Consider the following 72,089-nt stretch of genomic DNA (forward strand, 5'->3'; position numbering starts at 1 on the left):
CACCTTGACCGCTATCGCCCCGGACAGCACACCATGGCAGCGCTCATCCCCGGGTGCGAACTGCCTTTGATGGGGAGGGGGGTGGATGGATGGGCCGGTGGGCGTGCAGACAAGGCACAGGAAGACTGCTGAATGGAGACACACTTATGTGGATTGCAGGGGGGCGGCCAGCATCAGGCTTGGCCTGCCTGGAGACACGGGGTCTGAGGAGGCCATGTGAGCGATGGCCCCTGGGCGTGGGATACCTTTTGAAGTGTACATGGTGCTTGGCACCTTGGCCGTTACCGCCCCTGACAGCACACCATGGCAGCGCTCATCCCTGGGTGCGAACTGCCTTTGATAGGGGAGGGCGGGTGGATGGATGGGCCGGTGGGCATGCAGACAAGGCACAGGAAGACTGCTGAACGGAGACACACTTATGTGGATTGCAGGGGGGCCGCCAGCGTCAGGCTTGGCCTGCCTGGAGACACGGGGTCTGAGGAGGCCATGTGAGCGATGGCCCATGGGCGTGGGATACCTTTTGAAGTGTACATGGTGTTTGGCACCTTGACCGTTATCGCCCCTGACAGCACACCATGGCAGCGCTCATCCCCGGGTGCGAAATGCCTTTGATAGGGGAGGGGGGTGGATGGATGGGCCGGTGGGCGTGCAGACAAGGCACAGGAAGACTGCTGAATGGAGACACACTTATGTGAATTGCAGGGGGGCGGCCAGCGTCAGGCTTGGCCTACCTGGAGACATGGGGTCTGAGGAGGCCATGTGAGCAATGGCCCCTGGGCGTGGGATACCTTTTGAAGTGTACATGGTGTTTGGCACCTTGGCCGTTATTGCCCCTGACAGCACACCATGGCAGCGCTCATCCCCGGGTGCGAACTGCCTTTGATAGGGGAGAGGGGGTGGATGGATGGGCTGGTGGGCGTGCAGACAAGGCACAGGAAGACTGCTGAATGGAGACACACTTATGTGGATTGCAGGGGGGCGGCCAGCATCAGGCTTGGCCTGCCTGGAGACATGGGATCTGAGGAGGCCATGTGAGCGATGGCCCCTGGGCGTGGGATATCTTTTGAAGTGTACATGGTGTTTGGCACCTTGGCCGCTATCGCCCCTGACAGCACACCATGGCAGCGCTCATCCCCGGGTGCGAACTGCCTTTGATGGGGAGAGGGGTGGATGGATGGGCCGGTGGGCGTGCAGACAAGGCACAGGAAGACTGCTGAATGGAGACACACTTATGTGGATTGCAGGGGGGCGGCCAGCATCAGGCTTGACCTGACTGGAGACACGGGCTCTGAGGAGGCCATGTGAGCGATGGCCCCTGGGCGTGGCATACCTTTTGAAGTGTACATGGTGTTTGGTACCTTGACCGTTATCGCCCCTGACAGCACACCATGGCAGCGCTCATCCCCGGGTGCGAAATGCCTTTGATAGGGGAGGGGGGTGGATGGATGGGCCGGTGGGCGTGCAGACAAGGCACAGGAAGACTGCTGAATGGAGACACACTTATGTGAATTGCAGGGGGGCGGCCAGCGTCAGGCTTGGCCTACCTGGAGACATGGGGTCTGAGGAGGCCATGTGAGCGATGGCCCCTGGGCGTGGGATACCTTTTGAAGTGTACATGGTGTTTGGCACCTTGGCCGTTATTGCCCCTGACAGCACACCATGGCAGCGCTCATCCCCGGGTGCGAACTGCCTTTGATAGGGGAGAGGAGGTGGATGGATGGGCTCGTGGGCGTGCAGACAAGGCACAGGAAGACTGCTGAATGGAGACACACTTATGTGAATTGCAGGGGGGCGGCCAGCGTCAGGCTTGGCCTACCTGGAGACATGGGGTCTGAGGAGGCCATGTGAGCGATGGCCCCTGGGCGTGGGATACCTTTTGAAGTGTACATGGTGTTTGGCACCTTGGCCGTTATTGCCCCTGACAGCACACCATGGCAGCGCTCATCCCTGGGTGTGAACTGCCTTTGATAGGGGAGAGGGGGTGGATGGATGGGCTGGTGGGCGTGCAGACAAGGCACAGGAAGACTGCTGAATGGAGACACACTTATGTGGATTGCAGGGGGGCGGCCAGCGTCAGGCTTGGCCTGCCTGGAGACATGGGATCTGAGGAGGCCATGTGAGCGATGGCCCCTGGGCGTGGGATATCTTTTGAAGTGTACATGGTGTTTGGCACCTTGGCCGCTATCGCCCCTGACAGCTCACCATGGCAGCGCTCATCCCCGGGGGCGAACTGCCTTTGATGGGGAGGTGGGTGGATGGATGGGCCGGTGGGCGTGCAGACAAGGCACAGGAAGACTGCTGAATGGAGACACACTTATGTGGATTGCAGGGGGGCGGCCAGCATCAGGCTTGGCCTGCCTGGAGACACAGGGTCTGAGGAGGCCATGTGAGCGATGGCCCCTGGGCGTGGGATACCTTTTGAAGTGTACATGGTGTTTGGCACCTTGGCTGTTATCGCCCCTGACAGCACACCATGGCAGCGCTCATCCCCGAGTGCGAAATGCCTTTGATAGGGGAGGGGGTGGATGGATGGGCCGGTGGGCGTGCAGACAAGGCACAGGAAGACTGCTGAATGGAGACACACTTATGTGAATTGCAGGGGGGCGGCCAGCGTCAGGCTTGGCCTACCTGGAGACATGGGGTCTGAGGAGGCCATGTGAGCGATGGCCCCTGGGCGTGGGATACCTTTTGAAGTGTACATGGTGTTTGGCACCTTGGCCGTTATTGCCCCTGACAGCACACCATGGCAGCGCTCATCCCCGGGTGCGAACTGCCTTTGATAGGGGAGAGGGGGTGGATGGATGGGCTGGTGGGCGTGCAGACAAGGCACAGGAAGACTGCTGAATGGAGACACACTTATGTGGATTGCAGGGGGGCGGCCAGCGTCAGGCTTGGCCTGCCTGGAGACACGGGATCTGAGGAGACCATGTGAGCGATGGCCCCTGGGCGTGGGATATCTTTTGAAGTGTACATGGTGTTTGGCACCTTGACTGCTATCGCCCCTGACAGCACACCATGGCAGCGCTCATCCCCGGGTACGAACTGCCTTTGATGGGGAGGGGGGTGAATGGATGGGCCGGTGGGCGTGCAGACAAGGCACAGGAAGACTGCTGAATGGAGACACACTTATGTGGATTGCAGGGGGGCGGCCAGCATCAGGCTTGGCCTGCCTGGAGACACGGGGTCTGAGGAGGCCATGTGAGCGATGGCCCATGGGCGTGGGATACCTTTTGAAGTGTACATGGTGTTTGGCACCTTGGCTGTTATCGCCCCTGACAGCACACCATGGCAGCGCTCATCCCCGGGTGCGAAATGCCTTTGATAGGGGAGGGGGGTGGATGGATGGACCGTGGGCGTGCAGACAAGGCACAGGAAGACTGTTGAATGGAGACACACTTATGTGAATTGCAGGGGGGCGGCCAGCGTCAGGCTTGGCCTACCTGGAGACATGGGGTCTGAGGAGGCCATGTGAGCGATGGCCCCTGGGCGTGGGATACCTTTTGAAGTGTACATGGGGTTTGGCACCTTGGCCGTTATTGCCCCTGACAGCACACCATGGCAGCGCTCATCCCCGGGTGCGAACTGCCTTTGATAGGGGAGAGGGGGTGGATGGATGGGCTGGTGGGCGTGCAAACAAGGCACAGGAAGACTGCTGAATGGAGACACACTTATGTGGATTGCAGGGGGGCGGCCAGCGTCAGGCTTGGCCTGCCTGGAGACATGGGATCTGAGGAGGCCATGTGAGCGATGGCCCCTGGGCGTGGGATATCTTTTGAAGTGTACATGGTGTTTGGCACCTTGGCCGCTATCGCCCCTGACAGCACACCATGGCAGCGCTCATCCCCGGGTGCGAAATGCCTTTGATAGGGGAGAGGGGTGGATGGATGGGCCGGTGGGCGTGCAGACAAGGCACAGGAAGACTGCTGAATGGAGACACACTTATGTGAATTGCAGGGGGGCGGCCAGCGTCAGGCTTGGCCTGCCTGGAGACACGGGGTCTGAGGAGGCCATGTGAGCGATGGCCCCTGGGCGTGGGATACCTTTTGAAGTGTACATTGTGTTTGGCACCTTGGCTGTTATCGCCCCTGACAGCACACCATGGCAGCGCTCATCCCCGGGTGCAAAATGCCTTTGATAGGGGAGGGGGGTGGATGGATGGGCCGGTGGGCGTGCAGACAAGGCACAGGAAGACTGCTGAATGGAGACACACTTATGTGAATTGCAGGGGGGCGGCCAGCGTCAGGCTTGGCCTACCTGGAGACATGGGGTCTGAGGAGGCCATGTGAGCGATGGCCCCTGGGAGTGGGATACCTTTTGAAGTGTACATGGTGTTTGGCACCTTGGCCGTTATTGCCCCTGACAGCACACCATGGCAGCGCTCATCCCAGGGTGCGAACTGCCTTTGATAGGGGAGAGGGGGTGGATGGATGGGCTGGTGGGCGTGCAGACAAGGCACAGGAAGACTGCTGAATGGAGACACACTTATGTGGATTTCAGGGGGCGGCCAGCGTCAGGCTTGGCCTGCCTGGAGACATGGGATCTGAGGAGGCCATGTGAGCGATGGCCCCTGGGCGTGGGATATCTTTTGAAGTGTACATGGTGTTTGGCACCTTGACCGCTATCGCCCCTGACAGCACACCATGGCAGCGCTCATCCCCTGGTGCGAACTGCCTTTGATGGGGAGAGGGGTGGATGGATGGGCCGGTGGGCGTGCAGACAAGGCACAGGAAGACTGCTGAATGGAGACACACTTATGTGGATTGCAGGGGGGCGGCCAGCATCAGGCTTGGCCTGCCTGGAGACACGGGGTCTGAGGAGGCCATGTGAGCGATGGCCCCTGGGCGTGGGATACCTTTTGAAGTGTACATGGTGTTTGGCACCTTGACCGTTATCGCCCCTGACAGCACACCATGGCAGTGCTCATCCCCGGGTGCGAAATGCCTTTGATAGGGGAGGGGGGTGGATGGATGGGCCAGTGGGCGTGCAGACAAGGCACAGGAAGACTGCTGAATGGAGACACACTTATGTGAATTGCAGGGGGGCGGCCAGCGTCAGGCTTGGCCTGCCTGGAGACATGGGGTCTGAGGAGGCCATGTGAGCGATTGCCCCTGGGCGTGGGATACCTTTTGAAGTGTACATGGTGTTTGGCACCTTGGCCGTTATTGCCCCTGACAGCACACCATGGCAGCGCTCATCCCAGGGTGCGAACTGCCTTTGATAGGGGAGAGGGGGTGGATGGATGGGCTGGTGGGCGTGCAGACAAGGCACAGGAAGACTGCTGAATGGAGACACACTTATGTGAATTGCAGGGGGGCGGCCAGCGTCAGGCTTGGCCTACCTGGAGACATGGGGTCTGAGGAGGCCATGTGAGCGATGGCCCCTGGGCGTGGGATACCTTTTGAAGTGTACATGGTGTTTGGCACCTTGGCCGCTATCGCCCCTGACAGCACACCATGGCAGCGCTCATCCCCGGGTGCGAACTGCCTTTGATGGGGAGGGGGGTGGATGGATGGGCCGGTGGGCGTGCAGACAAGGCACAGGAAGACTGCTGAATGGAGACACACTTATGTGGATTGCAGGGGGGCGGCCAGCATCAGGCTTGGCCTGCCTGGAGACACGGGGTCTGAGGAGGCCATGTGAGCGATGGCCCCTGGGCGTGGGATACCTTTTGAAGTGTACATGGTGTTTGGCACCTTGGCTGTTATCGCCCCTGACAGCACACCATGGCAGCGCTCATCCCCGGGTGTGAACTGCCTTTGATGGGGAGGGGGGTGGATGGATGGGCCGGTGGGCGTGCAGACAAGGCACAGGAAGACTGCTGAATGGAGACACACTTATGTGGATTGCAGGGGGGCGGCCAGCATCAGGCTTGGCCTGCCTGGAGACACGGCGTCTGAGGAGGCCATGTGAGCGATGGCCCCTGGGCGTGGGATACCTTTTGAAGTGTACATGGTGTTTGGTACCTTGACCGTTATCGCCCCTGACAGCACACCATGGCAGCGCTCATCCCCGGGTGCGAAATGCCTTTGATAGGGGAGGGGGGTGGATGGATGGGCCGGTGGGCGTGCAGACAAGGCACAGGAAGACTGCTGAATGGAGACACACTTATGTGAATTGCAGGGGGGCGGCCAGCGTCAGGCTTGGCCTACCTGGAGACATGGGGTCTGAGGAGGCCATGTGAGCGATGGCCCCTGGGCGTGGGATACCTTTTGAAGTGTACATGGTGTTTGGCACCTTGGCCGTTATTGCCCCTGACAGCACACCATGGCAGCGCTCATCCCCGGGTGCGAACTGCCTTTGATAGGGGAGAGGAGGTGGATGGATGGGCTGGTGGGCGTGCAGACAAGGCACAGGAAGACTGCTGAATGGAGACACACTTATGTGGATTGCAGGGGGGCGGCCAGCGTCAGGCTTGGCCTGCATGGAGACATGGGATCTGAGTAGGCCATGTGAGCGATGGCCCCTGGGCGTGGGATATCTTTTGAAGTGTACATGGTGTTTGGCACCTTGGCCGCTATCGCCCCTGACAGCTCACCATGGCAGCGCTCATCCCCGGGTGCGAACTGCCTTTGATGGGGAGGGGGGTGGATGGATGGGCCGGTGGGCGTGCAGACAAGGCACAGGAAGACTGCTGAATGGAGACACACTTATGTAGATTGCAGGGGGGCGGCCAGCATCAGGCTTGGCCTGCCTGGAGACACGGGGTCTGAGGAGGCCATGTGAGCGATGGCGCCTGGGCGTGGGATACCTTTTGAAGTGTACATGGTGTTTGGCACCTTGGCTGTTATCGCCCCTGACAGCACACTATGGCAGCGCTCATCCCCGGGTGCGAAATGCCTTTGATAGGGGAGGGGGGTGGATGGATGGGCCGGTGGGCGTGCAGACAAGGCACAGGAAGACTGCTGAATGGAGACACGCTTATGTGAATTGCAGGGGGGCGGCCAGCGTCAGGCTTGGCCTACCTGGAGACATGGGGTCTGAGGAGGCCATGTGAGCGATGGCCCCTGGGCGTGGGATACCTTTTGAAGTGTACATGGTGTTTGGCACCTTGGCCGTTATTGCCCCTGACAGCACACCATGGCAGCGCTCATCCCCGGGTGCGAACTGCCTTTGATAGGGGAGAGGGGGTGGATGGATGGGCTGGTGGGCGTGCAGACAAGGCACAGGAAGACTGCTGAATGGAGACACACTTATGTGGATTGCAAGGGGGCGGCCAGCGTCAGGCTTGGCCTGCCTGGAGACATGGGATCTGAGGAGGCCATGTGAGCGATGGCCCCTGGGCGTGGGATATCTTTTGAAGTGTACATGGTGTTTGGCACCTTGGCCGCTATCGCCCCTGACAGCACACCATGGCAGCGCTCATCCCCGGGTGCGAAATGCCTTTGATAGGGGAGGGGGGTGGATGGATGGGCCGGTGGGCGTGCAGACAAGGCACAGGAAGACTGCTGAATGGAGACACACTTATGTGAATTGCAGGGGGGCGGCCAGCGTCAGGCTTGGCCTACCTGGAGACATGGGGTCTGAGGAGGCCATGTGAGCGATGGCCCCTGGGCGTGGGATACCTTTTGAAGTGTACATGGTGTTTGGCACCTTGGCCGCTATCGCCCCTGACAGCACACCATGGCAGCGCTCATCCCCCGGTGCGAACTGCCTTTGATGGGGAGGGGGGTGGATGGATGGGCCGGTGGGCGTGCAGACAAGGCATAGGAAGACTGCTGAATGGAGACACACTTATGTGGATTGCAGGGGGGCGGCCAGCATCAGGCTTGGCCTGCCTGGAGACATGGGGTCTGAGGAGGCCATGTGAGCGATGGCCCCTGGGCGTGGGATACCTTTTGAAGTGTACGTGGTGTTTGGCACCTTGACCGTTATCGCCCCTGACAGCACACCATGGCAGCGCTCATCCCCGGGTGTGAACTGCCTTTGATGGGGAGGGGGGTGGATGGATGGGCCGGTGGGCGTGCAGACAAGGCACAGGAAGACTGCTGAATGGAGACACACTTATGTGAATTGCAGGGGGGCGGCCAGCGTCAGGCTTGGCCTACCTGGAGACATGGGGTCTGAGGAGGCCATGTGAGCGATGGCCCCTGGGCGTGGGATACCTTTTGAAGTGTACATGGTGTTTGGCACCTTGGCCGTTATTGCCCCTGACAGCACACCATGGCAGCGCTCATCCCTGGGTGCGAACTGCCTTTGATAGGGGAGAGGGGGTGGATGGATGGGCTGGTGGGCGTGCAGACAAGGCACAGGAAGACTGCTGAATGGAGACACACTTATGTGGATTGCAGGGGGGCGGCCAGCGTCAGGCTTGGCCTGCCTGGAGACATGGGATCTGAGGAGGCCATGTGAGCGATGGCCCCTGGGCGTGGGATATCTTTTGAAGTGTACATGGTGTTTGGCACCTTGGCCGCTATCGCCCCTGACAGCTCACCATGGCAGCGCTCATCCCCGGGTGCGAACTGCCTTTGATGGGGAGGGGGGTGGATGGATGGGCCGGTGGGCGTGCAGACAAGGCACAGGAAGACTGCTGAATGGAGACACACTTATGTGGATTGAAGGGGGGCGGCCAGCATCAGGCTTGGCCTGCCTGGAGACACAGGGTCTGAGGAGGCCATGTGAGCGATGGCCCCTGGGCGTGGGATACCTTTTGAAGTGTACATGGTGTTTGGCACCTTGGCTGTTATCGCCCCTGACAGCCCACCATGGCAGCGCTCATCCCCGGGTGCGAAATGCCTTTGATAGGGGAGGGGGGTGGATGGATGGGCCGGTGGGCGTGCAGACAAGGCACAGGAAGACTGCTGAATGGAGACACACTTATGTGAATTGCAGGAGGGCGGCCAGCGTCAGGCTTGGCCTACCTGGAGACATGGGGTCTGAGGAGGCCATGTGAGCGATGGCCCCTGGGCGTGGGATACCTTTTGAAGTGTACATGGTGTTTGGCACCTTGGCCGTTATTGCCCCTGACAGCACACCATGGCATCGCTCATCCCCGGGTGCGAACTGCCTTTGATAGGGGAGAGGGGGTGGATGGATGGGCTGGTGGGCGTGCAGACAAGGCACAGGAAGACTGCTGAATGGAGACACACTTATGTGGATTGCAGGGGGGCGGCCAGCGTCAGGCTTGGCCTGCCTGGAGACATGGGATCTGAGGAGGCCATGTGAGCGATGGCCCCTGGGCGTGGGATATCTTTTGAAGTGTACATGGTGTTTGGCACCTTGACCGCTATCGCCCCGGACAGCACACCATGGCAGCGCTCATCCCCGGGTGCGAACTGCCTTTGATGGGGAGGGGGGTGGATGGATGGGCCGGTGGGCGTGCAGACAAGGCACAGGAAGACTGCTGAATGGAGACACACTTATGTGGATTGCAGGGGGGCGGCCAGCATCAGGCTTGGCCTGCCTGGAGACACGGGGTCTGAGGAGGCCATGTGAGCGATGGCCCCTGGGCGTGGGATACCTTTTGAAGTGTACATGGTGCTTGGCACCTTGGCCGTTACCGCCCCTGACAGCACACCATGGCAGCGCTCATCCCTGGGTGCGAACTGCCTTTGATAGGGGAGGGCGGGTGGATGGATGGGCCGGTGGGCATGCAGACAAGGCACAGGAAGACTGCTGAACGGAGACACACTTATGTGGATTGCAGGGGGGCCGCCAGCGTCAGGCTTGGCCTGCCTGGAGACACGGGGTCTGAGGAGGCCATGTGAGCGATGGCCCATGGGCGTGGGATACCTTTTGAAGTGTACATGGTGTTTGGCACCTTGACCGTTATCGCCCCTGACAGCACACCATGGCAGCGCTCATCCCCGGGTGCGAAATGCCTTTGATAGGGGAGGGGGGTGGATGGATGGGCCGGTGGGCGTGCAGACAAGGCACAGGAAGACTGCTGAATGGAGACACACTTATGTGAATTGCAGGGGGGCGGCCAGCGTCAGGCTTGGCCTACCTGGAGACATGGGGTCTGAGGAGGCCATGTGAGCAATGGCCCCTGGGCGTGGGATACCTTTTGAAGTGTACATGGTGTTTGGCACCTTGGCCGTTATTGCCCCTGACAGCACACCATGGCAGCGCTCATCCCCGGGTGCGAACTGCCTTTGATAGGGGAGAGGGGGTGGATGGATGGGCTGGTGGGCGTGCAGACAAGGCACAGGAAGACTGCTGAATGGAGACACACTTATGTGGATTGCAGGGGGGCGGCCAGCATCAGGCTTGGCCTGCCTGGAGACATGGGATCTGAGGAGGCCATGTGAGCGATGGCCCCTGGGCGTGGGATATCTTTTGAAGTGTACATGGTGTTTGGCACCTTGGCCGCTATCGCCCCTGACAGCACACCATGGCAGCGCTCATCCCCGGGTGCGAACTGCCTTTGATGGGGAGAGGGGTGGATGGATGGGCCGGTGGGCGTGCAGACAAGGCACAGGAAGACTGCTGAATGGAGACACACTTATGTGGATTGCAGGGGGGCGGCCAGCATCAGGCTTGGCCTGACTGGAGACACGGGCTCTGAGGAGGCCATGTGAGCGATGGCCCCTGGGCGTGGCATACCTTTTGAAGTGTACATGGTGTTTGGTACCTTGACCGTTATCGCCCCTGACAGCACACCATGGCAGCGCTCATCCCCGGGTGCGAAATGCCTTTGATAGGGGAGGGGGGTGGATGGATGGGCCGGTGGGCGTGCAGACAAGGCACAGGAAGACTGCTGAATGGAGACACACTTATGTGAATTGCAGGGGGGCGGCCAGCGTCAGGCTTGGCCTACCTGGAGACATGGGGTCTGAGGAGGCCATGTGAGCGATGGCCCCTGGGCGTGGGATACCTTTTGAAGTGTACATGGTGTTTGGCACCTTGGCCGTTATTGCCCCTGACAGCACACCATGGCAGCGCTCATCCCCGGGTGCGAACTGCCTTTGATAGGGGAGAGGAGGTGGATGGATGGGCTCGTGGGCGTGCAGACAAGGCACAGGAAGACTGCTGAATGGAGACACACTTATGTGAATTGCAGGGGGGCGGCCAGCGTCAGGCTTGGCCTACCTGGAGACATGGGGTCTGAGGAGGCCATGTGAGCGATGGCCCCTGGGCGTGGGATACCTTTTGAAGTGTACATGGTGTTTGGCACCTTGGCCGTTATTGCCCCTGACAGCACACCATGGCAGCGCTCATCCCTGGGTGCGAACTGCCTTTGATAGGGGAGAGGGGGTGGATGGATGGGCTGGTGGGCGTGCAGACAAGGCACAGGAAGACTGCTGAATGGAGACACACTTATGTGGATTGCAGGGGGGCGGCCAGCGTCAGGCTTGGCCTGCCTGGAGACATGGGATCTGAGGAGGCCATGTGAGCGATGGCCCCTGGGCGTGGGATATCTTTTGAAGTGTACATGGTGTTTGGCACCTTGGCCGCTATCGCCCCTGACAGCTCACCATGGCAGCGCTCATCCCCGGGTGCGAACTGCCTTTGATGGGGAGGTGGGTGGATGGATGGGCCGGTGGGCGTGCAGACAAGGCACAGGAAGACTGCTGAATGGAGACACACTTATGTGGATTGCAGGGGGGCGGCCAGCATCAGGCTTGGCCTGCCTGGAGACACGGGGTCTGAGGAGGCCATGTGAGCGATGGCCCCTGGGCGTGGGATACCTTTTGAAGTGTACATGGTGTTTGGCACCTTGGCTGTTATCGCCCCTGACAGCCCACCATGGCAGCGCTCATCCCCGGGTGCGAAATGCCTTTGATAGGGGAGGGGGGTGGATGGATGGGCTGGTGGGCGTGCAGACAAGGCACAGGAAGACTGCTGAATGGAGACACACTTATGTGAATTGCAGGAGGGCGGCCAGCGTCAGGCTTGGCCTACCTGGAGACATGGGGTCTGAGGAGGCCATGTGAGCGATGGCCCCTGGGCGTGGGATACCTTTTGAAGTGTACATGGTGTTTGGCACCTTGGCCGTTATTGCCCCTGACAGCACACCATGGCATCGCTCATCCCCGGGTGCGAACTGCCTTTGATAGGGGAGAGGGGGTGGATGGATGGGCTGGTGGGCGTGCAGACAAGGCACAGGAAGACTGCTGAATGGAGACACACTTATGTGGATTGCAGGGGGGCGGCCAGCGTCAGGCTTGGCCTGCCTGGAGACATGGGATCTGAGGAGGCCATGTGAGCGATGGCCCCTGGGCGTGGGATATCTTTTGAAGTGTACATGGTGTTTGGCACCTTGACCGCTATCGCCCCGGACAGCACACCATGGCAGCGCTCATCCCCGGGTGCGAACTGCCTTTGATGGGGAGGGGGGTGGATGGATGGGCCGGTGGGCGTGCAGACAAGGCACAGGAAGACTGCTGAATGGAGACACACTTATGTGGATTGCAGGGGGGCGGCCAGCATCAGGCTTGGCCTGCCTGGAGACACGGGGTCTGAGGAGGCCATGTGAGCGATGGCCCCTGGGCGTGGGATACCTTTTGAAGTGTACATGGTGCTTGGCACCTTGGCCGTTACCGCCCCTGACAGCACACCATGGCAGCGCTCATCCCTGGGTGCGAACTGCCTTTGATAGGGGAGGGCGGGTGGATGGATGGGCCGGTGGGCATGCAGACAAGGCACAGGAAGACTGCTGAACGGAGACACACTTATGTGGATTGCAGGGGGGCCGCCAGCGTCAGGCTTGGCCTGCCTGGAGACACGGGGTCTGAGGAGGCCATGTGAGCGATGGCCCATGGGCGTGGGATACCTTTTGAAGTGTACATGGTGTTTGGCACCTTGACCGTTATCGCCCCTGACAGCACACCATGGCAGCGCTCATCCCCGGGTGCGAAATGCCTTTGATAGGGGAGGGGGGTGGATGGATGGGCCGGTGGGCGTGCAGACAAGGCACAGGAAGACTGCTGAATGGAGACACACTTATGTGAATTGCAGGGGGGCGGCCAGCGTCAGGCTTGGCCTACCTGGAGACATGGGGTCTGAGGAGGCCATGTGAGCAATGGCCCCTGGGCGTGGGATACCTTTTGAAGTGTACATGGTGTTTGGCACCTTGGCCGTTATTGCCCCAGACAGCACACCATGGCAGCGCTCATCCCCGGGTGCGAACTGCCTTTGATAGGGGAGAGGGGGTGGATGGATGGGCTGGTGGGCGTGCAGACAAGGCACAGGAAGACTGCTGAATGGAGACACACTTATGTGGATTGCAGGGGGGCGGCCAGCATCAGGCTTGGCCTGCCTGGAGACATGGGATCTGAGGAGGCCATGTGAGCGATGGCCCCTGGGCGTGGGATATCTTTTGAAGTGTACATGGTGTTTGGCACCTTGGCCGCTATCGCCCCTGACAGCACACCATGGCAGCGCTCATCCCCGGGTGCGAACTGCCTTTGATGGGGGAGAGGAGGTGGATGGATGGGCTCGTGGGCGTGCAGACAAGGCACAGGAAGACTGCTGAATGGAGACACACTTATGTGGATTGCAGGGGGGCGGCCAGCGTCAGGCTTGGCCTGCCTGGAGACATGGGATCTGAGGAGGCCATGTGAGCGATGGCCCCTGGGCGTGGGATATCTTTTGAAGTGTACATGGTGTTTGGCACCTTGGCCGCTATCGCCCCTGACAGCTCACCATGGCAGCGCACATCCCCGGGTGTGAACTGCCTTTGATGGGGAGGGGGGTGGATGGATGGGCCGGTGGGCGTGCAGACAAGGCACAGGAAGACTGCTGAATGGAGACACACTTATGTGGATTACAGGGGGGCGGCCAGCATCAGGATTGGCCTGCATGGAGACACGGGGTCTGAGGAGGCCATGTGAGCGATGGCCCATGGGCGTGGGATACCTTTTGAAGTGTACATGGTGTTTGGCACCTTGGCTGTTATCGCCCCTGACAGCACACTATGGCAGCGCTCATCCCCGGGTGCGAAATGCCTTTGATAGGGGAGGGGGGTGGATGGATGGGCCGGTGGGCGTGCAGACAAGGCACAGGAAGACTGCTGAATGGAGACACGCTTATGTGAATTGCAGGGGGGCGGCCAGCGTCAGGCTTGGCCTACCTGGAGACATGGGGTCTGAGGAGGCCATGTGAGCGATGGCCCCTGGGCGTGGGATACCTTTTGAAGTGTACATGGTGTTTGGCACCTTGGCCGTTATTGCCCCTGACAGCACACCATGGCAGCGCTCATCCCCGGGTGCGAACTGCCTTTGATAGGGGAGAGGCGGTGGATGGATGGGCTGGTGGGCGTGCAGACAAGGCACAGGAAGACTGCTGAATGGAGACACACTTATGTGGATTGCAGGGGGGCGGCCAGCGTCAGGCTTGGCCTGCCTGGAGACATGGGATCTGAGGAGGCCATGTGAGCGATGGCCCCTGGGCGTGGGATATCTTTTGAAGTGTACATGGTGTTTGGCACCTTGGCCGCTATCGCCCCTGACAGCACACCATGGCAGCGCTCATCCCCGGGGGCGAACTGCCTTTGATGGGGAGGTGGGTGGATGGATGGGCCGGTGGGCGTGCAGACAAGGCACAGGAAGACTGCTGAATGGAGACACACTTATGTGGATTGCAGGGGGGCGGCCAGCATCAGGCTTGGCCTGCCTGGAGACACGGGGTCTGAGGAGGCCATGTGAGCGATGGCCCCTGGGCGTGGGATACCTTTTGAAGTGTACATGGTGTTTGGCACCTTGGCTGTTATCGCCCCTGACAGCACACCATGGCAGCGCTCATCCCCGAGTGCGAAATGCCTTTGATAGGGGAGGGGGTGGATGGATGGGCCGGTGGGCGTGCAGACAAGGCACAGGAAGACTGCTGAATGGAGACACACTTATGTGAATTGCAGGGGGGCGGCCAGCGTCAGGCTTGGCCTACCTGGAGACATGGGGTCTGAGGAGGCCATGTGAGCGATGGCCCCTGGGCGTGGGATACCTTTTGAAGTGTACATGGTGTTTGGCACCTTGGCCGTTATTGCCCCTGACAGCACACCATGGCAGCGCTCATCCCCGGGTGCGAACTGCCTTTGATAGGGGAGAGGGGGTGGATGGATGGGCTGGTGGGCGTGCAGACAAGGCACAGGAAGACTGCTGAATGGAGACACACTTATGTGGATTGCAGGGGGGCGGCCAGCGTCAGGCTTGGCCTGCCTGGAGACACGGGATCTGAGGAGACCATGTGAGCGATGGCCCCTGGGCGTGGGATATCTTTTGAAGTGTACATGGTGTTTGGCACCTTGACTGCTATCGCCCCTGACAGCACACCATGGCAGCGCTCATCCCCGGGTACGAACTGCCTTTGATGGGGAGGGGGGTGAATGGATGGGCCGGTGGGCGTGCAGACAAGGCACAGGAAGACTGCTGAATGGAGACACACTTATGTGGATTGCAGGGGGGCGGCCAGCATCAGGCTTGGCCTGCCTGGATACACGGGGTCTGAGGAGGCCATGTGAGCGATGGCCCATGGGCGTGGGATACCTTTTGAAGTGTACATGGTGTTTGGCACCTTGGCTGTTATCGCCCCTGACAGCACACCATGGCAGCGCTCATCCCCGGGTGCGAAATGCCTTTGATAGGGGAGGGGGGTGGATGGATGGACCGTGGGCGTGCAGACAAGGCACAGGAAGACTGTTGAATGGAGACACACTTATGTGAATTGCAGGGGGGCGGCCAGCGTCAGGCTTGGCCTACCTGGAGACATGGGGTCTGAGGAGGCCATGTGAGCGATGGCCCCTGGGCGTGGGATACCTTTTGAAGTGTACATGGTGTTTGGCACCTTGGCCGTTATTGCCCCTGACAGCACACCATGGCAGCGCTCATCCCCGGGTGCGAACTGCCTTTGATAGGGGAGAGGGGGTGGATGGATGGGCTGGTGGGCGTGCAGACAAGGCACAGGAAGACTGCTGAATGGAGACACACCTATGTGGATTGCAGGGGGGCGGCCAGCGTCAGGCTTGGCCTGCCTGGAGACATGGGATCTGAGGAGGCCATGTGAGCGATGGCCCCTGGGCGTGGGATATCTTTTGAAGTGTACATGGTGTTTGGCACCTTGGCCGCTATCGCCCCTGACAGCTCACCATGGCAGCGCTCATCCCCGGGTGCGAACTGCCTTTGATGGGGAGGGGGGTGGATGGATGGGCCGGTGGGAGTGCAGACAAGGCACAGGAAGACTGCTGAATGGAGACACACTTATGTGGATTGCAGGGGGGCGGCCAGCATCAGGCTTGGCCTGCCTGGATACACAGGGTCTGAGGAGGCCATGTGAGTGATGGCCCCTGGGTGTGGGATACCTTTTGAAGTGTACATGGTGTTTGGCACCTTGGCTGTTATCGTCCCTGACAGCACACCATGGCAGCGCTCATCCCCGGGTGCAAAATGCCTTTGATAGGGGAGGGGGGTGGATGGATGGGCCGGTGGGCGTGCAGACAAGGCACAGGAAGACTGCTGAATGGAGACACACTTATGTGAATTGCAGGGGGGCGGCCAGCGTCAGGCTTGGCCTACCTGGAGACATGGGGTCTGAGGAGGCCATGTGAGCGATGGCCCCTGGGAGTGGGATACCTTTTGAAGTGTACATGGTGTTTGGCACCTTGGCCGTTATTGCCCCTGACAGCACACCATGGCAGCGCTCATCCCAGGGTGCGAACTGCCTTTGATAGGGGAGAGGGGGTGGATGGATGGGCTGGTGGGCGTGCAGACAAGGCACAGGAAGACTGCTGAATGGAGACACACTTATGTGGATTTCAGGGGGCGGCCAGCGTCAGGCTTGGCCTGCCTGGAGACATGGGATCTGAGGAGGCCATGTGAGCGATGGCCCCTGGGCGTGGGATATCTTTTGAAGTGTACATGGTGTTTGGCACCTTGACCGCTATCGCCCCTGACAGCACACCATGGCAGCGCTCATCCCCTGGTGCGAACTGCCTTTGATGGGGAGAGGGGTGGATGGATGGGCCGGTGGGCGTGCAGACAAGGCACAGGAAGACTGCTGAATGGAGACACACTTATGTGGATTGCAGGGGGGCGGCCAGCATCAGGCTTGGCCTGCCTGGAGACACGGGGTCTGAGGAGGCCATGTGAGCGATGGCCCCTGGGCGTGGGATACCTTTTGAAGTGTACATGGTGTTTGGCACCTTGACCGTTATCGCCCCTGACAGCACACCATGGCAGTGCTCATCCCCGGGTGCGAAATGCCTTTGATAGGGGAGGGGGGTGGATGGATGGGCCAGTGGGCGTGCAGACAAGGCACAGGAAGACTGCTGAATGGAGACACACTTATGTGAATTGCAGGGGGGCGCCCAGCGTCAGGCTTGGCCTGCCTGGAGACATGGGGTCTGAGGAGGCCAGGTGAGCGATGGCCCCTGGGCGTGGGATATCTTTTGAAGTGTACATGGTGTTTGGCACCTTGGCCGCTATCGCCCCTGACAGCACACCATGGCAGCGCTCATCCCCGGGTGCGAACTGCCTTTGATGGGGAGGGGGGTGGATGGATGGGCCGGTGGGCGTGCAGACAAGGCACAGGAAGACTGCTGAATGGAGACACACTTATGTGGATTGCAGGGGGGCGGCCAGCATCAGGCTTGGCCTGCCTGGAGACACGGGGTCTGAGGAGGCCATGTGAGCGATGGCCCCTGGGCGTGGGATACCTTTTGAAGTGTACATGGTGTTTGGCACCTTGGCTGTTATCGCCCCTGACAGCACACCATGGCAGCGCTCATCCCCGGGTGCGAACTGCCTTTGATGGGGAGGGGGGTGGATGGATGGGCCGGTGGGCGTGCAGACAAGGCACAGGAAGACTGCTGAATGGAGACACACTTATGTGGATTGCAGGGGGGCGGCCAGCATCAGGCTTGGCCTGCCTGGAGACACAGCGTCTGAGGAGGCCATGTGAGCGATGGCCCCTGGGCGTGGGATACCTTTTGAAGTGTACATGGTGTTTGGTACCTTGACCGTTATCGCCCCTGACAGCACACAATGGCAGCGCTCATCCCCGGGTGCGAAATGCCTTTGATAGGGGAGGGGGGTGGATGGATGGGCCGGTGGGCGTGCAGACAAGGCACAGGAAGACTGCTGAATGGAGACACACTTATGTGAATTGCAGGGGGGCGGCCAGCGTCAGGCTTGGCCTACCTGGAGACATGGGGTCTGAGGAGGCCATGTGAGCGATGGCCCCTGGGCGTTGGATACCTTTTGAAGTGTACATGGTGTTTGGCACCTTGGCCGTTATTGCCCCTGACAGCACACCATGGCAGCGCTCATCCCCGGGTGCGAACTGCCTTTGATAGGGGAGAGGAGGTGGATGGATGGGCTGGTGGGCGTGCAGACAAGGCACAGGAAGACTGCTGAATGGAGACACACTTATGTGGATTGCAGGGGGGCGGCCAGCGTCAGGCTTGGCCTGCATGGAGACATGGGATCTGAGTAGGCCATGTGAGCGATGGCCCCTGGGCGTGGAATATCTTTTGAAGTGTACATGGTGTTTGGCACCTTGGCCGCTATCGCCCCTGACAGCTCACCATGGCAGCGCTCATCCCCAGGTGCGAACTGCCTTTGATGGGGAGGGGGGTGGATGGATGGGCCGGTGGGCGTGCAGACAAGGCACAGGAAGACTGCTGAATGGAGACACACTTATGTAGATTGCAGGGGGGCGGCCAGCATCAGGCTTGGCCTGCCTGGAGACACGGGGTCTGAGGAGGCCATGTGAGCGATGGCCCATGGGCGTGGGATACCTTTTGAAGTGTACATGGTGTTTGGCACCTTGGCTGTTATCGCCCCTGACAGCACACTATGGCAGCGCTCATCCCCGGGTGCGAAATGCCTTTGATAGGGGAGGGGGGTGGATGGATGGGCCGGTGGGCGTGCAGACAAGGCACAGGAAGACTGCTGAATGGAGACACGCTTATGTGAATTGCAGGGGGGCGGCCAGCGTCAGGCTTGGCCTACCTGGAGACATGGGGTCTGAGGAGGCCATGTGAGCGATGGCCCCTGGGCGTGGGATACCTTTTGAAGTGTACATGGTGTTTGGCACCTTGACCGTTATCGCCCCTGACAGCACACCATGGCAGCGCTCATCCCCGGGTGCGAAATGCCTTTGATAGGGGAGGGGGGTGGATGGATGGGCCGGTGGGCGTGCAGACAAGGCACAGGAAGACTGCTGAATGGAGACACACTTATGTGAATTGCAGGGGGGCGGCCAGCGTCAGGCTTGGCCTACCTGGAGACATGGGGTCTGAGGAGGCCATGTGAGCAATGGCCCCTGGGCGTGGGATACCTTTTGAAGTGTACATGGTGTTTGGCACCTTGGCCGTTATTGCCCCTGACAGCACACCATGGCAGCGCTCATCCCCGGGTGCGAACTGCCTTTGATAGGGGAGAGGGGGTGGATGGATGGGCTGGTGGGCGTGCAGACAAGGCACAGGAAGACTGCTGAATGGAGACACACTTATGTGGATTGCAGGGGGGCGGCCAGCATCAGGCTTGGCCTGCCTGGAGACATGGGATCTGAGGAGGCCATGTGAGCGATGGCCCCTGGGCGTGGGATATCTTTTGAAGTGTACATGGTGTTTGGCACCTTGGCCGCTATCGCCCCTGACAGCACACCATGGCAGCGCTCATCCCCGGGTGCGAACTGCCTTTGATGGGGGAGAGGAGGTGGATGGATGGGCTCGTGGGCGTGCAGACAAGGCACAGGAAGACTGCTGAATGGAGACACACTTATGTGGATTGCAGGGGGGCGGCCAGCGTCAGGCTTGGCCTGCCTGGAGACATGGGATCTGAGGAGGCCATGTGAGCGATGGCCCCTGGGCGTGGGATATCTTTTGAAGTGTACATGGTGTTTGGCACCTTGGCCGCTATCGCCCCTGACAGCTCACCATGGCAGCGCACATCCCCGGGTGTGAACTGCCTTTGATGGGGAGGGGGGTGGATGGATGGGCCGGTGGGCGTGCAGACAAGGCACAGGAAGACTGCTGAATGGAGACACACTTATGTGGATTACAGGGGGGCGGCCAGCATCAGGATTGGCCTGCATGGAGACACGGGGTCTGAGGAGGCCATGTGAGCGATGGCCCATGGGCGTGGGATACCTTTTGAAGTGTACATGGTGTTTGGCACCTTGGCTGTTATCGCCCCTGACAGCACACTATGGCAGCGCTCATCCCCGGGTGCGAAATGCCTTTGATAGGGGAGGGGGGTGGATGGATGGGCCGGTGGGCGTGCAGACAAGGCACAGGAAGACTGCTGAATGGAGACACGCTTATGTGAATTGCAGGGGGGCGGCCAGCGTCAGGCTTGGCCTACCTGGAGACATGGGGTCTGAGGAGGCCATGTGAGCGATGGCCCCTGGGCGTGGGATACCTTTTGAAGTGTACATGGTGTTTGGCACCTTGGCCGTTATTGCCCCTGACAGCACACCATGGCAGCGCTCATCCCCGGGTGCGAACTGCCTTTGATAGGGGAGAGGCGGTGGATGGATGGGCTGGTGGGCGTGCAGACAAGGCACAGGAAGACTGCTGAATGGAGACACACTTATGTGGATTGCAGGGGGGCGGCCAGCGTCAGGCTTGGCCTGCCTGGAGACATGGGATCTGAGGAGGCCATGTGAGCGATGGCCCCTGGGCGTGGGATATCTTTTGAAGTGTACATGGTGTTTGGCACCTTGGCCGCTATCGCCCCTGACAGCACACCATGGCAGCGCTCATCCCTGGGGGCGAACTGCCTTTGATGGGGAGGTGGGTGGATGGATGGGCCGGTGGGCGTGCAGACAAGGCACAGGAAGACTGCTGAATGGAGACACACTTATGTGGATTGCAGGGGGGCGGCCAGCATCAGGCTTGGCCTGCCTGGAGACACGGGGTCTGAGGAGGCCATGTGAGCGATGGCCCCTGGGCGTGGGATACCTTTTGAAGTGTACATGGTGTTTGGCACCTTGGCTGTTATCGCCCCTGACAGCACACCATGGCAGCGCTCATCCCCGAGTGCGAAATGCCTTTGATAGGGGAGGGGGTGGATGGATGGGCCGGTGGGCGTGCAGACAAGGCACAGGAAGACTGCTGAATGGAGACACACTTATGTGAATTGCAGGGGGGCGGCCAGCGTCAGGCTTGGCCTACCTGGAGACATGGGGTCTGAGGAGGCCATGTGAGCGATGGCCCCTGGGCGTGGGATACCTTTTGAAGTGTACATGGTGTTTGGCACCTTGGCCGTTATTGCCCCTGACAGCACACCATGGCAGCGCTCATCCCCGGGTGCGAACTGCCTTTGATAGGGGAGAGGGGGTGGATGGATGGGCTGGTGGGCGTGCAGACAAGGCACAGGAAGACTGCTGAATGGAGACACACTTATGTGGATTGCAGGGGGGCGGCCAGCGTCAGGCTTGGCCTGCCTGGAGACACGGGATCTGAGGAGACCATGTGAGCGATGGCCCCTGGGCGTGGGATATCTTTTGAAGTGTACATGGTGTTTGGCACCTTGACTGCTATCGCCCCTGACAGCACACCATGGCAGCGCTCATCCCCGGGTACGAACTGCCTTTGATGGGGAGGGGGGTGAATGGATGGGCCGGTGGGCGTGCAGACAAGGCACAGGAAGACTGCTGAATGGAGACACACTTATGTGGATTGCAGGGGGGCGGCCAGCATCAGGCTTGGCCTGCCTGGATACACGGGGTCTGAGGAGGCCATGTGAGCGATGGCCCATGGGCGTGGGATACCTTTTGAAGTGTACATGGTGTTTGGCACCTTGGCTGTTATCGCCCCTGACAGCACACCATGGCAGCGCTCATCCCCGGGTGCGAAATGCCTTTGATAGGGGAGGGGGGTGGATGGATGGACCGTGGGCGTGCAGACAAGGCACAGGAAGACTGTTGAATGGAGACACACTTATGTGAATTGCAGGGGGGCGGCCAGCGTCAGGCTTGGCCTACCTGGAGACATGGGGTCTGAGGAGGCCATGTGAGCGATGGCCCCTGGGCGTGGGATACCTTTTGAAGTGTACATGGTGTTTGGCACCTTGGCCGTTATTGCCCCTGACAGCACACCATGGCAGCGCTCATCCCCGGGTGCGAACTGCCTTTGATTGGGGAGAGGGGGTGGATGGATGGGCTGGTGGGCGTGCAGACAAGGCACAGGAAGACTGCTGAATGGAGACACACCTATGTGGATTGCAGGGGGGCGGCCAGCGTCAGGCTTGGCCTGCCTGGAGACATGGGATCTGAGGAGGCCATGTGAGCGATGGCCCCTGGGCGTGGGATATCTTTTGAAGTGTACATGGTGTTTGGCACCTTGGCCGCTATCGCCCCTGACAGCTCACCATGGCAGCGCTCATCCCCGGGTGCGAACTGCCTTTGATGGGGAGGGGGGTGGATGGATGGGCCGGTGGGAGTGCAGACAAGGCACAGGAAGACTGCTGAATGGAGACACACTTATGTGGATTGCAGGGGGGCGGCCAGCATCAGGCTTGGCCTGCCTGGATACACAGGGTCTGAGGAGGCCATGTGAGTGATGGCCCCTGGGTGTGGGATACCTTTTGAAGTGTACATGGTGTTTGGCACCTTGGCTGTTATCGTCCCTGACAGCACACCATGGCAGCGCTCATCCCCGGGTGCAAAATGCCTTTGATAGGGGAGGGGGGTGGATGGATGGGCCGGTGGGCGTGCAGACAAGGCACAGGAAGACTGCTGAATGGAGACACACTTATGTGAATTGCAGGGGGGCGGCCAGCGTCAGGCTTGGCCTACCTGGAGACATGGGGTCTGAGGAGGCCATGTGAGCGATGGCCCCTGGGAGTGGGATACCTTTTGAAGTGTACATGGTGTTTGGCACCTTGGCCGTTATTGCCCCTGACAGCACACCATGGCAGCGCTCATCCCAGGGTGCGAACTGCCTTTGATAGGGGAGAGGGGGTGGATGGATGGGCTGGTGGGCGTGCAGACAAGGCACAGGAAGACTGCTGAATGGAGACACACTTATGTGGATTTCAGGGGGCGGCCAGCGTCAGGCTTGGCCTGCCTGGAGACATGGGATCTGAGGAGGCCATGTGAGCGATGGCCCCTGGGCGTGGGATATCTTTTGAAGTGTACATGGTGTTTGGCACCTTGACCGCTATCGCCCCTGACAGCACACCATGGCAGCGCTCATCCCCTGGTGCGAACTGCCTTTGATGGGGAGAGGGGTGGATGGATGGGCCGGTGGGCGTGCAGACAAGGCACAGGAAGACTGCTGAATGGAGACACACTTATGTGGATTGCAGGGGGGCGGCCAGCATCAGGCTTGGCCTGCCTGGAGACACGGGGTCTGAGGAGGCCATGTGAGCGATGGCCCCTGGGCGTGGGATACCTTTTGAAGTGTACATGGTGTTTGGCACCTTGACCGTTATCGCCCCTGACAGCACACCATGGCAGTGCTCATCCCCGGGTGCGAAATGCCTTTGATAGGGGAGGGGGGTGGATGGATGGGCCAGTGGGCGTGCAGACAAGGCACAGGAAGACTGCTGAATGGAGACACACTTATGTGAATTGCAGGGGGGCGGCCAGCGTCAGGCTTGGCCTGCCTGGAGACATGGGGTCTGAGGAGGCCAGGTGAGCGATGGCCCCTGGGCGTGGGATATCTTTTGAAGTGTACATGGTGTTTGGCACCTTGGCCGCTATCGCCCCTGACAGCACACCATGGCAGCGCTCATCCCCGGGTGCGAACTGCCTTTGATGGGGAGGGGGGTGGATGGATGGGCCGGTGGGCGTGCAGACAAGGCACAGGAAGACTGCTGAATGGAGACACACTTATGTGGATTGCAGGGGGGCGGCCAGCATCAGGCTTGGCCTGCCTGGAGACACGGGGTCTGAGGAGGCCATGTGAGCGATGGCCCCTGGGCGTGGGATACCTTTTGAAGTGTACATGGTGTTTGGCACCTTGGCTGTTATCGCCCCTGACAGCACACCATGGCAGCGCTCATCCCCGGGTGCGAACTGCCTTTGATGGGGAGGGGGGTGGATGGATGGGCCGGTGGGCGTGCAGACAAGGCACAGGAAGACTGCTGAATGGAGACACACTTATGTGGATTGCAGGGGGGCGGCCAGCATCAGGCTTGGCCTGCCTGGAGACACAGCGTCTGAGGAGGCCATGTGAGCGATGGCCCCTGGGCGTGGGATACCTTTTGAAGTGTACATGGTGTTTGGTACCTTGACCGTTATCGCCCCTGACAGCACACAATGGCAGCGCTCATCCCCGGGTGCGAAATGCCTTTGATAGGGGAGGGGGGTGGATGGATGGGCCGGTGGGCGTGCAGACAAGGCACAGGAAGACTGCTGAATGGAGACACACTTATGTGAATTGCAGGGGGGCGGCCAGCGTCAGGCTTGGCCTACCTGGAGACATGGGGTCTGAGGAGGCCATGTGAGCGATGGCCCCTGGGCGTTGGATACCTTTTGAAGTGTACATGGTGTTTGGCACCTTGGCCGTTATTGCCCCTGACAGCACACCATGGCAGCGCTCATCCCCGGGTGCGAACTGCCTTTGATAGGGGAGAGGAGGTGGATGGATGGGCTGGTGGGCGTGCAGACAAGGCACAGGAAGACTGCTGAATGGAGACACACTTATGTGGATTGCAGGGGGGCGGCCAGCGTCAGGCTTGGCCTGCATGGAGACATGGGATCTGAGTAGGCCATGTGAGCGATGGCCCCTGGGCGTGGAATATCTTTTGAAGTGTACATGGTGTTTGGCACCTTGGCCGCTATCGCCCCTGACAGCTCACCATGGCAGCGCTCATCCCCAGGTGCGAACTGCCTTTGATGGGGAGGGGGGTGGATGGATGGGCCGGTGGGCGTGCAGACAAGGCACAGGAAGACTGCTGAATGGAGACACACTTATGTAGATTGCAGGGGGGCGGCCAGCATCAGGCTTGGCCTGCCTGGAGACACGGGGTCTGAGGAGGCCATGTGAGCGATGGCCCATGGGCGTGGGATACCTTTTGAAGTGTACATGGTGTTTGGCACCTTGGCTGTTATCGCCCCTGACAGCACACTATGGCAGCGCTCATCCCCGGGTGCGAAATGCCTTTGATAGGGGAGGGGGGTGGATGGATGGGCCGGTGGGCGTGCAGACAAGGCACAGGAAGACTGCTGAATGGAGACACGCTTATGTGAATTGCAGGGGGGCGGCCAGCGTCAGGCTTGGCCTACCTGGAGACATGGGGTCTGAGGAGGCCATGTGAGCGATGGCCCCTGGGCGTGGGATACCTTTTGAAGTGTACATGGTGTTTGGCACCTTGGCCGTTATTGCCCCTGACAGCACACCATGGCAGCGCTCATCCCCGGGTGCGAACTGCCTTTGATAGGGGAGAGGGGGTGGATGGATGGGCTGGTGGGCGTGCAGACAAGGCACAGGAAGACTGCTGAATGGAGACACACTTATGTGGATTGCAAGGGGGCGGCCAGCGTCAGGCTTGGCCTGCCTGGAGACATGGGATCTGAGGAGGCCATGTGAGCGATGGCCCCTGGGCGTGGGATATCTTTTGAAGTGTACATGGTGTTTGGCACCTTGGCCGCTATCGCCCCTGACAGCACACCATGGCAGCGCTCATCCCCGGGTGCGAAATGCCTTTGATAGGGGAGGGGGGTGGATGGATGGGCCGGTGGGCGTGCAGACAAGGCACAGGAAGACTGCTGAATGGAGACACACTTATGTGAATTGCAGGGGGGCGGCCAGCGTCAGGCTTGGCCTACCTGGAGACATGGGGTCTGAGGAGGCCATGTGAGCGATGGCCCCTGGGCGTGGGATACCTTTTGAAGTGTACATGGTGTTTGGCACCTTGGCCGCTATCGCCCCTGACAGCACACCATGGCAGCGCTCATCCCCCGGTGCGAACTGCCTTTGATGGGGAGGGGGGTGGATGGATGGGCCGGTGGGCGTGCAGACAAGGCACAGGAAGACTGCTGAATGAAGACACACTTATGTGGATTGCAGGGGGGCGGCCAGCATCAGGCTTGGCCTGCCTGGAGACATGGGGTCTGAGGAGGCCATGTGAGCGATGGCCCCTGGGCGTGGGATACCTTTTGAAGTGTACGTGGTGTTTGGCACCTTGACCGTTATCGCCCCTGACAGCACACCATGGCAGCGCTCATCCCCGGGTGTGAACTGCCTTTGATGGGGAGGGGGGTGGATGGATGGGCCGGTGGGCGTGCAGACAAGGCACAGGAAGACTGCTGAATGGAGACACACTTATGTGAATTGCAGGGGGGCGGCCAGCGTCAGGCTTGGCCTACCTGGAGACATGGGGTCTGAGGAGGCCATGTGAGCGATGGCCCCTGGGCGTGGGATACCTTTTGAAGTGTACATGGTGTTTGGCACCTTGGCCGTTATTGCCCCTGACAGCACACCATGGCAGCGCTCATCCCTGGGTGCGAACTGCCTTTGATAGGGGAGAGGGGGTGGATGGATGGGCTGGTGGGCGTGCAGACAAGGCACAGGAAGACTGCTGAATGGAGACACAATTATGTGGATTGCAGGGGGGCGGCCAGCGTCAGGCTTGGCCTGCCTGGAGACATGGGATCTGAGGAGGCCATGTGAGCGATGGCCCCTGGGCGTGGGATATCTTTTGAAGTGTACATGGTGTTTGGCACCTTGGCCGCTATCGCCCCTGACAGCTCACCATGGCAGCGCTCATCCCCGGGTGCGAACTGCCTTTGATGGGGAGGGGGGTGGATGGATGGGCCGGTGGGCGTGCAGACAAGGCACAGGAAGACTGCTGAATGGAGACACACTTATGTGGATTGCAGGGGGGCGGCCAGCATCAGGCTTGGCCTGCCTGGAGACACAGGGTCTGAGGAGGCCATGTGAGCGATGGCCCCTGGGCGTGGGATACCTTTTGAAGTGTACATGGTGTTTGGCACCTTGGCTGTTATCGCCCCTGACAGCCCACCATGGCAGCGCTCATCCCCGGGTGCGAAATGCCTTTGATAGGGGAGGGGGGTGGATGGATGGGCCGGTGGGCGTGCAGACAAGGCACAGGAAGACTGCTGAATGGAGACACACTTATGTGAATTGCAGGAGGGCGGCCAGCGTCAGGCTTGGCCTACCTGGAGACATGGGGTCTGAGGAGGCCATGTGAGCGATGGCCCCTGGGCGTGGGATACCTTTTGAAGTGTACATGGTGTTTGGCACCTTGGCCGTTATTGCCCCTGACAGCACACCATGGCATCGCTCATCCCCGGGTGCGAACTGCCTTTGATAGGGGAGAGGGGGTGGATGGATGGGCTGGTGGGCGTGCAGACAAGGCACAGGAAGACTGCTGAATGGAGACACACTTATGTGGATTGCAGGGGGGCGGCCAGCGTCAGGCTTGGCCTGCCTGGAGACATGGGATCTGAGGAGGCCATGTGAGCGATGGCCCCTGGGCGTCGGATATCTTTTGAAGTGTACATGGTGTTTGGCACCTTGGCCGCTATCGCCCCTGACAGCACACCATGGCAGCGCTCATCCCCGGGGGCGAACTGCCTTTGATGGGGAGGGGGGTGGATGGATGGGCCGGTGGGCGTGCAGACAAGGCAAAGGAAGACTGCTGAATGGAGACACACTTATGTGGATTGCAGGGGGGCGGCCAGCATCAGGCTTGGCCTGCCTGGAGACATGGGGTCTAAGGAGGCCATGTGAGCGATGGCCCCTGGGCGTGGGATACCTTTTGAAGTGTACATGGTGTTTGGCACCTTGGCTGTTATCGCCCCTGACAGCACACCATGGCAGCGCTCATCCCCGGGTGCGAAATGCCTTCGATAGGGGAGGGGGGTGGATGGATGGGCCGGTGGGCGTGCAGACAAGGCACAGGAAGACTGCTGAATGGAGACACACTTATGTGAATTGCAGGGGGGCGGCCAGTGTCAGGCTTGGCCTACCTGGAGACATGGGGTCTGAGGAGGCTATGTGAGCGATGGCCCCTGGGCGTGGGATACCTTTTGAAGTGTACATGGTGTTTGGCACCTTGGCCGTTATTGCCCCTGACAGCACACCATGGCAGCGCTCATCCCCGGATGCGAACTGCCTTTGATGGGGAGGGGGGTGGATGGATGGGCCGGTGGGCGTGCAGACAAGGCACAGGAAGACTGCTGAATGGAGACACACTTATGTGGATTGCAGGGGGGCGGCCAGCGTCAGGCTTGGCCTGCCTGGCGACATGGGATCTGAGGAGGCCATGTGAGCGATGGCCCCTGGGCGTGGGATATCTTTTGAAGTGTACATGGTGTTTGGCACCTTGACCGCTATCGCCCCGGACAGCACACCATGGCAGCGCTCATCCCCGGGTGCGAACTGCCTTTGATGGGGAGGGGGGTGGATGGATGGGCCGGTGGGCGTGCAGACAAGGCACAGGAAGACTGCTGAATGGAGACACACTTATGTGGATTGCAGGGGGGCGGCCAGCATCAGGCTTGGCCTGCCTGGAGACACGGGGTCTGAGGAGGCCATGTGAGCGATGGCCCCTGGGCGTGGGATACCTTTTGAAGTGTACATGGTGCTTGGCACCTTGGCCGTTACCGCCCCTGACAGCACACCATGGCAGCGCTCATCCCTGGGTGCGAACTGCCTTTGATAGGGGAGGGCGGGTGGATGGATGGGCCGGTGGGCATGCAGACAAGGCACAGGAAGACTGCTGAACGGAGACACACTTATGTGGATTGCAGGGGGGCCGCCAGCGTCAGGCTTGGCCTGCCTGGAGACACGGGGTCTGAGGAGGCCATGTGAGCGATGGCCCATGGGCGTGGGATACCTTTTGAAGTGTACATGGTGTTTGGCACCTTGACCGTTATCGCCCCTGACAGCACACCATGGCAGCGCTCATCCCCGGGTGCGAAATGCCTTTGATAGGGGAGGGGGGTGGATGGATGGGCTGGTGGGCGTGCAGACAAGGCACAGGAAGACTGCTGAATGGAGACACACTTATGTGAATTGCAGGGGGGCGGCCAGCGTCAGGCTTGGCCTACCTGGAGACATGGGGTCTGAGGAGGCCATGTGAGCAATGGCCCCTGGGCGTGGGATACCTTTTGAAGTGTACATGGTGTTTGGCACCTTGGCCGTTATTGCCCCTGACAGCACACCATGGCAGCGCTCATCCCCGGGTGCGAACTGCCTTTGATAGGGGAGAGGGGGTGGATGGATGGGCTGGTGGGCGTGCAGACAAGGCACAGGAAGACTGCTGAATGGAGACACACTTATGTGGATTGCAGGGGGGCGGCCAGCGTCAGGCTTGGCCTGCCTGGAGACATGGGATCTGAGGAGGCCATGTGAGCGATGGCCCCTGGGCGTGGGATATCTTTTGAAGTGTACATGGTGTTTGGCACCTTGGCCGCTATCGCCCCTGACAGCACACCATGGCAGCGCTCATCCCCGGGTGCGAACTGCCTTTGATGGGGAGGGGGGTGGATGGATGGGCCGGTGGGCGTGCAGACAAGGCACAGGAAGACTGCTGAATGGAGACACACTTATGTGGATTGCAGGGGGGCGGCCAGCATCAGGCTTGGCCTGACTGGAGACACGGGCTCTGAGGAGGCCATGTGAGCGATGGCCCCTGGGCGTGGCATACCTTTTGAAGTGTACATGGTGTTTGGTACCTTGACCGTTATCGCCCCTGACAGCACACCATGGCAGCGCTCATCCCCGGGTGCGAAATGCCTTTGATAGGGGAGGGGGGTGGATGGATGGGCCGGTGGGCGTGCAGACAAGGCACAGGAAGACTGCTGAATGGAGACACACTTATGTGAATTGCAGGGGGGCGGCCAGCGTCAGGCTTGGCCTACCTGGAGACATGGGGTCTGAGGAGGCCATGTGAGCGATGGCCCCTGGGCGTGGGATACCTTTTGAAGTGTACATGGTGTTTGGCACCTTGGCCGTTATTGCCCCTGACAGCACACCATGGCAGCGCTCATCCCCGGGTGCGAACTGCCTTTGATAGGGGAAAGGAGGTGGATGGATGGGCTGGTGGGCGTGCAGACAAGGCACAGGAAGACTGCTGAATGGAGACACACTTATGTGGATTGCAGGGGGGCGGCCAGCGTCAGGCTTGGCCTGCCTGGAGACATGGGATCTGAGGAGGCCATGTGAGCGATGGCCCCTGGGCGTGGGATATCTTTTGAAGTGTACATGGTGTTTGGCACCTTGGCCGCTATCGCCCCTGACAGCTCACCATGGCAGCGCACATCCCCGGGTGTGAACTGCCTTTGATGGGGAGGGGGGTGGATGGATGGGCCGGTGGGCGTGCAGACAAGGCACAGGAAGACTGCTGAATGGAGACACACTTATGTGGATTACAGGGGGGCGGCCAGCATCAGGCTTGGCCTGCCTGGAGACACGGGGTCTGAGGAGGCCATGTGAGCGATGGCCCATGGGCGTGGGATACCTTTTGAAGTGTACATGGTGTTTGGCACCTTGGCTGTTATCGCCCCTGACAGCACACTATGGCAGCGCTCATCCCCGGGTGCGAAATGCCTTTGATAGGGGAGGGGGGTGGATGGATGGGCCGGTGGGCGTGCAGACAAGGCACAGGAAGACTGCTGAATGGAGACACGCTTATGTGAATTGCAGGGGGGCGGCCAGCGTCAGGCTTGGCCTACCTGGAGACATGGGGTCTGAGGAGGCCATGTGAGCGATGGCCCCTGGGCGTGGGATACCTTTTGAAGTGTACATGGTGTTTGGCACCTTGGCCGTTATTGCCCCTGACAGCACACCATGGCAGCGCTCATCCCCGGGTGCGAATTGCCTTTGATAGGGGAGAGGCGGTGGATGGATGGGCTGGTGGGCGTGCAGACAAGGCACAGGAAGACTGCTGAATGGAGACACACTTATGTGGATTGCAGGGGGGCGGCCAGCGTCAGGCTTGGCCTGCCTGGAGACATGGGATCTGAGGAGGACATGTGAGCGATGGCCCCTGGGCGTGGGATATCTTTTGAAGTGTACATGGTGTTTGGCACCTTGGCCGCTATCGCCCCTGACAGCACACCATGGCAGCGCTCATCCCCGGGGGCGAACTGCCTTTGATGGGGAGGTGGGTGGATGGATGGGCTGGTGGGCGTGCAGACAAGGCACAGGAAGACTGCTGAATGGAGACACACTTATGTGGATTGCAGGGGGGCGGCCAGCGTCAGGCTTGGCCTGCCTGGAGACACGGGATCTGAGGAGACCATGTGAGCGATGGCCCCTGGGCGTGGGATATCTTTTGAAGTGTACATGGTGTTTGGCACCTTGACCGCTATCGCCCCTGACAGCACACCATGGCAGCGCTCATCCCCGGGTACGAACTGCCTTTGATGGGGAGGGGGGTGAATGGATGGGCCGGTGGGCGTGCAGACAAGGCACAGGAAGACTGCTGAATGGAGACACACTTATGTGGATTGCAGGGGGGCGGCCAGCATCAGGCTTGGCCTGCCTGGAGACACGGGGTCTGAGGAGGCCATGTGAGCGATGGCCCATGGGCGTGGGATACCTTTTGAAGTGTACATGGTGTTTGGCACCTTGGCTGTTATCGCCCCTGACAGCACACCATGGCAGCGCTCATCCCCGGGTGCGAAATGCCTTTGATAGGGGAGGGGGGTGGATGGATGGACCGTGGGCGTGCAGACAAGGCACAGGAAGACTGTTGAATGGAGACACACTTATGTGAATTGCAGGGGGGCGGCCAGCGTCAGGCTTGGCCTACCTGGAGACATGGGGTCTGAGGAGGCCATGTGAGCGATGGCCCCTGGGCGTGGGATACCTTTTGAAGTGTACATGGTGTTTGGCACCTTGGCCGTTATTGCCCCTGACAGCACACCATGGCAGCGCTCATCCCCGGGTGCGAACTGCCTTTGATAGGGGAGAGGGGGTGGATGGATGGGCTGGTGGGCGTGCAGACAAGGCACAGGAAGACTGCTGAATGGAGACACACTTATGTGGATTGCAGGGGGGCGGCCAGCGTCAGGCTTGGCCTGCCTGGAGACATGGGATCTGAGGAGGCCATGTGAGCGATTGCCCCTGGGCGTGGGATATCTTTTGAAGTGTACATGGTGTTTGGCACCTTGGCCGCTATCGCCCCTGACAGCTCACCATGGCAGTGCTCATCCCCGGGTGCGAACTGCCTTTGATGGGGAGGGGGGTGGATGGATGGGCCGGTGGGCGTGCAGACAAGGCACAGGAAGACTGCTGAATGGAGACACACTTATGTGGATTGCAGGGGGGCGGCCAGCATCAGGCTTGGCCTGCCTGTATACACAGGGTCTGAGGAGGCCATGTGAGCGATGGCCCCTGGGTGTGGGATACCTTTTGAAGTGTACATGGTGTTTGGCACCTTGGCTGTTATCGCCCCTGACAGCACACCATGGCAGCGCTCATCCCCGGGTGCGAAATGCCTTTGATAGGGGAGGGGGGTGGATGGATGGGCCGGTGGGCGTGCAGACAAGGCACAGGAAGACTGCTGAATGGAGACACACTTATGTGAATTGCAGGGGGGCGGCCAGCATCAGGCTTGGCCTGCCTGGAGACACGGGGTCTGAGGAGGCCATGTGAGCGATGGCCCCTGGGCGTGGGATACCTTTTGAAGTGTACATTGTGTTTGGCACCTTGGCTGTTATCGCCCCTGACAGCACACCATGGCAGCGCTCATCCCCGGGTGCAAAATGCCTTTGATAGGGGAGGGGGGTGGATGGATGGGCCGGTGGGCGTGCAGACAAGGCACAGGAAGACTGCTGAATGGAGACACACTTATGTGAATTGCAGGGGGGCGGCCAGCGTCAGGCTTGGCCTACCTGGAGACATGGGGTCTGAGGAGGCCATGTGAGCGATGGCCCCTGGGAGTGGGATACCTTTTGAAGTGTACATGGTGTTTGGCACCTTGGCCGTTATTGCCCCTGACAGCACACCATGGCAGCGCTCATCCCAGGGTGCGAACTGCCTTTGATAGGGGAGAGGGGGTGGATGGATGGGCTGGTGGGCGTGCAGACAAGGCACAGGAAGACTGCTGAATGGAGACACACTTATGTGGATTTCAGGGGGCGGCCAGCGTCAGGCTTGGCCTGCCTGGAGACATGGGATCTGAGGAGGCCATGTGAGCGATGGCCCCTGGGCGTGGGATATCTTTTGAAGTGTACATGGTGTTTGGCACCTTGACCGCTATCGCCCCTGACAGCACACCATGGCAGCGCTCATCCCCTGGTGCGAACTGCCTTTGATGGGGAGAGCGGTGGATGGATGGGCCGGTGGGCGTGCAGACAAGGCACAGGAAGACTGCTGAATGGAGACACACTTATTTGGATTGCAGGGGGGCGGCCGCATCAGGCTTGGCCTGCCTGGAGACACGGGGTCTGAGGAGGCCATGTGAGCGATGGCCCCTGGGCGTGGGTTACCTTTTGAAGTGTACATGGTGTTTGGCACCTTGACCGTTATCGCCCCTGACAGCACACCATGGCAGTGCTCATCCCCGGGTGCGAAATGCCTTTGATAGGGGAGGGGGGTGGATGGATGGGCCAGTGGGCGTGCAGACAAGGCACAGGAAGACTGCTGAATGGAGACACACTTATGTGAATTGCAGGGGGCGGCCAGCGTCAGGCTTGGCCTACCTGGAGACATGGGGTCTGAGGAGGCCATGTGAGCGATTGCCCCTGGGCGTGGGATACCTTTTGAAGTGTACATGGTGTTTGGCACCTTGGCCGTTATTGCCCCTGACAGCACACCATGGCAGCGCTCATCCCCGGGTGCGAAATGCCTTCGATAGGGGAGGGGGGTGGATGGATGGGCCGGTGGGCGTGCAGACAAGGCACAGGAAGACTGCTGAATGGAGACACACTTATGTGAATTGCAGGGGGGCGGCCAGTGTCAGGCTTGGCCTACCTGGAGACATGGGGTCTGAGGAGGCTATGTGAGCGATGGCCCCTGGGCGTGGGATACCTTTTGAAGTGTACATGGTGTTTGGCACCTTGGCCGTTATTGCCCCTGACAGCACACCATGGCAGCGCTCATCCCCGGATGCGAACTGCCTTTGATGGGGAGGGGGGTGGATGGATGGGCCGGTGGGCGTGCAGACAAGGCACAGGAAGACTGCTGAATGGAGACACACTTATGTGGATTGCAGGGGGGCGGCCAGCGTCAGGCTTGGCCTGCCTGGCGACATGGGATCTGAGGAGGCCATGTGAGCGATGGCCCCTGGGCGTGGGATATCTTTTGAAGTGTACATGGTGTTTGGCACCTTGACCGCTATCGCCCCGGACAGCACACCATGGCAGCGCTCATCCCCGGGTGCGAACTGCCTTTGATGGGGAGGGGGGTGGATGGATGGGCCGGTGGGCGTGCAGACAAGGCACAGGAAGACTGCTGAATGGAGACACACTTATGTGGATTGCAGGGGGGCGGCCAGCATCAGGCTTGGCCTGCCTGGAGACACGGGGTCTGAGGAGGCCATGTGAGCGATGGCCCCTGGGCGTGGGATACCTTTTGAAGTGTACATGGTGCTTGGCACCTTGGCCGTTACCGCCCCTGACAGCACACCATGGCAGCGCTCATCCCTGGGTGCGAACTGCCTTTGATAGGGGAGGGCGGGTGGATGGATGGGCCGGTGGGCATGCAGACAAGGCACAGGAAGACTGCTGAACGGAGACACACTTATGTGGATTGCAGGGGGGCCGCCAGCGTCAGGCTTGGCCTGCCTGGAGACACGGGGTCTGAGGAGGCCATGTGAGCGATGGCCCATGGGCGTGGGATACCTTTTGAAGTGTACATGGTGTTTGGCACCTTGACCGTTATCGCCCCTGACAGCACACCATGGCAGCGCTCATCCCCGGGTGCGAAATGCCTTTGATAGGGGAGGGGGGTGGATGGATGGGCTGGTGGGCGTGCAGACAAGGCACAGGAAGACTGCTGAATGGAGACACACTTATGTGAATTGCAGGGGGGCGGCCAGCGTCAGGCTTGGCCTACCTGGAGACATGGGGTCTGAGGAGGCCATGTGAGCAATGGCCCCTGGGCGTGGGATACCTTTTGAAGTGTACATGGTGTTTGGCACCTTGGCCGTTATTGCCCCTGACAGCACACCATGGCAGCGCTCATCCCCGGGTGCGAACTGCCTTTGATAGGGGAGAGGGGGTGGATGGATGGGCTGGTGGGCGTGCAGACAAGGCACAGGAAGACTGCTGAATGGAGACACACTTATGTGGATTGCAGGGGGGCGGCCAGCGTCAGGCTTGGCCTGCCTGGAGACATGGGATCTGAGGAGGCCATGTGAGCGATGGCCCCTGGGCGTGGGATATCTTTTGAAGTGTACATGGTGTTTGGCACCTTGGCCGCTATCGCCCCTGACAGCACACCATGGCAGCGCTCATCCCCGGGTGCGAACTGCCTTTGATGGGGAGGGGGGTGGATGGATGGGCCGGTGGGCGTGCAGACAAGGCACAGGAAGACTGCTGAATGGAGACACACTTATGTGGATTGCAGGGGGGCGGCCAGCATCAGGCTTGGCCTGACTGGAGACACGGGCTCTGAGGAGGCCATGTGAGCGATGGCCCCTGGGCGTGGCATACCTTTTGAAGTGTACATGGTGTTTGGTACCTTGACCGTTATCGCCCCTGACAGCACACCATGGCAGCGCTCATCCCCGGGTGCGAAATGCCTTTGATAGGGGAGGGGGGTGGATGGATGGGCCGGTGGGCGTGCAGACAAGGCACAGGAAGACTGCTGAATGGAGACACACTTATGTGAATTGCAGGGGGGCGGCCAGCGTCAGGCTTGGCCTACCTGGAGACATGGGGTCTGAGGAGGCCATGTGAGCGATGGCCCCTGGGCGTGGGATACCTTTTGAAGTGTACATGGTGTTTGGCACCTTGGCCGTTATTGCCCCTGACAGCACACCATGGCAGCGCTCATCCCCGGGTGCGAACTGCCTTTGATAGGGGAAAGGAGGTGGATGGATGGGCTGGTGGGCGTGCAGACAAGGCACAGGAAGACTGCTGAATGGAGACACACTTATGTGGATTGCAGGGGGGCGGCCAGCGTCAGGCTTGGCCTGCCTGGAGACATGGGATCTGAGGAGGCCATGTGAGCGATGGCCCCTGGGCGTGGGATATCTTTTGAAGTGTACATGGTGTTTGGCACCTTGGCCGCTATCGCCCCTGACAGCTCACCATGGCAGCGCACATCCCCGGGTGTGAACTGCCTTTGATGGGGAGGGGGGTGGATGGATGGGCCGGTGGGCGTGCAGACAAGGCACAGGAAGACTGCTGAATGGAGACACACTTATGTGGATTACAGGGGGGCGGCCAGCATCAGGCTTGGCCTGCCTGGAGACACGGGGTCTGAGGAGGCCATGTGAGCGATGGCCCATGGGCGTGGGATACCTTTTGAAGTGTACATGGTGTTTGGCACCTTGGCTGTTATCGCCCCTGACAGCACACTATGGCAGCGCTCATCCCCGGGTGCGAAATGCCTTTGATAGGGGAGGGGGGTGGATGGATGGGCCGGTGGGCGTGCAGACAAGGCACAGGAAGACTGCTGAATGGAGACACGCTTATGTGAATTGCAGGGGGGCGGCCAGCGTCAGGCTTGGCCTACCTGGAGACATGGGGTCTGAGGAGGCCATGTGAGCGATGGCCCCTGGGCGTGGGATACCTTTTGAAGTGTACATGGTGTTTGGCACCTTGGCCGTTATTGCCCCTGACAGCACACCATGGCAGCGCTCATCCCCGGGTGCGAATTGCCTTTGATAGGGGAGAGGCGGTGGATGGATGGGCTGGTGGGCGTGCAGACAAGGCACAGGAAGACTGCTGAATGGAGACACACTTATGTGGATTGCAGGGGGGCGGCCAGCGTCAGGCTTGGCCTGCCTGGAGACATGGGATCTGAGGAGGACATGTGAGCGATGGCCCCTGGGCGTGGGATATCTTTTGAAGTGTACATGGTGTTTGGCACCTTGGCCGCTATCGCCCCTGACAGCACACCATGGCAGCGCTCATCCCCGGGGGCGAACTGCCTTTGATGGGGAGGTGGGTGGATGGATGGGCTGGTGGGCGTGCAGACAAGGCACAGGAAGACTGCTGAATGGAGACACACTTATGTGGATTGCAGGGGGGCGGCCAGCGTCAGGCTTGGCCTGCCTGGAGACACGGGATCTGAGGAGACCATGTGAGCGATGGCCCCTGGGCGTGGGATATCTTTTGAAGTGTACATGGTGTTTGGCACCTTGACCGCTATCGCCCCTGACAGCACACCATGGCAGCGCTCATCCCCGGGTACGAACTGCCTTTGATGGGGAGGGGGGTGAATGGATGGGCCGGTGGGCGTGCAGACAAGGCACAGGAAGACTGCTGAATGGAGACACACTTATGTGGATTGCAGGGGGGCGGCCAGCATCAGGCTTGGCCTGCCTGGAGACACGGGGTCTGAGGAGGCCATGTGAGCGATGGCCCATGGGCGTGGGATACCTTTTGAAGTGTACATGGTGTTTGGCACCTTGGCTGTTATCGCCCCTGACAGCACACCATGGCAGCGCTCATCCCCGGGTGCGAAATGCCTTTGATAGGGGAGGGGGGTGGATGGATGGACCGTGGGCGTGCAGACAAGGCACAGGAAGACTGTTGAATGGAGACACACTTATGTGAATTGCAGGGGGGCGGCCAGCGTCAGGCTTGGCCTACCTGGAGACATGGGGTCTGAGGAGGCCATGTGAGCGATGGCCCCTGGGCGTGGGATACCTTTTGAAGTGTACATGGTGTTTGGCACCTTGGCCGTTATTGCCCCTGACAGCACACCATGGCAGCGCTCATCCCCGGGTGCGAACTGCCTTTGATAGGGGAGAGGGGGTGGATGGATGGGCTGGTGGGCGTGCAGACAAGGCACAGGAAGACTGCTGAATGGAGACACACTTATGTGGATTGCAGGGGGGCGGCCAGCGTCAGGCTTGGCCTGCCTGGAGACATGGGATCTGAGGAGGCCATGTGAGCGATTGCCCCTGGGCGTGGGATATCTTTTGAAGTGTACATGGTGTTTGGCACCTTGGCCGCTATCGCCCCTGACAGCTCACCATGGCAGTGCTCATCCCCGGGTGCGAACTGCCTTTGATGGGGAGGGGGGTGGATGGATGGGCCGGTGGGCGTGCAGACAAGGCACAGGAAGACTGCTGAATGGAGACACACTTATGTGGATTGCAGGGGGGCGGCCAGCATCAGGCTTGGCCTGCCTGTATACACAGGGTCTGAGGAGGCCATGTGAGCGATGGCCCCTGGGTGTGGGATACCTTTTGAAGTGTACATGGTGTTTGGCACCTTGGCTGTTATCGCCCCTGACAGCACACCATGGCAGCGCTCATCCCCGGGTGCGAAATGCCTTTGATAGGGGAGGGGGGTGGATGGATGGGCCGGTGGGCGTGCAGACAAGGCACAGGAAGACTGCTGAATGGAGACACACTTATGTGAATTGCAGGGGGGCGGCCAGCATCAGGCTTGGCCTGCCTGGAGACACGGGGTCTGAGGAGGCCATGTGAGCGATGGCCCCTGGGCGTGGGATACCTTTTGAAGTGTACATTGTGTTTGGCACCTTGGCTGTTATCGCCCCTGACAGCACACCATGGCAGCGCTCATCCCCGGGTGCAAAATGCCTTTGATAGGGGAGGGGGGTGGATGGATGGGCCGGTGGGCGTGCAGACAAGGCACAGGAAGACTGCTGAATGGAGACACACTTATGTGAATTGCAGGGGGGCGGCCAGCGTCAGGCTTGGCCTACCTGGAGACATGGGGTCTGAGGAGGCCATGTGAGCGATGGCCCCTGGGAGTGGGATACCTTTTGAAGTGTACATGGTGTTTGGCACCTTGGCCGTTATTGCCCCTGACAGCACACCATGGCAGCGCTCATCCCAGGGTGCGAACTGCCTTTGATAGGGGAGAGGGGGTGGATGGATGGGCTGGTGGGCGTGCAGACAAGGCACAGGAAGACTGCTGAATGGAGACACACTTATGTGGATTTCAGGGGGCGGCCAGCGTCAGGCTTGGCCTGCCTGGAGACATGGGATCTGAGGAGGCCATGTGAGCGATGGCCCCTGGGCGTGGGATATCTTTTGAAGTGTACATGGTGTTTGGCACCTTGACCGCTATCGCCCCTGACAGCACACCATGGCAGCGCTCATCCCCTGGTGCGAACTGCCTTTGATGGGGAGAGCGGTGGATGGATGGGCCGGTGGGCGTGCAGACAAGGCACAGGAAGACTGCTGAATGGAGACACACTTATTTGGATTGCAGGGGGGCGGCCGCATCAGGCTTGGCCTGCCTGGAGACACGGGGTCTGAGGAGGCCATGTGAGCGATGGCCCCTGGGCGTGGGTTACCTTTTGAAGTGTACATGGTGTTTGGCACCTTGACCGTTATCGCCCCTGACAGCACACCATGGCAGTGCTCATCCCCGGGTGCGAAATGCCTTTGATAGGGGAGGGGGGTGGATGGATGGGCCAGTGGGCGTGCAGACAAGGCACAGGAAGACTGCTGAATGGAGACACACTTATGTGAATTGCAGGGGGCGGCCAGCGTCAGGCTTGGCCTACCTGGAGACATGGGGTCTGAGGAGGCCATGTGAGCGATTGCCCCTGGGCGTGGGATACCTTTTGAAGTGTACATGGTGTTTGGCACCTTGGCCGTTATTGCCCCTGACAGCACACCATGGCAGCGCTCATCCCAGGGTGCGAACTGCCTTTGATAGGGGAGAGGGGGTGGATGGATGGGCTGGTGGGCGTGCAGACAAGGCACAGGAAGACTGCTGAATGGAGACACACTTATGTGGATTGCAGCGGGGCGGCCAACGTCAGGCTTGGCCTGCCTGGAGACATGGGATCTGAGGAGGCCATGTGAGCGATGGCCCCTGGGCGTGGGATATCTTTTGAAGTGTACATGGTGTTTGGCACCTTGGCCGCTATCGCCCCTGACAGCACACCATGGCAGCGCTCATCCCCGGGTGCGAACTGCCTTTGATGGGGAGGGGGGTGGATGGATGGGCCGGTGGGCGTGCAGACAAGGCACAGGAAGACTGCTGAATGGAGACACACTTATGTGGATTGCAGGGGGGCGGCCAGCATCAGGCTTGGCCTGCCTGGAGACACGGGGTCTGAGGAGGCCATGTGAGCGATGGCCCCTGGGCGTGGGATACCTTTTGAAGTGTACATGGTGTTTGGCACCTTGGCTGTTATCGCCCCTGACAGCACACCATGGCAGCGCTCATCCCCGGGTGCGAACTGCCTTTGATGGGGAGGGGGGTGGATGGATGGGCCGGTGGGCGTGCAGACAAGGCACAGGAAGACTGCTGAATGGAGACACACTTATGTGGATTGCAGGGGGGCGGCCAGCATCAGGCTTGGCCTGCCTGGAGACACGGCGTCTGAGGAGGCCATGTGAGCGATGGCCCCTGGGCGTGGGATACCTTTTGAAGTGTACATGGTGTTTGGTACCTTGACCGTTATCGCCCCTGACAGCACACCATGGCAGCGCTCATCCCCGGGTGCGAAATGCCTTTGATAGGGGAGGGGGGTGGATGGATGGGCCGGTGGGCGTGCAGACAAGGCACAGGAAGACTGCTGAATGGAGACACACTTATGTGAATTGCAGGGGGGCGGCCAGCGTCAGGCTTGGCCTACCTGGAGACATGGGGTCTGAGGAGGCCATGTGAGCGATGGCCCCTGGGCGTGGGATACCTTTTGAAGTGTACATGGTGTTTGGCACCTTGGCCGTTATTGCCCCTGACAGCACACCATGGCAGCGCTCATCCCCGGGTGCGAACTGCCTTTGATAGGGGAGAGGAGGTGGATGGATGGGCTGGTGGGCGTGCAGACAAGGCACAGGAAGACTGCTGAATGGAGACACACTTATGTGGATTGCAGGGGGGCGGCCAGCGTCAGGCTTGGCCTGCCTGGAGACATGGGATCTGAGTAGGCCATGTGAGCGATGGCCCCTGGGCGTGGGATATCTTTTGAAGTGTACATGGTGTTTGGCACCTTGGCCGCTATCGCCCCTGACAGCTCACCATGGCAGCGCTCATCCCCGGGTGCGAACTGCCTTTGATGGGGAGGGGGGTGGATGGATGGGCCGGTGGGCGTGCAGACAAGGCACAGGAAGACTGCTGAATGGAGACACACTTATGTGGATTGCAGGGGGGCGGCCAGCATCAGGCTTGGCCTGCCTGGAGACACGGGGTCTGAGGAGGCCATGTGAGCGATGGCCCATGGGCGTGGGATACCTTTTGAAGTGTACATGGTGTTTGGCACCTTGGCTGTTATCGCCCCTGACAGCACACTATGGCAGCGCTCATCCCCGGGTGCGAAATGCCTTTGATAGGGGAGGGGGGTGGATGGATGGGCCGGTGGGCGTGCAGACAAGGCACAGGAAGACTGCTGAATGGAGACACGCTTATGTGAATTGCAGGGGGGCGGCCAGCGTCAGGCTTGGCCTACCTGGAGACATGGGGTCTGAGGAGGCCATGTGAGCGATGGCCCCTGGGCGTGGGATACCTTTTGAAGTGTACATGGTGTTTGGCATCTTGGCCGTTATTGCCCCTGACAGCACACCATGGCAGCGCTCATCCCCGGGTGCGAACTGCCTTTGATAGGGGAGAGGGGGTGGATGGATGGGCTGGTGGGCGTGCAGACAAGACACAGGAAGACTGCTGAATGGAGACACACTTATGTGGATTGCAGGGGGGCGGCCAGCGTCAGGCTTGGCCTGCCTGGAGACATGGGATCTGAGGAGGCCATGTGAGCGATGGCCCCTGGGCGTGGGATATCTTTCGAAGTGTACATGGTGTTTGGCACCTTGGCCGCTATCGCCCCTGACAGCACACCATGGCAGCGCTCATCCTCGGGTGCGAAATGCCTTTGATAGGGGAGGTGGGTGGATGGATGGGCCGGTGGGCGTGCAGACAAGGCACAGGAAGACTGCTGAATGGAGACACACTTATGTGAATTGCAGGGGGCGGCCAGCGTCAGGCTTGGCCTACCTGGAGACATGGGGTCTGAGGAGGCCATGTGAGCGATGGCCCCTGGGCGTGGGATACCTTTTGAAGTGTACATGGTGTTTGGCACCTTGGCCGTTATTGCCCCTGACAGCACACCATGGCATCGCTCATCCCCGGGTGCGAACTGCCTTTGATAGGGGAGAGGGGGTGGATGGATGGGCTGGTGGGCGTGCAGACAAGGCACAGGAAGACTGCTGAATGGAGACACACTTATGTGGATTGCAGAGGGGCGGCCAGCGTCAGGCTTGGCCTGCCTGGAGACATGGGATCTGAGGAGGCCATGTGAGCGATGGCCCCTGGGCGTGGGATATCTTTTGAAGTGTACATGGTGTTTGGCACCTTGGCCGCTATCGCCCCTGACAGCACACCATGGCAGCGCTCATCCCCGGGGGCGAACTGCCTTTGATGGGGAGGGGGGTGGATGGATGGGCCGGTGGGCGTGCAGACAAGGCAAAGGAAGACTGCTGAATGGAGACACACTTATGTGGATTGCAGGGGGGCGGCCAGCATCAGGCTTGGCCTGCCTGGAGACACAGGGTCTAAGGAGGCCATGTGAGCGATGGCCCCTGGGCGTGGGATACCTTTTGAAGTGTACATGGTGTTTGGCACCTTGGCTGTTATCGCCCCTGACAGCACACCATGGCAGCGCTCATCCCCGGGTGCGAAATGCCTTCGATAGGGGAGGGGGGTGGATGGATGGGCCGGTGGGCGTGCAGACAAGGCACAGGAAGACTGCTGAATGGAGACACACTTATGTGAATTGCAGGGGGGCGGCCAGTGTCAGGCTTGGCCTACCTGGAGACATGGGGTCTGAGGAGGCCATGTGAGCGATGGCCCCTGGGCGTGGGATACCTTTTGAAGTGTACATGGTGTTTGGCACCTTGGCCGTTATTGCCCCTGACAGCACACCATGGCAGCGCTCATCCCCGGGTGCGAACTGCCTTTGATGGGGAGGGGGGTGGATGGATGGGCCGGTGGGCGTGCAGACAAGGCACAGGAAGACTGCTGAATTGAGACACACTTATGTGGATTGCAGGGGGGCGGCCAGCGTCAGGCTTGGCCTGCCTGGAGACATGGGATCTGAGGAGGCCATGTGAGCGATGGCCCCTGGGCGTGGGATATCTTTTGAAGTGTACATGGTGTTTGGCACCTGGACCGCTATCGCCCCGGACAGCACACCATGGCAGCGCTCATCCCCGGGTGCGAACTGCCTTTGATGGGGAGGGGGGTGGATGGATGGGCCGGTGGGCGTGCAGACAAGGCACAGGAAGACTGCTGAATGGAGACACACTTATGTGGATTGCAGGGGGGCGGCCAGCATCAGGCTTGGCCTGCCTGGAGACACGGGGTCTGAGGAGGCCATGTGAGCGATGGCCCCTGGGCGTGGGATACCTTTTGAAGTGTACATGGTGCTTGGCACCTTGGCCGTTACCGCCCCTGACAGCACACCATGGCAGCGCTCATCCCTGGGTGCGAACTGCCTTTGATAGGGGAGGGCGGGTGGATGGATGGGCCGGTGGGCATGCAGACAAGGCACAGGAAGACTGCTGAACGGAGACACACTTATGTGGATTGCAGGGGGGCCGCCAGCGTCAGGCTTGGCCTGCCTGGAGACACGGGGTCTGAGGAGGCCATGTGAGCGATGGCCCATGGGCGTGGGATACCTTTTGAAGTGTACATGGTGTTTGGCACCTTGACCGTTATCGCCCCTGACAGCACACCATGGCAGCGCTCATCCCCGGGTGCGAAATGCCTTTGATAGGGGAGGGGGGTGGATGGATGGGCCGGTGGGCGTGCAGACAAGGCACAGGAAGACTGCTGAATGGAGACACACTTATGTGAATTGCAGGGGGGCGGCCAGCGTCAGGCTTGGCCTACCTGGAGACATGGGGTCTGAGGAGGCCATGTGAGCGATGGCCCCTGGGCGTGGGATACCTTTTGAAGTGTACATGGTGTTTGGCACCTTGGCCGCTATCGCCCCTGACAGCACAGCATGGCAGCGCTCATCCCCGGGTGCGAACTGCCTTTGATGGGGAGGGGGGTGGATGGATGGGCCGGTGGGTGTGCAGACAAGGCACAGGAAGACTGCTGAATGGAGACACACTTATGTGGATTGCAGGGGGGCGGCCAGCATCAGGCTTGGCCTGCCTGGAGACACGGGCTCTGAGGAGGCCATGTGAGCGATGGCCCCTGGGCGTGGCATACCTTTTGAAGTGTACATGGTGTTTGGTACCTTGACCGTTATCGCCCCTGACAGCACACCATGGCAGCGCTCATCCCCGGGTGCGAAATTCCTTTGATAGGGGAGGGGGGTGGATGGATGGGCCGGTGGGCGTGCAGACAAGGCACAGGAAGACTGCTGAATGGAGACACACTTATGTGAATTGCAGGGGGGCGGCCAGCGTCAGGCTTGGCCTACCTGGAGACATGGGGTCTGAGGAGGCCATGTGAGCGATGGCCCCTGGGCGTGGGATACCTTTTGAAGTGTACATGGTGTTTGGCACCTTGGCCGTTATTGCCCCTGACAGCACACCATGGCAGCGCTCATCCCCGGGTGCGAACTGCCTTTGATAGGGGAGAGGAGGTGGATGGATGGGCTGGTGGGCGTGCAGACAAGGCACAGGAAGACTGCTGAATGGAGACACACTTATGTGGATTGCAGGGGGGCGGCCAGCGTCAGGCTTGGCCTGCCTGGAGACATGGGATCTGAGGAGGCCATGTGAGCGATGGCCCCTGTGCGTGGGATATCTTTTGAAGTGTACATGGTGTTTGGCACCTTGGCCGCTATCGCCCCTGACAGCTCACCATGGCAGCGCACATCCCCGGGTGCGAACTGCCTTTGATGGGGAGGGGGGTGGATGGATGGGCCGGTGGGCGTGCAGACAAGGCACAGGAAGACTGCTGAATGGAGACACACTTATGTGGATTGCAGGGGGGCGGCCAGCATCAGGCTTGGCCTGCCTGGAGACACGGGGTCTGAGGAGGCCATGTGAGCGATGGCCCATGGGCGTGGGATACCTTTTGAAGTGTACATGGTGTTTGGCACCTTGGCTGTTATCGCCCCTGACAGCACACTATGGCAGCGCTCATCCCCGGGTGCGAAATGCCTTTGATAGGGGAGGGGGGTGGATGGATGGGCCGGTGGGCGTGCAGACAAGGCACAGGAAGACTGCTGAATGGAGACACGCTTATGTGAATTGCAGGGGGGCGGCCAGCGTCAGGCTTGGCCTACCTGGAGACATGGGGTCTGAGGAGGCCATGTGAGCGATGGCCCCTGGGCGTGGGATACCTTTTGAAGTGTACATGGTGTTTGGCACCTTGGCCGTTATTGCCCCTGACAGCACACCATGGCAGCGCTCATCCCCGGGTGCGAACTGCCTTTGATAGGGGAGAGGCGGTGGATGGATGGGCTGGTGGGCGTGCAGACAAGGCACAGGAAGACTGCTGAATGGAGACACACTTATGTGGATTGCAGGGGGGCGGCCAGCGTCAGGCTTGGCCTGCCTGGAGACATGGGATCTGAGGAGGCCATGTGAGCGATGGCCCCTGGGCGTGGGATATCTTTTGAAGTTGTCGGGGGGAAATTCTGCCGGGGTCGGCCGGGCCGTCCGCAGACCTCCGGGCAGGGAGGCCCCAACTCCTCCCGTGTATATCTCGGATCGAGACAGAGTATGAGGCACACACAAGGAGCAAGGCAACTTCTGCTGTTTATTATGCAAACGGCAGGGATGGGTCAAGGAGCGTACGCGTTCGTCCTGACACACACACAATCCTGGGGCTCGCAGGCCCTTTTTACTACATTATGACGCGCTACTTGCGTCACTTCAGAAAGTTAACAAAAAACCTATCGCCACTCTTAATTGGTTGCTCGAGTGGTAGGGTTAGTATAGTACACATATAGAGAATGATATTAGTGGTCAAGGTGTAGTCAGGTGGTATATCTGGGTTGTCCCTATAATTAGATACATAAGAATTGTTACATGAAGACTCCTGAGGATTGGCTAATGTTACTGACGTCTGAGATAAGAGCCCCATGTTCTGATTGGTGCATCCGTGAGCTCCCCAGCCTGGGACCACCGTTGTTCCCAGCTCTCGGTGTACCTGTGTTTGCAACAATGTTTCAATAAGGGTACGTGCAGACAATGTGAGGATTTATTCATAGGTGGAAGGCTGACCGCTCCCACTGTAGCAGATGTCCATTAAGCCTTTCAAGTGTATCGGCCTATGTCTCGTAGCGAGGGACCCAGACGCCTTTCTTTCTCCTGGGCTTTGGCATCTCGTCAGGTTCGGCTTGGTCACGTGAGGCGGGACCGTGTTTGAGGCAGAATTTTGCACAATTAATATTGCTTTTCCACTGTGTGTCTGGTTTAATATGTAGATATGATTCTAACGTTGGTACGCGGAGTGCAAGGTTGCAACATTATACCTTTGATGATTTGTTCTTGGATGTGGGTTTGCAACATTGCGACCTTGGCTGGTTGCTCCACCAGGCTCATTCTGCGGGATCAGCAACCTGACTTTTGCTTTGTTAATGTCCACGGGAACTCTTGCCTGAGGCCTACTTGGGCCTGGTGTATAAGTGATCCATTTCGGGCATGGGTGCTTTAGGTTATAGTGGCGTATATTTCCATGACCAGTATCGTGTTTCTATTATACCTCTCATGGTGGTAACGGGTTTTAAGAGAAGCGTGAGCAAGCGGCGTTATAGATGAATTCATGGTGCATCTTGCGTTTCTGCATTCTGAAAGCCTATGTAAAAATAATAAAGATGCACGTCCGTGAATATGCCTGTCGCCTACGTCAGAGCACTGAGTATGTTCTTCGTGTAGATTGTTGTGGGAATGTTAGGTGTGTGTATTTGTACAGATGTGCTTCCAGTTGTCTAGGTCGTCATGGCATCTCTAACGACGTGTGGTTTTTTAGTCTAGCTGATCCGAGCCGCAGGTGTCGACATGGCCAGTGCGGGCTGCTGGGCAAACAGGTGGACACATCCGTATGTTCCTGTACCATGGTACCTGGTCGTCTGGTAACTGGACAAACTCTTCTCGCGGCGGGTGTCTGGGCCGTGACCCTCTAGGCCAAGCGCGAGAGGTGAAGGACGGGAGCCTGGTCTTCCATTCTCCCACTTCAGTCCCCCCTCTGGTCGACTTGTCGACCACAAACATATCCTTCTCGTTATCTCCTCTTACCCTCCATATCTTAGTTATCCCTCCGAGATGTCCATAATGGTTTACATGATCTTCAAACGACCAATACATGTATTCACATGTTCCTCCAGGAGTACAGTATACCCATCTTCCTATGTAGCTCCTGGGGTTCCTTGGGTTCTCGATCTTCACTGATGGTGGATCTAGATGGTTGGTGATGATTTGTGTGCGCAGCTTCTCCCTCTCTTGTATTATCACCCCTGTATGCTGACCATCATCTGCTGGCATCAAGGGGTGCATTCCCACCATTTCCAGCAACTCGTCAGCCGTGCGTGCCTTTCGGGCTTTCCAAAATTTAATTATGATCAGAGTAGCTCCAGCCAAAATAGTACACCCCACTATTATTTTCAGTCCATCCGACAGCCAAGATGGCATCCACGACCATAATAGTGAGAACCAGCTCTTATCCTTGTTTACACCGTTACTCTCGTCCATCATTTTAGAGTGCATCTGGGCCAATTGTGTAACTGCTTCTGTCAGTGTACCATTGTCAGCATCGTTGGCAGGTATGAACGTGCAGCAAGATTGTCCTATCTTTGCACAAACTCCTCCTTCCATTGCTGTGAGAAGGTCCAGTACATATCTGTTCTGTAGTGCTACCATCCTTACAGCTCGCAGCTCCTCTTTAATTGCGTTGAACCCATTTACTGTTGAATTGATGGTCATCATTAGTTCCCATCTTGTTATTTGGAGCCATTTTGCGTTTGCGTATGCCTGCAGTCCCGGATGTATTATTGAGGAGAAAAACATTGCTGCTCTGCTAAATAGTCTGTGTTCTGGCGGTATTGACGTTAGTTCCGTTTCCGACCTTCCCCACAGGTAATTTCCTGTCAGTGGCTCTCCTTGTCGTTTTCTCCTATTTAGGACAGTATCCTCGCTGTTGGTCTTGTTCTCTTGCTCCTTCTGGAGTGGTGCAGATCTCTTTCGTCTCTTATCCCCTTCATCCATTTTAGGAAATTTCGCCACATTGACATGCTTCTTAGGTACCACTAGTGATGGTACATTGACGTGTACCATTGTGCACACACCATTCCACAGGGGAGGCAGTGTATGATATGCCTTTTCTCCGCAGGCCCAATAATGGTCCATTATTACTGCTGTTCCCGCACCCCCCTCAGGTAACTCCATCACACTTGCACAATTGGTGTTATATCCTACATCCACCTCTCCTTTATGCTGGTAGCATACTTTGGGCGCAGTCAATGGTAATATTGTTATTGGGTCTTCATCTTCTTCTACCCACGTGAGCATAGGTACGTACTTGATCCACGTCGTCCAACATCGATGATTGTGTGTCTCGATGGTTGAGATAGTTTCTTTTGTTACCATGTTGCTGCCAATTACTCCTATCTCCCAGCTGTTGTCCAGATACACCTTTCCTGTTATCGTCAGTAGCGGCCTTTCCCAGCATCCTTGTTTACCCGGAACTTCAGTGGCGTACCAATCACATGGTAGATACTGCAGTGTTACCTTCTTTGTTTCTCCTTTTGCAGGGCCACTTGTTATGTACCTGAATGCTTCGGCATGTAAACTGGTCTTGTGATAACTCAGATAGGTCTTGAGGAAGTTGTTTTCATATGGGTATGAGTCTCGCGTTTTCCATGTCATGTGCACCACTGTTCCTTGAAATCTTCCTTTCGTTTGGAACAGGGCCAAATATATTATGCACTGTGCTGTTTTTCATCTATTTCTGTGGCAACAAATGTTCGTGAGGCGCTCATGGCGTATGGTATTAATGAGCAAACGTAACAGCTATCCTCAGTTGTCTGCTTACCAATGCGGGTCATGTGCTGGTACCATATGTTGTTTGTGACATGTGCTGAATCTTGTACATAATTATCAATACCTTTATTGTCTGAGTATGTGCTGCGTTTAACTCTATTTTTCTTGGGTGCAATGTTACTATTACCACCTGACGTAACACCTGTTGCAGCAGAGGGCGGGGGTATATTAAGTTTGTGCGCAGCAATAAAATCGATAGCATAGCTGTACTGCCAGACAGAGGCAGCCAAGAACCCGGTGATCATAAAAATCCCTATTATTTTTATTACATGTGCTAATTTCACCGGCATTTTGCTCTTACCTTGCTGCAGTCCTGGCAGCTTATTCTTGCGACGTTACAGTTGCCCGCCTAAAAATTCTCAAAAGTGCTTGTTATTAAATGTTAGTTTTAAGCTCTCCCTATCAAGTAGTCATTCAGTGCCCAGGCGAAGAGCTGCTCCCACGCTACTCTAAGTGATGGGTCTCTTAAGACCGGCAAGTATGGGTGGAGGTGGGGCATGTGATATTCTATGGCCAGGAGGAAGGCTGTGTAGTAGACACGTACCCTTCTTCTTTTTAAGTATGTTGGCCTCTTTATTTCGTATACGAACTGGTGTGACAATTCTTCTGGGTAGTTATCGTCTGGCAGCACCATCTACACCTGCACACTGAATTTGTTAATTAGCTTTCTTAACAATACAATATTACGCAGTTCCTGTATGTGCGAGAGTAAAAAGAGAACATTCACGTGTTTACATGTGTATTAGTGCAAGCATGTCCTTCAGTTTTAGTTACAACTGTACTTAGCAGTCAATGGGGGGGTTTGTGCTCAAATGGCGGAAGTATTTTTACTCTTTGAGCGAGTGATCATGGGGTGGGCAGTATGGGGATCACTCCCTTCTTCGTTAGTTATTGTCTCCGAGGGAACAATTGGGTCGTTGTCTGTGGTTAAACTTTCTTCCGCTGTAGGGGATGTGGTTGCTGTTCTTCCAATGGATCTGTCGTTGGCGCTGGGGCGGGTCTGCAGTTTGTAGATCTTTACGTCATGTAGGTGGTTCCAGGCACGCTTATCCTTTAGTTTTACTGCTCTTGTTGATACGTCCTCTACCAGATGGGGGCCAGTGAACCTCTTCTGGTTCCACTTCCTATTGAAATTGCGAAGTAGTACGTGGTCACCTTTGGCAAGTTTGCACAAGTTCTCCTTTCCCAATTCTGTATTTTCGTCTTTTTCTTGGTTGCTGGTAGACCCGCCCCGTGTGCGCTCGAGCTGTTGAGACACAAACACGACACTAGTAATCAAAGAAGACACATATTGATACATTTCATCACCTAACACATTCGCTGAACTTTCGTGGTCGGTGAATGCCCTTGACGTTGGTGTTAGGGGAAGGCGCATTTGGCGTCCAGTAACCACTTCGTGTGGGGTGAGGTGGTGGTCGGACCCTGGCCTGTTTCTAAGTTCAAACAATGCTAACGGAAGGCAATACAACCAACTTTTCTTTGTTGTTTGTTGTATTTTAGCAATTGCCTCCTTCAATAAGCCATTCAGGCGTTCACATACACCATTAGCCTGTGGGTGGTATGCACATGCAAATTTGTGTTTAATGTTCAGCAGGGATGTGATATGCTGGAACATTTCGTTTGCGAAATGGGGCCCGTTGTCTGATCTTAACACCTCGCACACTCCCCACCTGGGGAAGACCTCCCTTACTATGAATTTGGCTGCTCTAAACGCATCAGGGTGTGAACAGGGCCCTGCTTCAATCCACCTAGAAAATGGGCATACTACTACAATCATATACCTATTACCTTGACATATGTTGATCATATCAACATAGTCAATGTGAAGGTGCCGAAAAGGTCCTTCTGGCCGGGGTATGATACCTCTTATCACTTTTAAAGTATGACCGGCCGTAAACTGTTGACATGTGAGGCAATTGCTGATAAAATTTGACACATGAGAGGTTAACTCGGGACAAAACCAATCTTCTCTAATTCGTGCTGCAATTATTTCCTTGCCTGTATGGGCAGGGTGATGTAATTGGCTCAGGGCGGTATTTAACAGTGCCAACGGTATTACAACTTTCCCAGTGCCACCCTGGCGCCATAGTGCGTCAGTTGGTGACATTGTGCATCCTCTTTTCACCCATACTTCTTTTTCGGCCATTGGTGCAGCCGCTTGTAGTTCCATAATCTGTGTGGCTGGGAGATGGGTGTACCCTTCTCTTATTAACATCTCCCTAGCTATTCCCCTCCCTCTCCCTCTCTGTGAGTCTGTGGGGTTCCATATCTCACCAAAATATGCAGCATATTTCGCATGTGCGTCTGCTGCTGCATTACCTTTTGATACGTAGTCTTCTCCATTTGTGTGTGCGGTGCATTTTACCAGGGCTAGTTCTTGGGGGTCGTTTATTACTTCAATTAGTTCAGCCAACAAGAGGGCATGTTGTACTGGAGTGCCATCAGCTCTCCTAAACCCTCTTCTTCTCCATTTTGATAGCCCTGAGTGGACAGTTGATGTAACATATGCACTGTCAGAATATATAGTTACCCTTTTATTAAAACTTTCCTTTAATGCCAATATTAGTGCAACGAGTTCCGCGGCTTGAGCAGAGTAATGCTGTGGTAATTGTACACACTTCATAGCCACACACACCGGCGCCTCCATCATTTTTACTACTGCTGCCCCAGTCCTTCGTATCCCATCTCCTTGATCAATAGTTGATGACCCATCAATAAACAAAAGCTCACCTCCCTCTAGTGCGTTTTCTTCAACTTTCCTAGTACATGAGTACATTTCAGTTACTTGGGTGCAGTCGTGGGCGTAATCTCCCTCTTCAATTACTTCTGCTAGGAACCTTGCAGGGTTAACCGTGCTACATCTAACAATTGCTAGTTCAGCTTTAGACAAAATAATCTCATAACCTGATGCCCTCTGTGTTGTTAGTGTGGACTTAGGTTTATTCAATATCGCAAATAATGCATGTTCCACAAATAGTGTAGTTGGACACCCCATAGTTATTGCTGATGCTTTTTCTACTGCAAAAGCAGCTGCAGCGAGACCTTGTTCACAAGAGAAGTGGCCTAACATTATAGGGTCTAAGTGACCGCTGTAAAATGCTACTGGTTTATAGCCCATGCTAGTTTTTTGGGCCAGCACTGCTTTCATCACTGCTGAGTCGCAATGTGAAAATATAAAGAAGCGCCGCTCATAGTCTGGGGATGCCAGTACTGGAGCAGTTGATATCGCGTCCTTTAATTCGTCAAATGCCTCCCTCATTTCCATAGTCCATCCCAACTTTTTCTCCCCTTTATTTGCTTCCTTCAAACCCTCAAGCAGGGGTCCTATGTATGAGCTATAATCAAATACCCATGCTCTACAGTAGTTGCACAGCCCCAGAAATTGCTGCAGTTCTCTCACAGTCTGTGGCACGGGAGTGCTTGAGATGGCCTGTGCTCTTTGTGGTGCAATCCTTCTTCCATGTTGAGATATCAGTTGGCCAATGTAAAGTACCTGTTCCTGACAGTATTGTATCTTTTCCATGTCTACCTTATACCCCTTTTCAGCCAATATTGTCAACATTTTTAAGGAGTCCTCTCTACATTTGCTTTCGTTTGTACTGCAAATTATTAAGTCATCCACATACTGTAACACTGTGCTTTCCACCTCAACGTTACCCAAATCCATCTGTATTACTCTATTGAAAATTGAGGGTGATTCACAATACCCCTGTGGTAATCTGGTATGTTTCCACTTTGTATTTCGGTAAGTAAAGCTTGTCAAATCTTGTGAGTCTGGGTGTAATGGTATTGAGAAAAAAGCATTTTTAAGGTCAATCACTGTAAATCGTGATGCTTCTGCTGGAATGCCACACAATATTGTGGCCGGGTTTGCTGTTACTGGATACTCTGCTTCTACTATGTTGTTCAAGGGTCTGAGGTCCTGTATGAAGCGCCAAGACCCCCCTTTAGCCTTGCGCACCGGGTACACAGCTGTGTTACATGGTGATTCTGAGGGGACCAATATGCCATTGTTTATAAGGGCCGTTATGGTTTCATATATGCCCTCATCTGCCTCTTTTGACAATGGGTACTGTTTCACTCTTGGTAATATGGCACCTTTTTTCAATTTTATCCTTACACCCCCTATGCTTTTTATGCATCCCACGTCATAAGGGCTAATAGTCCATAATGATTTGGGCACCTTTGACATATCCTCCTTAAAAAATGGGACTGGGGTGCCTGCGGGTGCCTCAAGTGCCATTGCAATTTTCTGTGCTACTTGTTTGTGAGCCACTCTTAGCCATATTTCTACACTCATCATGAACACCATTTCATTTTCTTCCTTTTCTTCTGAGAACAGCTCTTCATCTGACACCTGGGTCAGCCTACACCCTTCTGCTAGTGCTATCACCGCCCTCCAGGCTCTCCCTTCTTTATCTTGGGCGTGCACAGCAACATAATCAGCTGTTGCAATAATGCTCTCAATGTCCACTGCAAACACCTTCCCTTCCAGTTCATTAGCTGGTGTTTCTGGTCGGAATAGATAGGCTGCTGGCCTCCTCCATATTTTCCCTTCTATCCCTGGCATCCATGCAAATGCCATGTCTGTGCCATATTGGAATATCTCGCCATCCAGTGGCTCCGCCCTAATCGCTGTCTGTCCACAGTATGCTTGCAAAATCTGTCGTGCTGCGAGCATGTTAATCCCTGGAGTAGAGCAAATTATGCCATCCTCTGTAAAGGAGATCGTCATATTCAACCTGTTCATTATGTCTCTCCCCAGTATATTTACTGGCGAGGCACTATAATACAAAAGTGGGACTGACAGATCATAATCTCCAATAGATAAGGGAACGTTATCAGTAAATGGAACCAACCCTTTAGCCCCAGAAAATCCTTGGGTGTTCATGGCTTCGCCTGACATCTTAAATTTACCTTCCCTTATGCAAGACCGGGTTGCCCCGGTGTCAACAAGAAATGATAATTTTTTGTCACCTATCGTTACCTCTATGCGTGGCTCCTCCGCACTATTAGGTGTTACTGACAGGATGGGACACACCAAGGCCGTCTGTGGGCTGGCCTATTGTGGGTACAATGATTGGCCATTCCCTGTATAAGGGTTGTGTCCCAACACCGACACCCCACCCAATTGTGTTCGTTCATTTTGGGGTGGTGGTTGTATTAACGCCACTTGTTGTTGTGGCGGCGTCAGTTGCTGTGTTATTTGTTGTTGTGGCAGTGAATAGGTTTGTTGCTGTCGTGTTTGTTGTGGTTGGTCACTCCCTTGTTGTGACATCTGCTGTTGTTGCATGCCCTGCTGTTCTTGTGAGGTCCTAGGTTGTGCTTGTTCATTCCATGCTGGTGTTCCTGGCCTGACCCTACATGTACGTGACATGTGTCCTAATAGTCCGCAGCTCCAACACACGGGTGGTTCCCTGTTTTGCCATGGGAAGCTCCCTGTGTTGTCCTGGTATACGGGTTGCCCTGTGGGGTAGTAATTTCTGAGTCCCCCCCCCGTTGCTGGTTATTATATCCATATCCTCTCCCCCTCATAACCCCTCCTCTTCCTCTGTTATAACTATAATACCCAGTTCCTTGCATTGGGTACCCTCCTCCCATGTTCGGTGTGTGTAATTGCAGAGGCTGCACTTGCTGTATTACACCTTGTGGGGGCGCTATTTGAGCTGGATCTTGTGCAGCCACTACTTGCGTTGGGCTTTGGGCCATTGGTGTGGGCGTAGTTATTAGTGCCCCTTCCATTGTATATTTAGTAAGTTTTTTCTGTACTAATTTGGCCTCTTCTGTTTTCCTGTCCTCCTCCTTTTGTTTCATCTTTCCTTGCCATGTCCTGCAGTGATGTACTATAGTCAGTTGTATTTCTGGCCATGGTTTTGCTTCCATTCCTACTACTTTCTTTAGCTGTTTCTGAACTCCTTCTGGGAGCCCTTGTACTAGTATATGATAAAATATGGCTGGTGTTTTGTCCCATTGTTCTCTAGTTTCCATGCGCCACTTCTCTTGAATGTCCTGGATATAATCAACAGGATCCTCATTTTCACCCATCTTACGGGAAGTAATGGCTCCTATGTCTGAGGTGTCTGGGTATTGCACTCTCAGTGCCTGCCATAGCGCATGTCTGCAGTTTGCAAATGGTGCCCCATCATGCGATGTGTTTGTTATTGTTACCCCATGGAATCCCGCTCTTTTCCAAATGTCATCCGCTCTATCCCCTAATATTGATATTAACAGGCCCTTCACATCTCCTACTGCTAGTTTCTGTCCTGCGGTGTGTTTTTCCATTTCATATATCCACTTACCCGCACCTCCACTTAGTGATGGGAGCCTACATTTTATATTTTCCTTATCCGTATGTTTCCAAGGTACATACTGTGGTCTAACCCCTCCTCTCTCCAACAGTGGCATTAAATTCTGTCTTTTGTCACCCTTTACGCTCCATGATATTGAGTCTTCACACCCCTCCTCTTCCCCCATTTCTTTTACTACTTCAAATTCTTCCTTACTACCTCTGCCCCTACCTCCCTCTTCTTCCTTTCCCCTTCTTTCATCATTTCCTGTGTTCAATATGGGTATGTTTATTTGTCTGTCTTGCCTGCGACTAGGGAGGTCCCTAAGCCGACATGCATACGGTGTAAGTTCGTTCATGAAGGGCGCGAGCTTTATTCTGTGCAGAGAGCGTGCGGTGGTTGAACATGTAGGTAGTGACGTGGGAGGGCGGCGTGATGGAGATGTGGGTGGCGTGGTTTCATTGGTTTGTGTTTCCCCTATTCTTTTCGTTTCCTCCTTACTTCTCTCCAGCTCCTCCCCTCTTCTACTCATCCAGGGCGAATCTATGTTTGTTCTAGTGAGGTACAGTTTATCTAAGCTTTCCCTTTCACTCTCTCTTCCATCCTTCTCCACTCCTTCTTCCTCCTCACTGCAAAAATCATTTATAAATGACACCCCCCACTCTGCCTTTTTTCCTTTTATTGTTACTGTTTTTAAATCTATTAGGTCTCTTTCTCCCCTTTCGTTGTTACCAACTGTCCCCCCTAGTGCTGATGTCGTTGCTACCTCCCTACTTTTATATACATCTCCCCATCTTTCACTCTCCTTACCCCTCCCTTCTCTTCCTTCTTCCCTTCTCTCCTCCATTTCCCTACTATTTTCCTCTCTTTCCTTTTTAATTCCTCCATTACTTCGTTGCTCATCTGTTCCAATATCCTTTCATCCTCCCTCTTCCTTTCCCATTTCACCCTTTCTCTTTCTACTATACTCTCTATTACCTTCCCCTCTTCATATTTTTTAGCTGTCTCAGATATTATCCTCCTCCTCCATATTTCCATTTCTTTTTCCTTTTCTTCTTCTTCCTTCTTCTTCTCTCTCAGCACTACTCTTGATACCCTATCTGCTGCTGCTTTTACCCTTTCAGCTTCTCTCTTTTGTTCCTCGCTTCGTTCCCTTAATCTTTCCAATTCGTCCTTACCTTCTTTCCTTTTCCTCACTCTCTCTCTTTCCTCCCTCTCAAGTTGTTTGATCAGTTCATTCTGCTCATCCCTTAGTTTTGCTAATCTTTCCTCCAAAATCTCTTCCTTCTGCCGTAGTAGCTCCTCTCCCCTCATTTCACTCTCTCTGGCACTATCCTCGTTTGTTCTCCTTACCGCCTCCCTTTCTTCTCCAGTTAGTGAGCCTCGTAATTTCAACAATATCTGTGCAGCTACCCACTCATCGTCTCCTATCTCTACAGTCTGCTCTTCTCTAATCCTCCCTTCCCCCATTGGTATCTTCCCATGAGCCACATATGGTGGAGGGCTGTATGCCGGGTTTGAGTATCCTTCAGCCGCCCTTAACTGTCCTTCTATTTCTCCTAATTCTCTTAAAGGGTACAACCCTCCTCCCTCTGTTTTCACTCCCGGTGTTATGGGTATCTCATTGCTCGGTTCCTTTTTTATGTCGTCTGATTTATCAACCTTTTCTCCTCCCTTTCTTTCGTTCCCCGTATTTTTTGTGCTTTCGCTCTCCTTTTCCCCACCCGTTCCTTCTTTCTTAATCTCCTTTTCTTCCGGTGTTTCCCCCATAGTGAACATTCCATTTGGTCCTGGTCGAGACCCCTGGAACATCCTCCATAAGTTAAACACCTCCACGTGGTTTGCCAACTTCTTCCCCTTGTATGTATTGTGCAGATGGTTCAGTAGTGAGTGTTGGGCATATGGATCGAAACTACCATTAGGCGGCCATGGTGTTAACATTTTGTTGTCTGTCCCCTGGGTCCACTCTATGCTGTACTTAATTAACTTCTCCCTGTGTGGTGGCAGTGTGGTGCATATGTGCTGTAGTGGGGTAGTGAGGGTGTTCCCCCACCCTCCCGACCCTCTCCCGTATGACATGGTTGTACTCCCCTTGTTACCCTTCCCCTTACTACCAATTTACAATATACAACCTTGTATTGCTTACCTCGCCCCGCAAGTGTGGGGACTTACGACAATCCTTTGACAAATTATGCAATAGTAATAAATGTGATGTTATATTATATTCCTTCCCCTACGGCCCCCTGCGGCCGAAGCGCACGCAGCCCCCTGCGGCTGCGTACCCCTTACGACGATCTTATACAGTTGTCCTGTTTCTCCGTTCTTCTCCCCCTTTTACACTTGCCGTGGCCGGCGTTCTCCGTGCGCAGCCACGCCCCTTTCCCCTTCTTCTTTCGATCCACTGGTTTATAGTTTATCTCCGTATCAGCTCCTTTATCATGCTTCTCCTCCCCACCACTCTCAACCCAATGTTCCTTGTGCTCGCGATATCCTATTAAATCCCTACTGGTGACGTCACCGATTTCTTCGAGCTACTGGTATATTCGTGTTATGTTCTTTAAATTCAAAATACACTTGTAATCTACCCCGCTAACCCTACAGCTGTCTTCCTGTCTCTCCTGGAACAAGGTAATCTCATCAATACTATAACCGGACTGCGCACGCTGCGTCGCCTCGCGTGTGATACGCCCCTCAACAGGAGGGCTTAACCAGCCAATTATCTTCCGTTTTGGGCAACTACGTAACTAGCCACCGCCCACAGGGAAACGTCATCTACCTATCGAGTTTCTTGCTCGAACAATAGGGAACCTCATCTACTCATTCAATAATAAATATCAAATCGTAGGAAACCACACACCCACCCTCACACGTAGTCGCGATTTAGGCCAATCAGTGTCTTACGAGCGGCTGCACGTGATGTTTTCGTGCCCCGCCCCCCTCTTTCGCGTAACGTTAGCTCACTGTTACGAGCGGCTGCACGTGATATTTTCGTGCCCCGCCCCCCTCTTTCGCGTAACGTTAGCCGCCTGCTCTCGCACTCGTTTCGCTACCATTCATTCCATTAGCAACACTCAATTAAACCCTCGCCGCTTTACAATACCTCCCTCTTCCCTTATTTACTTCCTCCCCCTCCCTCACAATTTCGCATTGCTTGTTGTGCGTGTCATGCTCACCAAGTTCTCTCGATGCAGGGCCGCTCGACTGCGTGCACCCCTCCAAGCGGCTCGCCACCTCCCCTCGTCTGGACCACGTCTGGACACTCGCCGACCGCGGGCGGGATACTTCTCAACCGGCTCCCGAGGGCCAATATCCGGATTGCGCTGTCCGGTCCTCTCGCAGCTCCGCGATGGTCCTGTAGTCCTCAGAAGGGGGCAACGGCAGAGGGGGCCGCGCCGCCGGACCTCCTCGCAACGGGAGTGCCTGGAAAAATTAAAAATAAAAGTCGATCTTAAACAGATCTCAGCAGTGCCTCCAACTTGTCGGGGGGAAATTCTGCCGGGGTCGGCCGGGCCGTCCGCAGACCTCCGGGCAGGGAGGCCCCAACTCCTCCCGTGTATATCTCGGATCGAGACAGAGTATGAGGCACACACAAGGAGCAAGGCAACTTCTGCTGTTTATTATGCAAACGGCAGGGATGGGTCAAGGAGCGTACGCGTTCGTCCTGACACACACACAATCCTGGGGCTCGCAGGCCCTTTTTACTACATTATGACGCGCTACTTGCGTCACTTCAGAAAGTTAACAAAAAACCTATCGCCACTCTTAATTGGTTGCTCGAGTGGTAGGGTTAGTATAGTACACATATAGAGAATGATATTAGTGGTCAAGGTGTAGTCAGGTGGTATATCTGGGTTGTCCCTATAATTAGATACATAAGAATTGTTACATGAAGACTCCTGAGGATTGGCTAATGTTACTGACGTCTGAGATAAGAGCCCCATGTTCTGATTGGTGCATCCGTGAGCTCCCCAGCCTGGGACCACCGTTGTTCCCAGCTCTCGGTGTACCTGTGTTTGCAACAATGTTTCAATAAGGGTACGTGCAGACAATGTGAGGATTTATTCATAGGTGGAAGGCTGACCGCTCCCACTGTAGCAGATGTCCATTAAGCCTTTCAAGTGTATCGGCCTATGTCTCGTAGCGAGGGACCCAGATGCCTTTCTTTCTCCTGGGCTTTGGCATCTCGTCAGGTTAGGCTTGGTCACGTGAGGCGGGACCGTGTTTGAGGCAGAATTTTGCACAATTAATATTGCTTTTCCACTGTGTGTCTGGTTTAATATGTAGATATGATTCTAACGTTGGTACGCGGAGTGCAAGGTTGCAACATTATACCTTTGATGATTTGTTCTTGGATGTGGGTTTGCAACATTGCGACCTTGGCTGGTTGCTCCACCAGGCTCATTCTGCGGGATCAGCAACCTGACTTTTGCTTTGTTAATGTCCACGGGAACTCTTGCCTGAGGCCTACTTGGGCCTGGTGTATAAGTGATCCATTTCGGGCATGGGTGCTTTAGGTTATAGTGGCGTATATTTCCATGACCAGTATCGTGTTTCTATTATACCTCTCATGGTGGTAACGGGTTTTAAGAGAAGCGTGAGCAAGCGGCGTTATAGATGAATTCATGGTGCATCTTGCGTTTCTGCATTCTGAAAGCCTATGTAAAAATAATAAAGATGCACGTCCGTGAATATGCCTGTCGCCTACGTCAGAGCACTGAGTATGTTCTTTGTGTAGATTGTTGTGGGAATGTTAGGTGTGTGTATTTGTACAGATGTGCTTCCAGTTGTCTAGGTCGTCATGGCATCTCTAACGACGTGTGGTTTTTTAGTCTAGCTGATCCGAGCCGCAGGTGTCGACATGGCCAGTGCGGGCTGCTGGGCAAACAGGTGGACACATCCGTATGTTCCTGTACCATGGTACCTGGTCGTCTGGTAACTGGACAAACTCTTCTCGCGGCGGGTGTCTGGGCCGTGACCCTCTAGGCCAAGCGCGAGAGGTGAAGGACGGGAGCCTGGTCTTCCATTCTCCCACTTCAAAGTGTACATGGTGTTTGGCACCTTGGCCGCTATCGCCCCTGACAGCACACCATGGCAGCGCTCATCCCCGGGGGCGAACTGCCTTTGATGGGGAGGTGGGTGGATGGATGGGCCGGTGGGCGTGCAGACAAGGCACAGGAAGACTGCTGAATGGAGACACACTTATGTGGATTGCAGGGGGGCGGCCAGCATCAGGCTTGGCCTGCCTGGAGACACGGGGTCTGAGGAGGCCATGTGAGCGATGGCCCCTGGGCGTGGGATACCTTTTGAAGTGTACATGGTGTTTGGCACCTTGGCTGTTATCGCCCCTGACAGCACACCATGGCAGCGCTCATCCCCGGGTGCGAAATGCCTTTGATAGGGGAGGGGGGTGGATGGATGGACCGTGGGCGTGCAGACAAGGCACAGGAAGACTGTTGAATGGAGACACACTTATGTGAATTGCAGGGGGGCGGCCAGCGTCAGGCTTGGCCTACCTGGAGACATGGGGTCTGAGGAGGCCATGTGAGCGATGGCCCCTGGGCGTGGGATACCTTTTGAAGTGTACATGGTGTTTGGCACCTTGGCCGTTATTGCCCCTGACAGCACACCATGGCAGCGCTCATCCCCGGGTGCGAACTGCCTTTGATAGGGGAGAGGGGGTGGATTGATGGGCTGGTGGGCGTGCAGACAAGGCACAGGAAGACTGCTGAATGGAGACACACTTATGTGGATTGCAGGGGGGCGGCCAGCGTCAGGCTTGGCCTGCCTGGAGACATGGGATCTGAGGAGGCCATGTGAGCGATGGCCCCTGGGCGTGGGATATCTTTTGAAGTGTACATGGTGTTTGGCACCTTGGCCGCTATCGCCCCTGACAGCTCACCATGGCAGCGCTCATCCCCGGGTGCGAACTGCCTTTGATGGGGAGGGGGGTGGATGGATGGGCCGGTGGGCGTGCAGACAAGGCACAGGAAGACTGCTGAATGGAGACACACTTATGTGGATTGCAGGGGGGCGGCCAGCATCAGGCTTGGCCTGCCTGGATACACAGGGTCTGAGGAGGCCATGTGAGCGATGGCCCCTGGGTGTGGGATACCTTTTGAAGTGTACATGGTGTTTGGCACCTTGGCTGTTATCGCCCCTGACAGCACACCATGGCAGCGCTCATCCCCGGGTGCGAAATGCCTTTGATAGGGGAGGGGGGTGGATGGATGGGCCGGTGGGCGTGCAGACAAGGCACAGGAAGAATGCTGAATGGAGACACACTTATGTGGATTGCAGGGGGGCGGCCAGCATCAGGCTTGGCCTGCCTGGAGACACGGGGTCTGAGGAGGCCATGTGAGCGATGGCCCCTGGGCGTGGGATACCTTTTGAAGTGTAAATGGTGTTTGGCACCTTGGCTGTTATCGCCCCTGACAGCACACCATGGCAGCGCTCATCCCCGGGTGCGAACTGCCTTTGATGGGGAGGGGGGTGGATGGATGGGCCGGTGGGCGTGCAGACAAGGCACAGGAAGACTGCTGAATGGAGACTCACTTATGTGGATTGCAGGGGGGCGGCCAGCATCAGGCTTGGCCTGCCTGGAGACACGGGGTCTGAGGAGGCCATGTGAGCGATGGCCCCTGGGCGTGGGATACCTTTTGAAGTGTACATGGTGTTTGGCACCTTGGCTGTTATCGCCCCTGACAGCACACCATGGCAGCGCTCATCCCCGGGTGCGAACTGCCTTTGATGGGGAGGGGGGTGGATGGATGGGCCGGTGGGCGTGCAGACAAGGCACAGGAAGACTGCTGAATGGAGACACACTTATGTGAATTGCAGGGGGGCGGCCAGCGTCAGGCTTGGCCTACCTGGAGACATGGGGTCTGAGGAGGCCATGTGAGCGATGGCCCCGGGGCGTGGGATACCTTTTGAAGTGTACATGGTGTTTGGCACCTTGGCCGTTATTGCCCCTGACAGCACACCATGGCAGCGCTCATCCCAGGGTGTGAACTGCCTTTGATAGGGGAGAGGGGGTGGATGGATGGGCTGGTGGGCGTGCAGACAAGGCACAGGAAGACTGCTGAATGGAGACACACTTATGTGGATTTCAGGGGGCGGCCAGCGTCAGGCTTGGCCTGCCTGGAGACATGGGATCTGAGGAGGCCATGTGAGCGATGGCCCCTGTGCGTGGGATATCTTTTGAAGTGTACATGGTGTTTGGCACCTTGACCGCTATCGCCCCTGACAGCACACCATGGCAGCGCTCATCCCCGGGTGCGAACTGCCTTTGATGGGGAGGGGGGTGGATGGATGGGCCGGTGGGCGTGCAGACAAGGCACAGGAAGACTGCTGAATGGAGACACACTTATGTGGATTGCAGGGGGGCGGCCAGCATCAGGCTTGGCCTGCCTGGAGACACGGGGTCTGAGGAGGCCATGTGAGCGATGGCCCCTGGGCGTGGGATACCTTTTGAAGTGTACATGGTGTTTGGCACCTTGACCGTTATCGCCCCTGACAGCACACCATGGCAGTGCTCATCCCCGGGTGCGAAATGCCTTTGATAGGGGAGGGGGGTGGATGGATGGGCCAGTGGGCGTGCAGACAAGGCACAGGAAGACTGCTGAATGGAGACACACTTATGTGAATTGCAGGGGGGCGGCCAGCGTCAGGCTTGGCCTACCTGGAGACATGGGGTCTGAGGAGGCCATGTGAGCGATGGCCCCTGGGCGTGGGATACCTTTTGAAGTGTACATGGTGTTTGGCACCTTGGCCGTTATTGCCCCTGACAGCACACCATGGCAGCGCTCATCCCAGGGTGCGAACTGCCTTTGATAGGGGAGAGGGGGTGGATGGATGGGCTGGTGGGCGTGCAGACAAGGCACAGGAAGACTGCTGAATGGAGACACACTTATGTGGATTGCAGGGGGGCGGCCAGCGTCAGGCTTGGCCTGCCTGGAGACATGGGATCTGAGGAGGCCATGTGAGCGATGGCCCCTTGGCGTGGGATATCTTTTGAAGTGTACATGGTGTTTGGCACCTTGGCCGCTATCGCCCCTGACAGCACACCATGGCAGCGCTCATCCCCGGGTGCGAACTGCCTTTGATGGGGAGGGGGGTGGATGGATGGGCCGGTGGGCGTGCAGACAAGGCACAGGAAGACTGCTGAATGGAGACACACTTATGTGGATTGCAGGGGGGCGGCCAGCATCAGGCTTGGCCTGCCTGGAGACACGGGGTCTGAGGAGGCCATGTGAGCGATGGCCCCTGGGCGTGGGATACCTTTTGAAGTGTACATGGTGTTTGGCACCTTGGCTGTTATCGCCCCTGACAGCACACCATGGCAGCGCTCATTCCCAGGTGCGAAATGCCTTTGTTAGGGGAGGGGGGTGGATGGATGGGCCTGTGGGCATGCAGACAAGGCACAGGAAGACTCCTGAATGGAGACACACTTATGTGAATTGCAGGGGGGCGGCCAGCGTCAGGCTTGGCCTGCCTGGAGACACGGGGTCTGAGGAGGCCATGTGAGCGATGGCCCTTGGACGTGGGATACCTTTTGAAGTGTACATGGTGTTTGGCACCTTGACCGTTATCGCCCCTGACAGCACACCATCGCAGCGCTCATCCCCGGGTGCGAAATGCCTTTGATAGGGGAGGTGGGTGGATGGATGGGCCGGTGGGCGTGCAGACAAGGCACAGGAAGACTGCTGAATGTAGACACACTTATGTGAATTGCAGGGGGGCGGCCAGCGTCAGGCTTGGCCTACCTGGAGACATGGGGTCTGAGGAGGCCATGTGAGCGATGGTCCCTGGGCGTGGGATACCTTTTGAAGTGTACATGGTGTTTGGCACCTTGGCCGTTATTGCCCCTGACAGCACACCATGGCAGCGCTCATCCCCAGGTGCGAACTGCCTTTGATAGGGGAGAGGGGGTGGATGGATGGGCTGGTGGGCGTGCAGACAAGGCACAGGAAGACTGCTGAATGGAGACACACTTATGTGGATTGCAGGGGGGCGGCCAGCGTCAGGCTTGGCCTGCCTGGAGACATGGGATCTGAGGAGGCCATGTGAGCGATGGCCCCTGGGCGTGGGATATCTTTTGAAGTGTACATGGTGTTTGGCACCTTGGCCGCTATCGTCCCTGACAGCTCACCATGGCAGCGCTCATCCCCGGGTGCGAACTGCCTTTGATGGGGAGGTGGGTGGATGGATGGGCCGGTGGGCGTGCAGACAAGGCACAGGAAGACTGCTGAATGGAGACACACTTATGTGGATTGCAGGGGGGCGGCCAGCATCAGGCTTGGCCTGCCTGGAGACACATGGTCTGAGGAGGCCATGTGAGCGATGGCCCCTGGGTGTGGGATACCTTTTGAAGTGTACATGGTGTTTGGCACCTTGGCTGTTATCGCCCCTGACAGCACACCATGGCAGCTTTCATCCCCGGGTGCGAAATGCCTTTGATAGGGGAGGGGGGTGGATGGATGGGCCGGTGGGCGTGCAGACAAGGCACAGGAAGACTGCTGAATGGAGACACACTTATGTGAATTGCAGGTGGGCGGCCAGCGTCAGGCTTGGCCTACCTGGAGATATGGAGTCTGAGGAGGCCATGTGAGCGATGGCCCCTGGGCGTGGGATACCTTTTGAAGTGTACATGGTGTTTGGCACCTTGGCCGTTATTGCCCCTGACAGCACACCATGGCAGCGCTCATCCCCGGGTGCGAACTGCCTTTGATAGGGGAGAGGGGGTGGATGGATGGGCTGGTGGGCGTGCAGACAAGGCACATGAAGACTGCTGAATGGAGACACACTTGATTCATTTAAAAAATCGAAACACCCGTTGTTAAAATATATGTGGTGTTTTATTTTGTAAATATATAAAGAGAGACAAAGCTATAGTGTAGATGCCAGAAATACAGAACAACAAGGATAGGTGTGCTCTGACAAGGGGACCAGTCACAGTTAAAAAATAAGTATAAAGTTTTAATAGTAAATTACAAGGGTAAAAACAATCAATTAAATATTGTGGTCCACAGTACAAAACTTAAGATATACGATAAAAGACGAACTAGAACAGGGGTTACGTGACAAGCTGGATAGCTAGTTAAAAACACTGTATCAACATGAACACAAATGGGTACATATAAGACAAATAGTGTAGTACCCTACTTCAATTAGGATCAATGTGTCAAAAATGTGTGACATGTTTCTGTTCCTTAAGGTAAGTATGGAACATTCATCAGGAGGTACAGTTGTGACAACGTAATAAAGTTACAATTGGAGGGCAACAATTAACAGTGAAAATTTCATAGCATCTGTGAAGTAAAGAAACAAAAAGGCAGAGAGTCAGCTCAAAAGTAGCAAATTACATCAGAAAGTTTCAAAATTCATGAACAGTGGCATCACAAAAAGAGGGGACAAGTACCTCCATTGATGCCTCTGGGGGCTGTCTACTGAAAGATAGTAGGAGGTAGAAGACCACTGGGTCAATCCTACAAAAGATAAAAATATCTATTTAAGCGCCATAGGTAGCTTAAAAGAAGCAGAAGATGTACCAACAACATAGCAAGTGGAGAGACAGGCAGACAAAGTACCCTGCACGGTAGAAGTCAAAAAGACACTATCTAAATGTGGAACTTGGGGTGGCCTGTAAGAGTGAGGCAGCAAGCGTGCTGGTGACCCCAGAAGAACTACACCAGGGACAACGTGCAGTGGGAAACCTCTCAAGGGTAACATCAGCCCAGATGGAAGATGGAGGGGAAGGCACGGGATAGCAGAATGGTGGGAGGCCCATGTCTAACGGTGGGGGAGAGAGTGAAAGTGTGTGTATAGCGGTCACTAAATATCACCCCAACCAAGATGCTAACCTCACCCAGCGATGAGTCGCCGTGGGTTGCACTCAACACATTAATACCTGCGGTCTGCCAAGCCTCGGAAGGTCCAGAGGTATAGTCGGCAAGGCGGATCAAATCGAAGGGTAACTTTCGTATAGCACTACAAGGAGAAATAGAGTGGGCCGATCAAATAGTCCCTGGTCATACGTCAATATTCAGAAAATACCGTGATCGCGTGTGTTTAGAAAAGCTGCTTACCCAGTGCTGAAAAGGTCAGCAGGGGAAAGAGTGCTCCGTGTAAATCGGGACTGACTCCGCGAGTGAATCACAAGGCAGTGCTGAGTAATTCCACAGGGGGAAGAGTGCTCCGTGTAAATCGAGACTGACTCCGCAAATGAATCAGAAGGCACATCGCGGCCGATGCAGAGCAGGTAGTCATGGTAACTAGGAAGTCCTATTACTATGTTTGGTTAACATTGGGCGAGTGCAAGGGTAAAACACGACAGCCATCTTAAAATAACGGGTGATAGCCTGGAACACAGATATCCAATGTAACACTGTGGCGACAGGGGGAGAGTCAACAAAAGATAGACCACCCTGTCCGCACTCATAATAAAGAGGAGCCCAAAGTAGTGTAAAGAGAGGCCGGAGGACTACAGAATAGAAAGTACACAGAGGTATTCAAATAACCTAAACAACCCGGGAAGTGGGATTACTTTTGTATCTTATTTTGATGGCACAAAAATACAAGACTTTACACATTGTACAGGTCAGGTTGCAGCACAGCAAGGGAAAATCCCCTGTACTGACCGCTGTCACTGGGGAAAGTTTGTCTTATGGCACGAACGGCACAGGATGGTATTACTCTTCGAACGCGGTGTCCAAGCCTCCCGTGAAGCCACCATGAAAAGGAACGATAGGCCACCAGTCTGTACCACCTGTGAAAAAGAATGAAACAAACTGTTTTTAAATGACCAAGATAAGTTTAATAAACGTTTGTTGTCAATGACAATTCTTGTAACTAATGGCATTCTGCTCGGACAAATTCTATCTAGACACTGCACACTATTGAACGACTTCCATGCGTTACAATGATATGTAGATGTAATTTTGGATATAGGAGACGACCATGAAATAGTAGTGTCATCACAAGCAGAGTATACTTCCTCGTTACGTGGATTACGAGGACGAACAGTTGTGCGAAGTTCGTGTATAAGCACCATCATTATCCTCAACACGGACTGTGTGAGGCAGGCTGCACTGAAGTCTGGCAGCTCGGTGATGCATTGTGGCAGTGGATCGCCTTCCGAAATGTAGGCCACACATCCTGAGTTTTCACAGCAGCAGCAGTTCTCGTCCTCGGTTGGCATTAGCTCGCACCGGTTGCATGTGCACCAGGTGGAAACACCGTCCATGCGACTAGGTCCAGGGTCTTCATCCGTTGATTCGTCCTGCCAACTGCCGTCCAAAGCCCCATCGTTTTTGCAGGTTTCCCTTTCCAGTAGTTCCTCCTCGGTATACTCGGATTCGTACATGTAGGGCATTATTGTAGCCATTGTGTGATAAACAAACTAAAATAATTTATATCGATGGTACAGGTGTTCACACGGGCTACAAGCAACGAAGGTAGCTGACCAGAGCACAGAAACGAGTCACAGAATACTCAAAGAAATACAGTGAGAGGAATGGAATCGAAAATCTGCTGCTGTGTGTTGTGAAACGGTCTGTTTATACTTATTGAGGAAAGAGGCGTCCTGCCATTTCCATGGCGACACGTCATTAGCTGAGGCGCAGCAATTGTTGACACGAGACGTGCTTTGGCGTTGGGAAATGGGCAGTACCTGTCTGCTGATGACAGGTTCAGAGGCAGGGGATATGATTTGGTGCCGCAAAAGCAGGTCAGCCAGGGCAATGGGGCAAGTGATAGGATTATCACAAAATGGCAGCTCCTTGATGCCTGTTTTCGCGTTTAATGGACGAAAACTCGGGTAAGGTCCATAGGACATTTTACTAAAATCGAGCGACTTAGGCTTAAAAACACATGGCCGACCCGTAGGGACAATATCATTTTTTGACCGAACCATTCCTTTAATAGGAAGAACAGTGACCCATAATATATCTGCATTGTATGATCCCAATCTCAAACCCATCCCATCTTTAATTCAGAATCATAGTATTGCTAAAACTATCTTTAGGCTGACTCTTTTCTCATCTGGGTTATTAAACCCTAACTTATTATTGATTTGATTAAGAAAAGTAAATCCCAGGAAGAAGTAGAGTATCCACAACAGGCGGGTTACGCTGATCACGTGACTGTAAGATCCATCTGTGGCATTCGCTTTTTCATAGTCATAATCTAGTGTAAGAAAACCCATCTGTCATTTTCAAAGTGCATTTCTGTTTTCCATTCGCGCGCCTATTTCGCAAACATGCCTCATACTAAAACCTCTATAACTCCCTCAGTTTTTATGATAGAAGCGGAATTCCAACTCCTACTTGTACTTAACATCCTTAGCTATCCATAGAACCCAAAGCTGCATTGCGATTCTCCCGTTATAGCACAAATCGTGCAAGGAAAAGTTTGCCGCAAATTGAAATTCTGAAAGGTTTTACACGTGTGAATTTGCTTTAATTTATTTCCCACTTGGACTTCGAGATTTCAAAGGTTTTATTTTGACTAAATCAGTGTTTGTGATTGTGTGCAACTGTTCAAAGCAGCTTCCATAGCAATTTATAATAATTTAAGTATTTTTTACTACATTTGGTGTTTTTGCTCCGTCAATTCCAAAGACAATGTCAAAGCCATTCTGACAGCTGAAAAGTCAATTCTGTCTTTCTCTTGTGTTTAATGGGGGAAGGTGGGAGTGATATTCTGTTTGATTTGTGCTATTCCTGAATACCTGCTCTCTCCTCACATCTATTTAATTGCCTATTGGGGGGTTGAGGGGTGTTGCAGGGAGAACCTCTAACCATAGGGCCATCTATAACAAAAGTATTATTTTCTGTGCTGCATTTGTTTTTTTGCTCATTATTTGATTCCTAGTGCATTGAAGATATTATTCAGTGTTCTCTCACCCCATTGGTGATTGTTGTTACCTATTAAAATATATAGTGATTAAATTGTAAATACATAAATAAATATTTACCTTTGCAAACTAGCCTGAATCCTGGTTCAGTGTGACCAGGGGGGCTCAGGAGAAGGGTGTGATATGAGTGGTATATCGTTCAGAATATTGAATTTATAGATAAAAATAAATAAGGGTTTCATTTGCGCACTACATGCTGGGCGTGACTTGGGTGTGTGTCGGATTGAAATCACTTACATGGAAGAGGCATCAAGTGCAAAGGAGGCGAGTGAGAACTGTAGGTTGGAGAGAAAGGGGGACATGGCAGAAGGTTTACATTTCATTTTAGTAATAGGTGAAGCAAGTGGTGAGGAAAGGTCAGAGGTTGGAAAGGTGATGGTGGTAGAACAAGTCAGTGATCAGATATGGATGATGTGATAGGAGTATTAGTGGCTGAGAGAGAGATCGAGATGAAAAATAAATCCAAAGAGTTACCTTCTGTGTGGGTATGTAAATTATGGATAGAGTGGATAGTGTGGTCACTAAGAAAAGACCGAACTTTGGATTTTTGAGAGGTGGTTGGAGAGGGAAGGTTAAAGTCACCTAAGAGAATGAGGTAATGTTTAGAGGACAGAGAATCAAGGAGTTGCCCAAGATCATCAAATAATGGTCCAGTGGGACCAGGAGGGTGATAGATGGAGATGATGTGAAACGAGTGAGGCAGAGCAATAGTAGAGATGGTGAATTCAAAGGAGGTAGCAGAGGATATGGCTTTCGAGATTCGTGAGGCATTGAGGAAGGTTGAGAGTAGGTGTCTGACACTGCCACCTCTGCCAGTTCGTCGAGGAGAGGGAATAAAGTATAGTTTAGAGTTGTGTAGGGCTGCCAGAGTGGCAATGTCAGATGGAGAAAACCAGGTTTCAGTGATAGTTGGAAGGTCTGGGGGGTGGGGGGAGCTGGCGTGAAAGTAGTCAGTAATAAAGTTGCATACAGACTGAGCATTCCACAGTGCAATGTTCAGTTGATGAGGAAAGGAAAACTAGAGATGTTGAGTCGCAGAGAAAGAGAGGCTAGGTAGATAGGTGTTAGAGGAGGTACGGTTAGCTTGTAGGCTTTGGTTTTTGGAAGGAGGTGGAAGAGAGATGGAGTAGTAGGAGTTTCGAGTGGTGAGTTTTATAATAGGAATGGGAATGGAGGAAGTTGAAACTCCATTGGAGAACGCATAGGGAGAGGTTAGTAGGAGGAGCAGGAGTGAATGCATTGTAGGTGAGTAGGGTTTATAGTCATAATGTCGAAAAAAAAATGTCGACAAACAAAAATGTCGAAAAATTTTTTCGAAAACAAAAATGTCGACATCCTATACTTATAATGTAAAAAGTCATTTTTTAGAAAAAAAAACGTCGACAAAAAAAATGTCACTTAGATCTATCAACACCTCACCCAACACCCCCCTGCCACCCCCCCACACCCCCCACCACCACCCTCCCACCCCTCATACTCAACACATTCTAATTATATATTTATTTATTTATTTATTTTTTCAATAGATAAATAACCGAAAAGAGTATCATTTACTATTGGGGGGGTCCCCCCCAAACCCCCTCACCCAACACCCCCTGCCACCCCCCCACACACCCCCCAACCACCCTCTCACCCCTCATACTCAACACATTCTAATTATATATTTATTTATTTATTTATTTTTTCAATAAATAACCAAAAAGAGTTTAATTTACTATGGGGGGGTCCCCCCAAACCCCCTCACCCAACCCCCCCCTGCCCCCCCCACACCCCCCAACCACCCTCTCACCCTCATTCTCAACACATAGTAATTATTTATTTATTTATTTATTCAATAATTAAATAAATAAAAAGAGTATCATTTACTATGGGGATGTCGCCCCAAGCCCTCTCATCCAAGACCCCCTGCCACCCCCCCCACCCCCCACCCCTCATACTCAACATATCTTAGTTATATATATATTTATTTATTTATTCATACAATAAATACAAAATTTCGAAAAAATATCGAAAAAATGTCGACATTATTGTTTGTCGACATTATTTTTTTCGACATTTATTTTTCGAAATTTTGACTGTCGGCATTTTGACTGTCGACAATATGACTGCCCACCGGTGAGTAGCACAGTGTGGAGAAGACAGTATAGTAATTAGGAAGCTTGGAGTACTCGCAGGTACAATAGGTAGAAAGGCAAAAGCTCAAAGGCTAAGAGGCAATTATGCGGGTCAATGGCTGGTCTTCACTCTTCACTGTTACGCCCTTAATTGGGACGCCACTAGATAGTAGGCCTCAAGAAGAGATATAAGAGGAATAGGCGAGTGAGTGGAGGAAAAATGGAGATTGAAATCACCAAGTAAAATTAACCAAACATCAAAGGGTAGAAGATAGGACAAAAAGGCATCCAAATCTTCACAAAAAGAGTTCACCGAGCCAGGAGAGCGATAGACCAAAAGAAAAACAATAGGAGAGGGGTTTAAGAAGAAAGAGTACTGATATTCAAATGAGGAAAAATGTAATAGATTAGTAGAAGATGGAGAGAGAATAAATGAAGTGTGATATAAAATGCTGAGACCGCCCCGTGAAGTGTTAGGGGGGTAAGAGAAAAACGGTTGAAGAGGTTGTCAGAGAAGCTGGGATGACAGTGCAAGAAGACGATAGACATGTTTCTATGATACAGAGGAAGTGTCATTTTGAGCATAGAAAAGTATCAGGAATGGAATGGGCTTTGTTACAAATTGAGCGTGCATTCCAGAGATCAAGATTGACAGCCGGGAATGGTCAGAAACAGGGGGATAAGTTAGGTTAGACAGATTCCAGCAAGAAAAGTGGGGAGAATAAGAGTGGGAAGTAGAACAGAGAGAATAGGAAAGAACTTGAGAAACAATATAGCAAGACAATTTAAAATCTAATTCGGAAGAGAGTTGAGATAGACCGCGCCAAAGTGGGACGAAAATCGGAAAAACCCATTCTACCTGCCTCTA

This window comes from Ambystoma mexicanum, chromosome 6p (genome assembly GCF_040938575.1).
Source record: "Ambystoma mexicanum isolate Mex_15411 chromosome 6p, UKY_AmexF1_1, whole genome shotgun sequence".
Lineage (NCBI taxonomy): Eukaryota > Metazoa > Chordata > Amphibia > Caudata > Ambystomatidae > Ambystoma > Ambystoma mexicanum.